General features: G+C 30.0%; 7 protein-coding genes and 3 long non-coding RNA genes across 12 annotated transcripts in view; 2 read left to right on the top strand and 8 right to left on the bottom strand.

The window, feature by feature from the left end:
* The window catches only part of LOC112708158 (exocyst complex component EXO70B1), a 4,484-nt gene extending 527 nt beyond the window's left edge, over nt 1-3,957 (bottom strand). Inside the window, exon 1 of the mRNA XM_025760319.3 lies at nt 1,631-3,957. Coding sequence (XP_025616104.1) covers nt 1,652-3,715 — 2,064 coding nt within the window. The 5' untranslated portion in view covers nt 3,716-3,957 and the 3' untranslated portion in view covers nt 1,631-1,651. The remainder of the gene's footprint in view (nt 1-1,630) is intronic.
* A 3,616-nt stretch (nt 3,958-7,573) lies between these two features.
* On the bottom strand, nt 7,574-8,991 carry LOC140174763 (uncharacterized). The gene is made up of 3 exons (XM_072200276.1): nt 8,721-8,991; nt 8,552-8,635; nt 7,574-8,052 (listed from the first exon to the last, which is right to left on the bottom strand). Exons 1-3 carry the CDS (start codon nt 8,989-8,991, stop codon nt 7,574-7,576), a joined length of 834 nt encoding a protein of 277 aa, XP_072056377.1.
* An 8,184-nt stretch (nt 8,992-17,175) lies between these two features.
* LOC112708156 (uncharacterized) lies at nt 17,176-19,705 on the bottom strand. 2 transcript variants are annotated; one of them, XM_025760316.3, is made up of 6 exons: nt 19,532-19,705; nt 19,263-19,433; nt 19,072-19,161; nt 18,541-18,660; nt 18,362-18,432; nt 17,176-17,610 (listed from the first exon to the last, which is right to left on the bottom strand). In XM_025760316.3, the coding sequence occupies exons 1-5, from the start codon at nt 19,703-19,705 to the stop codon at nt 18,409-18,411; spliced, it is 579 nt and encodes a 192-aa protein (XP_025616101.1). In that variant the 3' UTR covers nt 17,176-17,610; nt 18,362-18,408. The 2 variants fall into 2 exon arrangements, with proteins under 2 accessions (XP_025616101.1, XP_025616102.1); XM_025760317.3 differs by having other exon boundaries at nt 17,176-17,496.
* A 401-nt stretch (nt 19,706-20,106) lies between these two features.
* On the top strand, nt 20,107-24,078 carry LOC112708155 (uncharacterized). The gene is made up of 7 exons (XM_025760315.3): nt 20,107-20,759; nt 20,864-21,050; nt 21,381-21,631; nt 22,012-22,126; nt 22,629-22,721; nt 23,020-23,163; nt 23,486-24,078. The coding sequence occupies exons 1-7, from the start codon at nt 20,410-20,412 to the stop codon at nt 23,600-23,602; spliced, it is 1,257 nt and encodes a 418-aa protein (XP_025616100.1). The 5' UTR covers nt 20,107-20,409; the 3' UTR covers nt 23,603-24,078.
* On the bottom strand, nt 23,934-30,512 carry LOC112708154 (nucleotide pyrophosphatase/phosphodiesterase). 2 transcript variants are annotated; one of them, XM_025760313.3, is made up of 12 exons: nt 30,166-30,512; nt 28,584-28,675; nt 27,477-27,552; nt 26,811-26,933; nt 26,635-26,727; nt 26,011-26,140; nt 25,819-25,900; nt 25,576-25,708; nt 25,286-25,491; nt 25,069-25,194; nt 24,663-24,972; nt 23,934-24,446 (listed from the first exon to the last, which is right to left on the bottom strand). In XM_025760313.3, the coding sequence occupies exons 1-12, from the start codon at nt 30,379-30,381 to the stop codon at nt 24,141-24,143; spliced, it is 1,893 nt and encodes a 630-aa protein (XP_025616098.1). In that variant the 5' UTR covers nt 30,382-30,512; the 3' UTR covers nt 23,934-24,140. The 2 variants fall into 2 exon arrangements, with proteins under 2 accessions (XP_025616098.1, XP_025616099.1); XM_025760314.3 differs by having other exon boundaries at nt 24,046-24,446; nt 25,576-25,654.
* A 2,204-nt stretch (nt 30,513-32,716) lies between these two features.
* On the bottom strand, nt 32,717-33,916 carry LOC140174627 (uncharacterized). The gene is made up of 2 exons (XR_011864366.1): nt 33,427-33,916; nt 32,717-33,331 (listed from the first exon to the last, which is right to left on the bottom strand). It is a non-coding gene; the product is annotated as an uncharacterized lncRNA (long non-coding RNA).
* A 2,435-nt stretch (nt 33,917-36,351) lies between these two features.
* LOC140174626 (uncharacterized) lies at nt 36,352-37,539 on the bottom strand. Its single transcript, XR_011864365.1, has 2 exons — nt 37,062-37,539; nt 36,352-36,966 (listed from the first exon to the last, which is right to left on the bottom strand). It is a non-coding gene; the product is annotated as an uncharacterized lncRNA (long non-coding RNA).
* Nucleotides 37,540-48,398: 10,859 nt separating this feature from the next.
* LOC112708153 (uncharacterized) lies at nt 48,399-52,146 on the bottom strand. The gene is made up of 5 exons (XM_025760312.3): nt 51,669-52,146; nt 50,211-50,459; nt 49,646-49,724; nt 48,859-48,937; nt 48,399-48,768 (listed from the first exon to the last, which is right to left on the bottom strand). The coding sequence occupies exons 1-5, from the start codon at nt 51,954-51,956 to the stop codon at nt 48,708-48,710; spliced, it is 756 nt and encodes a 251-aa protein (XP_025616097.1). The 5' UTR covers nt 51,957-52,146; the 3' UTR covers nt 48,399-48,707.
* A 7,700-nt stretch (nt 52,147-59,846) lies between these two features.
* Nucleotides 59,847-61,642, bottom strand: LOC112708152 (F-box protein At5g50450). The gene is made up of 3 exons (XM_025760311.3): nt 61,233-61,642; nt 60,983-61,145; nt 59,847-60,883 (listed from the first exon to the last, which is right to left on the bottom strand). Exons 1-3 carry the CDS (start codon nt 61,391-61,393, stop codon nt 60,107-60,109), a joined length of 1,101 nt encoding a protein of 366 aa, XP_025616096.1. The 5' UTR covers nt 61,394-61,642; the 3' UTR covers nt 59,847-60,106.
* Nucleotides 61,432-69,439, top strand: LOC140174914 (uncharacterized). The gene is made up of 3 exons (XR_011865059.1): nt 61,432-61,570; nt 61,814-61,904; nt 69,246-69,439. It is a non-coding gene; the product is annotated as an uncharacterized lncRNA (long non-coding RNA).
* Nucleotides 69,440-71,425: the final 1,986 nt, after the last annotated feature.

Genomic DNA, 71,425 nt, shown 5'->3' with positions numbered 1-71,425 from the left:
AAATTGGTAATGAGAACCTGGGAAATATAAGCATGCTCGCATTTACTCTTTCTATGTTAAGCCTTGAACATTTTAATGCACCAAGTCCAATTTTAAGTGATGCTAGAACTGGAATCACATATGCAATGTTCTTGATGTTTTGTTGTAAATTATGGAATACTATGATGTACTATGCATCTAATAATAAACATAAAATTCTGTTGTATAAATTTAAGTTACCCACCTAAACATAAACATGGTACTTATTATTTGTTATAAATTTTCAGCAAGTATACATAAAAGAGTCTCATTTCTTTGAGCATTAATTAGTTTCTCTTGATGAATGAAATATCACAGACATTCATCTAGGTTTTAAAATTATTATTGTAAACATGCCAACCTAGTTTAGATCTCACAATTCACAAATACAAATTATGAATAGTTTCTCCTTATCATGAAATATAATTTGTATCTACTGTTTTTATTGGATGATACAAGCATATGATTTTTGTAGGCAACTACACAATTTTTTTAGTAAAATAATTCATTTGTAGATAATGTTAGTAAACCTTTTATGTTGATTTTGTTACCTATAATATATAATAATAACGTAATTCTTTTTTTTTTAATTTAAATTTATTTATTTTATATTTTCTACATATTAAATAATTTAAAATTTTTATTTTTTTATAATATAATTTTTAATTATTGATATTAAATTTATAATTTTAAAAATAAAAATATAAAAATAATTTTTTTAACTCAATAGAAAAAACAACCACGACTGTGTCTCTTGAGACGCTAATAATTAAAATTAAATAAAGAATATTTGACAATTATTAAAAAATTTAAAAAATATATTTTGTTATTAAAAATATTTAATAGTCTAAATATTGTTCGACCACCAAATCATATTTGCCCATTGTGAAATAGTAGTTGTAATATTTGGGGTAAAAGAAAAAAAAGAGAGTAATTTGCATAAAAAGTGTTGGATGCAATTATGTTATGAAGTAATTTGCAACAACCAACACAACCAGCTCAGTTCTAACCTCATTGTCTCTCACAATATCAAGACTCAATATAACTATCTCTTTGTTCATCTGATCATCATATTAACATTTCAAACCATGTTCAACTTATGAACTCGAAAACTCAATTTGGGGATTCAAACTAGTAAAACTCATCATCACAGTTCACAAGTTAAATCGAGAGTTTGATAACCTTGTTGAGCAGGCCTCGAGTTCATATCAGATATAGTTTTCCAGCTAAGAAACCTATTGCTCAACTTCAACAAATTGAAACCTGATAACTAAAATTGTAGACATGAAGATAAACAAAACCAGAATTTGAGTCAAGTTATAGGTGAAGGGTGGCATTTCAAAACGTTTGGTGATAATGACAATAAAATACATTTTTTTATGTGCAAATATACATGACAGAAAAACAAATGTTACAGTGTATGATGCAGGAAAAAAACAATTCTTTTTCATTTTTTTTCTGTTAGGGGATGGGGTTTGGGAGCAGATTTGAAATTCACAAAAATCCCATTCTTTTTAACATTAACACAGGTAATAAACACCTATCCAGATATAATAAGATACATATGACACAGGATATTTTATCATCTAATCCTTCACAAAATGAACTTCACCTGTTATGAAGATCCTATACCCTATTGACTCTTCCTCCTTATATGGTGCAATACAGCAGGTGATCCTTCAAACAAATCCGATAAATAGGCCTCCAAGTCCTCTGGTGTATATTTAATGTACTTCCCGGCATGTCTTCCCTCGAGCTGACTCCGAAACCGCCCCACGAATGACCGGTATGCCGGAATCACCTTCTCTGATATAGAGATTCTGAGTTCTTCCCGGAGTTGTGGGTCCGGTACCTTCCACGCCGTCTGAATCCTATATATTTCCTCAAAGCATGCATTGAAGTTCTTGAACCTCTCCTTCAAAGCCATCTTTGATGCATTGTTAGAGCTTCCTCCAATCCCTTCATCCTTCAAACAGGACAAAGCCTTGGTCCAAGAGGCTCTCAGGTATCCCGTCGCATACTGGCGCACCTGACCGCGCCGCTTGCGAACCCAATCGTCTCCCAAGACATTCTGAAGATCCGAGTACTTCCGAAGATCTGAGTCCTTCCGAGGATCCGGTCCCTTCACCTTTCTCACCAGGTAATGGATGTTATTCATCAAAAATATACATTGTAACGCGCTATCTTCATAAAGCTTAGATTTCTCCTCAAGGTTACTCTCAAGCTCTGAAATCAACAATACCATTCGGCACCCCAAGGGTGAGATGTTCTCTGTCTGAGAGCTATTGCCGCCAAAACTATCTTGTAACCGGATAAGATCCTCGTCGCTAATCACTAAAAGCGAGTCCATAGGCTCACCATAATCCACAAGCAACTTCAAGTAATTCATCACATACCGGGGCAATGGATGAACGTCCCCGGTTATAACCGGCTTCTTAGAACTCTCATTTCTAAGACAATTCTCAAACTCAGCAAAAGTCCCCTTAACAGCCTCACCAAGCATCTTCAACACCCCATTGGCCTCATCAATCACAAACCCATCAGTGATCATATTCTCAAGTTCAGGCAGGGCATCCTTCAATGCCTCATACATGTCCAAGATCCTAAACAATTTCTCCGGCGACCGCTTGCAAATTGCGACGGCCTCACCGAAATTCAGCAACTGCATAACACAACCTTTGGCAGTCTCATTGAAACAGATCTCTCTAATCTCATCTAATTCACCAAAAACGCTATCACAAATCCTCTTCTCTCCAGTGAGAAGAACCCTAACAGAAATCTTAACAGCCTGAATCCATTTCTTCATTTTTTCATCTAAACTCTTCCATTCAACTCTTTGAACCTCTTCAATGCTCAATTTCTCAACACCAAGAATTGATAAATATTCATCCAAAACATCACGACGAACACTACTATATACCTGAAGGCACTCTTTCTCGTAACCTGACCTAACCATGCGATCAGCGATTTCTCTAAGTTCCGCCACCGCGTCAGCGCGGAGGAGATCGACAGAGATGTCGTCGCCGAGGCTGGCGCCGCGCTCGTGGAACCGCTGGGAGTCGCCGCCTTGGTCGTTGACCTCACCGAAGCTCTCGAGATTTTCGTCGACGGTGCCGCCGTCAGTGAAGGAGAGGGAGACACGGCGTATGGAACCGTGGAGGCTCTCCGCGTCAAGAGGAACGGTGTTCCTGACAAGGAGGTGGCGGAGCTCGTCCTCGAGGCGCGTCATAGCGAGCTGGATCGCGTTCTCGGTGCGGTCCATCTCAATCCGGTGGCGGTTACCGGCGGAGGATGACGGCGGAGGTGGAGGGGCAAGGTTGAGCTGTTCCATCCAGTGGATGACGTCATCGACTGCGGAGAAATAATCGGCGGCATCATCGGCGGAATCGAGGAGGAGCGATGAGGCGGAGTGGGGGTCGCTGGAGAGGGAAGAGTCCCAGCGGAGGATGAGCTTCTCAGCAGCCTCGAATCGTTCAAGCTCCTCGGCGGCGATGGCAGCGGCGCCGTCGTCGTCGCGGTGGACAATATCGGTGATGTTAGAGAGACGGTTGTCGAAGCTGGAGAAGATGAGGAGCATGTCTTCACGAACATCTTTCGGAGTGTTCAGGCTCTTGAGGATCTGCTGTGCGGTCGCAAGAACCCTATCCTCTCCTCCTCCGCCGCCTCCTCCGCCATCAGTGGTGGTTGTTGCCGCCATTCACTTTGGTAAGTTGAAAGCACACACAAAAAATAAATAAAAGAAGATTGAAGTGTTGATGAATCAGAAGAATGGAAGTGGAAAAGGATTAGGAGAACAAGGCAAAACCAAGAACATTATTCTTAAGATTTTTTTTTTTTTTTTTTTTTAATTCTTGTTAAGGAAAATCCAAGAAGTAAAGAGTGAAAGAGGGTTATTGGTTTTGCCTTGGGTTGTCTGACTGGGATACAATAGTGACTTTCTTCCTTACTGAATTTTTTTTTTCTTCATATTAAAAATTAGTTGAATTATTTTAATTTAATAAAATCTTTTTGTTTGCATAATTATTTAATTAGCTAATAAAAAATTGACTATAATAGTTAATATAGTCAAATATAATTGAATAATTGTTTGAAAAAATCTATCCTAACTCTTGTACTTATATAATTTATTAGACTTATAATAAAATAAAAAATACTAAAAAATTATTAAAATTTATTATTTTTGTTTATTAGTTATTAATATTTAAAAATATAAAATAAAATATGTTATAAAATTATTAAATTAAAAAATTAAATTAAAAAAATTAAATTAATAATTAAGTCATAATCAAAATTAATAAATTCTTATAACTCTTAGTATTTCTCTAATAAAAATTATTAAATTAAAAAAATTAGATTAATAATTAAGTCATAATCAAAATTAATAAGTTCTTATAACTCTTAGTATTTCTCTAATAAAATATATAAGATTAATATTAATATATTAATATAACAAGGGGAATGTGAAGTTGAAATTTGTTTTGTACATTTGTTTGAGACACGTTACACTCCTCTCTTTTTCTTTGATTCACACACGATGAACTCTTTTAGGCATAAGATATTTTGTTTTGGATATGAGTTTGGGTTAAAATTAAAATTTGTAAATAAAACATTTTTAATTTTAATATTTCCTATTTGGGTTGTTTATAATAATCATTGACTGAGACTCATTGTGACGGGTTGCGTTATTGGACTCCATATTCTCCTCTCCAACCTGCTTGTCTTTGGATCCCATTCCCATGTCAACTCTCTATCTCCCTTTCTTTCATTTTTTTTTTCCTTTTTCATAATATATTTTTTATTTTTCTTATTTTTTATCCTTCTAGTACATGTCATTATTTTTATATTTTTATCGATTTATTTTCTTTTATAAAAATTATTATAGTCATTGATTTTTTGGATAAAAATTTATTTGAATAATTTTTTTTATTAACAACGGGGCTAAATGTCCAAAAAGGAGAAAACTAACCAGAAACTATTCTGGAGTGAACCGTTCCTACAGCATCAGTAAAGAAATACAAGAAAATACAAGGTGGCAATGAAAAAAAGAAATAACAACCATAGCTTAAACTATGACCAAAAGATGCCAATTTATCGGCACAAGAGTTTGCTTCCCTGAATTCATGGTGAAGAGTCCAGCTGTTGAGTCTGTTGCACCTGATCTTTATTGCTGATACAAGAGTTCCTACCGAATGTAGGTTACCCAAATCCTGAGAACATAGCTGCACTGCTACCGCTGAATCAACCTCAATTTCAATATGGGAATGTCCCAAGTTAATGATTAGTTTAAGGTTGAAGAGTATGCCCCAAAGCTCAGCTACAGTCACAGTGCATGCACCTAAATTCGCACTATAGCAAGCTAAAAACTGACCATTGCTGTCTCTAAGGATACCACCACAAGTTGCTCTGCCATCCTTACTAACTGAGCCATCCGAATTCAGCTTGATAAAAGGAGGATGAGGTGGTTGCCACTTAATGAGCTTCTCTGCAAAAGTCCCCACTCTTCTCCTAGATCGCATAGACTCAGCATGCGCCCTGTGATAGTCCTGTGCCATATACCAGGCTATTTCATGAATCTTGCTTTCATCTGGAACTCTATCATTGTCAAAGACAAAAGTGTTCCTTCGAAACCACAGGAAGTTTAAGGTACTAGTAAAGAGGAGGGGCACGGAACCCCTTTGAAAGGAGATTGGAAATATAAGTTCTCTATCAACCAAGGGATAAGAGGTTTGGTGAAGAAATTCTCCGCATCCAACCTGTCATCAATGCTCTTCCATGTTCTATATGCGACTGGACAGTCCCGCAAGACATGGAGCAAAGATGATGAGTTGATGCCACAAACACCGCACAAAGCAGACTGAGATATATTTCTCCGAACACGCTCCTCATTCGTAAGAAGTGCATTATTGTCTACCAACCAGCAGAAACTGCGAAGCCTTTGAGGGGCTTCCAACTTCCATATTCAAGTAAAAAGGCTCGCATTCTCAGAACTAGCAGGGGAGGCAAGGACAGAACAAGCTGATTTTATGGAGAACACCCCATTCGGTGTTAGCATCCAAGCAATCGAATCCTCACCTAACTCCGCTTCTAGTGGCTTAATAGAGGCAAAGATGGAGAGCCAATCATCCCCCAAATTGTAACCGATACGGTCATAATTCCAATTATTATTCACCACATAGTCACTGACTTTTTCATCTCTCATGTTCGATGTTACTTCTATTTGGGCAAAGTCCACCAAGCAATGAACACTTGGGATCCAATGATGCTTCCAAAAATCCACGGTCTGACCTGAACCAATCCTCCAGATAAGGTTCCTCTCAAATTGTTTCCAAATGTGAGAGATACCTTTCCAAGTGTTAGACATACGTTGAAGAGGCTTCATCAAAGGGATGGTATTATCACCACACCTATATTTACTGCGGAGGACCTGTACCTAGAGAGAATCCCTATTATGAATTAACTTTCAGGCCAATTTCATCAGATTTGCATCGTTCATCACTCTGGCATATCTAAACCCCAGGCCTCCAGATTTCTTCGGAGAGCATAGCTTTTTCCAGCTAAGTAAGTGGATTTTCTTACTAGAGTTATTACCTCCCCAAACGAAGCTCCTGCATATACTGTCAATCTTATCACAAACCCTCAAGGGAATTCTCATGGTTTGCAAAATATAGATTGGAATTGAAGCTAGAGCCGATTGGGTCAAGGTAACTCTGCCTGCCAGAGAGAGATTACGAGCCTTCCACGTACTCAACCGACTCATCATCCTATCAATAATAAACTGAAAGTCCTCAGTTTTAGTACGGCCATGGAGGAGAGGAACACCCAAGTATTTGCCCAAGTTTGAAGTTAGTCGCATACCTAAGACTTCACTCAGTGCCCTCTTACGACTGAAATTCACATTCTCAGAGAAGTAGACACAAGACTTATCATAACTAACTTTTTGACCAGAACACCGACAAAACAGCTCAAGAATACCGCGAGTTAACTCCACCTGCTCCATTGATGCTTTCCCAAATAGAACAATATCATCATCAAAACATAAATGTGACAGCTTCGGACCTCCCCTATTCAAAGTGATTGGCTCCCAGATATTATGTTTAATTGCCAATGTGATAATTTATGATAGTCGTTCGATACACAACACAAATAAGTAGGGTGACATGGGGTCACCTTGTCGGATACCCCTAGAAGGAACGAAAGGATCCGAAGTAGTCCCATTCCACAATAGATTCATGTTTGCAGACGAATAGCAACTCACTATCAAATCGGTCAAATTCCGCGGTAAACCTGCCTCCTGGAGAGTATCCTGGATAAATCTCCAATTCAACCTGTCATAAGCTTTTTCAAGATCTATCTTGATTGCCATATAACCAGAAGTCCCTTTCTTATATCTCATAGAGTGTATAGCCTCCTGTGCCACCAAAATATTATCAGCACTTTGCCTCTTGGGGACAAAACTGCACTGAGCAGGGCTTATGAGTTTGGACATGACTTCTTTCAACCTATTGGATATAATTTTAGTAACTATGTTATAAGAGACGTTACACAATCCAATAGGTCAAAAGTGGCTAAAATTCTCAGGAACCTCCCTTTTCGGAATCAGAGAAATATAGGTATTATTAACCTTCTTTATTTCTGCATGATCCACAAACACCTTTTTCACCCAATTTTCAACTGAGGTCTTCGCAAGGCTCCAGTTGCTCTGGTAAAACATAGGGGGAAGACCGTCTGGTCCCGGGGCTTTCCAAGCTCCCATAGAAAAGATAGCCGCAAATACTTCTTCCACTGCAACCATACGATCCAGGCGCCCAACCTCTTCGGACGTCAAAGTAGGGAACAGACCGGAAGCTACTAACTTCTCATATGGCTGATCATCAGCATAAAGTGAAAGAAAGTGGTTCATGCCCAATTGCTGAAGCTGAAATGTGTCATCTACCCACTCACCATGTTGGTTCTTAAGCATTGTCACTCTGTTTCTCTGTCTTCTAGCAGTTGCCAAATTGTGGAAGTAGGAGGTATTGCGATCCCATAGTTTATCTACTTACATCTTGAACATTGTTTCCAAAGTATCTCCTCTTGAATAAAAATTGCTTCCAGTTCTTTCCATAACTCAGTTTGGAGATCCTCTAAAAAAGGATTCACTTCGAAACCAAGTTTCAAGGAGATACCATTCAGTCTGGCCAAAATTCTATTCTTTTTCCGATGAATATCACCAAAAACTTCCTTGTCCAAACCTTTGTGGCTTCCATAAAATTAGTCACATTTCGGTCCAAAGAAATTTCATCCTTCCAGTTTGTCTTCAACATAGAATTAAAGTTCTCATGAGTCAACCATGAAGCCAAAAACTGAAAGGGACGACAGGAGGACGCAGCAGTATTATCAACCCAAAGCTCTAAAAAAATTGGGACATGGTCTGATTTGAGTTTGGGAAGATGCTTTACCACGGCGCTACTAAAGCGTTGGGATCAAGCTGCATTTGTTACGTATTTATCCAACCGTCTTCTAATAATTCCTTTTTGCCAGGTAAACGGCTGACCTTTAAAGCCCAGGTCCTGCAACCCACACTCTAACAGGCAATCCGCAAAACAATCATGGTCTCTAGAGAGACCAGAGTTACCCCCTGTATCGGTAGCAGATAAGACACAATTAAAGTCCCCTCCTACACACCACTCACTAGTCAAATTATCAGCAAGTACTTTTCAGACCTTCCCATAGACTAGTTCTCAGCCTAATTTGTGGGGAGCCATAAACAACCGTAAAATACCAAGGACTTTCCAAACCATATCTAAGTTTCATGTGGACATATTGTCTATGAGACATAAGGACCTCAACATTCCAAAAATTTGAATTCCATAAAATCCAGATGCCCCCTGAAAAACTAATACATTCTTTAAGAAACCAATCTGAGAAACCAAATCTCTTTGCAATCTTATTCGCCTTTGGACCTGATAGATGAGTTTCCAAAAGACACGACATATTGCAATTGAAATTCCTACATAAATCTTTAACCAAAGTAGAAAAACCTTTGCTACTAACACCTCTACAGTTCCAAGTAATAATATTCATAGGAAAAAATAAACAAGGAAGTATAAGAGACAACCAACCGAAGCAACCTTAATCAAGTAGAGCAGGAAGCTGGTGTGGTATCCACCACCATCGTTACGGACTCATCCTCCACTGCCAGAGAATCCGTCTGATTCAGGCATAAGCTAAGAATCTGAGTTGATCCAGGATCCGGCGGGTTAGCAGCTGCCAGTGCTTCCTCCTTCGCACTTCCCCTCAGAAACTTTAATGCTGCGAGAGCCTCCTTCGAGGGTTGATGAATCTGAGTGAAAGGCACACCATTTAAGAACAGCTCTTCATCCACCGCCACATACTTCATCTGCTTCATCAAATTTAAAGTCCTCCAATACTCTGTATCTTTTCGCTCCAAGTTAACTTTAGAGACCCCCTCCACTACCTCTTTTCCTTTTACCAATGATTCCTCCGTACTCTTTTCTCCACCCTCCTTCTCACGAGAACTCCTCCCTTCTTGGGTTTTAGAAGTACCTTTCGGCCCAGCTAGCCTGCTCTTAGAGGAGGAGGTGTGTTTGGGCAGCTCTAGCTTCTTAGTCTTTCCCGCTTGTACTGAGTGCTTATTTGATGGAAAACCTTCTTTATGAACATGTGCTTCCATATTAGACTCCTCTTGTTCTACATATTCCAAAGATTGAAAACGTGAACCTGACCCAATTGGGTTACCTGTCTGGATTAAGGTCCCAACATTACCGTTGCTTCGATTAAATCTACGCTGGGGTTTCTTAGCCAACATCCACGGCCCAAACACTCCTGAAGGATAAGGAACAGTTAAATTCAACTTGTCCGCGATAATTGTCATTGTTGCATCTCGAGGATCCCCGAGGACCGTACTACCCTCCATTGTAGCTTCTCTGCTCTCCTTCTCCGGTCGCCTACTCTCTGGGCAACCATCAATTCTATGCCCATACTTACCGTAACCAAAGCAGATAAGATGGAGACCTTTGTACTCTACCTTAAACTCCTTTCCGATAACTTTTATAGCTGGGACAAGCTGGTTTTGTAGATCCACCTCCACACATAAGCGGGCAAACTTTTCTCTAGAGTGTATAGAAGTAGTTTGATCAATTTTCAACATTGTTCCGATCTTTCCACCTGCCCGCCATAGGAAGTGATAGGTGTAGAGTTCAACCGGCAGCTCCGGAATTCTCACCCATACCGCAAATTTTTGCATCGCATCCTCTGACGGTTGAAACAACGGCCTCCATCTTTGTACTAACAGGTAGTGTCCTGCCACCTGCCACGGTTCTTCAAAGAGCGCGTGTTTATAGTCACCTTCGTTGTCAAAGCGCACCAGGAAGAACTCTCCAGTCAGATCAATTACCTTCGCATCCCCGTTCTTAGACCAAAAACGGTGAACCCACGAGTCCATAGATCGAAATCCAATATTCTTACTGAGTACCTTGACAATAAGAGAAAGCTTTCATGGACGACACCATTCGTCATACTCTGCCAAACTCACCTCAACCTCTGGCTTTGGATTGAAGGGAGCTGCTCTGCCGGCACCGTCTTCAGAGATCTCCTCCAACATATAGTCCTCCGCTACCATCTGAACAATTTCTTCCGGTGAAAGAGACATTCTCGCATCTCCCATCAAGAGTCTATCCTTATAAGAGACTTCACATACTCTACTTCCGCCGTTTAACTTTAGCTTTGACGAGGTCATTCATTTTTTCAAAATCGGATGGTACCCTCTGTTCCTTCTCCTGGCTACTCTCAAAACTTGGGGAACTATTCACAGGTTGTAGATCCATGTCCGCTGATCTTCCGTTCTTCTCTGCCTCTTCGTCTAGTAGCACTTCATCCCCGTTAAGTTTGACCTTCTTAGTGCTGCGGTTCATCAAGTCTTCCTCTTAGAAAGTCATTTCATCGGGCGCCATTGCTCTCTCACTCATTTAAGATTTTTTTGATACAGAATATTTTTAATTATCACAATAAAAATTTAATTTTATTTAAATAATTTAAACCTTAATAAAAATCGAATTTATTAGAAACTAAAATATTCGTTCTTAATAGAAGTAATTTAACTACAAAATTAATTTTGAAGAATTCGCTGCTTAAAGAAAATGTAAACTATTTTTTTGGTGACTTGAACTATTTTGCATACAAAGAAAATCTGTTGGTCTTATTTTATAATAAAAAAATAATATTATATATTTAAATATTTTTGTCAATTAAATTTAATTAAATTAATTTAAATTTAATAAAAATTATTTGTATGTGTGAATCACACACTCTGCGTTCTTTAATTTATTTTTCATGCATTTTTTATTATTATCGTTTTTATCTCATGTTTGTTACTGACATGTTTTTTTCCTTTAAAGGGTGAAACAATAAAAATTATGAATAGATGAAATAAAAAAAATAAAAAAAAATGATAATAAAAAGGATGAAAAATTTTGAATTGTACATAATTTATCTAAAAAAATAGCATAACTTTTTTAATCATAACATAAGAAGTGTTGATGTCTTGACCCACAATTCAGCAACTTAAAAGCACATAAAATCCAACTTGTAGAGTCCAAACACACTCTAGTAGTACACCTGACCTCATAAGTCTGACTTAGTACCTAGAGTCTAATTACTTCTACAAACATATCTATATATTTAATTTTGAAATCGTAACAACTCTTAGATAAAATAGAAGAATAACCATCCACTAAGATAGGTGAATAAGTTATATCATTCTACTATATAAATATCTTATCAATATCATATATTTTTCAACTCTAACTTATACAAAATTGGCTAATACTAATTTAAGTATGGAAGTTTTTTGTTAACTTATAATTTAATTTATAACCAAAAAATATATAAAATATTATTTTTAGAATTATTATGGTCATGTTTTAGTATTTTATTTTACTAAAAATGATTTCAGGTGCGACAATTGAATTTTTTATCGATTTAGTTTTGTGAAAATGATAGAATACTTAACGTACATGTAAATAATAGAACACTTAGTTTTGAATTTACGTATTTATAACTTTTTAAAATAGGTTATATCTTTGTCCTATTTTAAATTTATGTAAACTGCTACAGAATGTAATAATTTATAATTTGCACGTAATCTGTTATAGAGTAGCACGAATTACATTGAAAAATGTACAATGTAAAAATCACTACAGGTTGCCGTAGTTTCTAAAGGAATTGGGCTATGCATAAACCACTATAAAGTTTAGCAATTTCTGTGAAAGCAACAGCTACCCTAATCTGCTAGAAGGTGCCACGGTTTATATGGAGCTTGGCTATAAAACCGCGACAGCTAGCAACAAATTCTTCATTTAGTAAAGAAGGAAAAATTTTGTTTTGAGAGAGAAAGTTGTAGTTTGAGAGAGGAAAGAGTAGTTGGGGGAGAGTTTGGAAAATTTGGAGAGGCCATATCCAAGTAGGATCATGGCGGACAAAAATCACTTGTATCCTGTATTCAATTTTACGACGGGTGCTATAATACTTTACACTCAATATAGCTTCCTCTTTCCTTTAGAAAGATTGGCCAATCTAAAATTTCGTAGGAGTGATTCCATCATGCAATTTTTGAACCCCAAAGGTAGGATCAATGTCCGGTCGTTGGCCAATGGCTTCCAAGTTCAAAGTTGAAAAATGTAGAGGATGTTGCTGTGTGCCGGAAGTTGATGGGCTATGTTGTGTAGGTGGATTGCTCCGAGTACTCTCATTACTGTCCCCAAGTATGTCAACAGACTCTTTGTCCGAATCATCATCTCGCATCAATTTTCAACTCGATCTGGTTTATCTTTGCTTGCAAAATCAGGAATCAGACGAGGTGAACTAGCCATCTAAACTGCAATAGATGGGGGTTCAACCATCGGACAAGCAGGTGCAACCATAGGCATCGAGGTAGAAGCACCCCAACGAAGTCGACTGGGGAATCAGAGCTGATGCCCTAAAACTGTCGACACTATTTTTCAACTTGGCATACAACTCGTGTATTCTCACTACTGGAAAACTTCGTTGACAGTGAAACAAAAATTGCATATCTTCATCGGACCCTATCACAAACGTATCATACTTCACACTAGTTAACACGACAGTAATAGGGGTCTTATAAAACAACTTCTTCACCCACTTGATCCCATACACCCCAAGCTTTTGCAATGTACTAATTTTTAGCTCTGATAAGGTATTCGATAACCGTATACAAATACTCAGTAGTTCTCTATTAGTAAACTTAATACCGTACCTTTTACTTTTTTTGAATTTTTTTTAGAGTAATGCACTAAAACTATAAAACTCTCCTCACTTTCCATTGTGAAAATAACACTCTACTTTTTTACAATTGTCTTCCATGGCTATATATAGAGAATCCACGTATACATAATTTGCCACAGACCTGTTTTCACATAAATCGCTGGACTCTATAGCAATTTATGCATGACCCAATTCCTTCAGAAACCGCGACATCCTATAGCGGTTTTTGTATTACACGCTTTTCAATGTAATTTGCACTATCCTATAGCAGATTGTGTGCAAATTGTAAACTACTACACCTTATAGCGGTTTACATAAATTTAAAACAAAACAAAGATGTAACCTATTTCAAAAAATCACAATTGCGTAAATTCAAAACTAATTTGATCTAATTATGTAAATTGCCCGTATAAATAAGTGAAAATGCTAGTAAAAATATACTAAAAAATAAAAATTTTAGATTAAGTACGATTTTAATTTTTATGATTTTAGTCGAAAATTAAGATCATCTTTAATTTTTTTTTTTGCATTTAAAATTGTCTCCAACATTAAACTTTATTTTAATATCATCATTTTCTTAATTTCTAGATACAAGTACTCTCATCTTCCCAAAAAATACATCTTTTTCAAAAAAGCCAAGAGATTATCTGCCCTCATCTACTTTCTCAAGACAACATAGCTCATCAACCAACTAAACTAGCGGCTTGTCACCGCTTTTGGGATTTTCTGTGGTTCTCATTGCACCTATCCCATTGCCCCTACTTCGCACTAGTGAACTCTTTGGTCGCGCCTCCATTTTTGCCACTCCGCCACCAAGTGCTGCCTCCATTTTTTGACGAGTTGCAACTGTTTATTGAAACGAATCTCCACAGCTACCAAGCTTGCTTAAATGGCTATGGATATCCATCTCTTCTAAACAGAAGCTCAGACTTGTGCTTTTGGAAAAAGAAGAGAGAAAGTATGAGGTTAGTGGTGGGGTGTGGGAGGAGCGTTGTGTTGCTTCTCTCCAATCTCATTATGCATCTTTGCTTCTCGTCATTCTCGCCGTGCTGCTCTGTCATGGTCGTCGAGCTGCTTCTCGCCCTCATTGTCTTGGTCTCGGCTGTGCTGCTCTGCTTCTCGAGGTTGTTGCTGAAATTCTGGTAGGTGAATTGAGTCCTCTCTTATTAATTTGTTAATCGATTCCGCTAGGGAGACAATGAGGAGTCCAAACAATGTGAATAATAGACTGCAGATTTAGTCCAAATACATATAAAAAATAAAAAACACTCCACAAATTACCTAAATAATAAAAAAATCACTCAATTATTCTAAAAAAATAACCATCTCAAACCCTAATTTATCAAAACTTTCACTCCATTACCCTCTTCTTTTCCAACCGGTTGCCACCCCTACCTTCATCAATAATCATCCCACTTTACCGTTGCTGATTGGCTTGCCACACTTTGCCACCGCCGTCGATCACCCATAGTGAAAATAACAATCTATTTAAGGATAAAAATAATCATTCGCCTACTTAATAAGTTGAACATCCAATATATTTTAATTATATATAACTAAACCCAATTCAATCAAAATAATAATCCACATAACAATTAAAATAACCATCCGCATACCTACTAAAATGACCATTCTAAATTGACCATTGAATTAATATTAAATGGTTGAGAGACATTGAATGCACAAAATCTCTCCATGTGAACTAGGTGACCCGCATTCTTTATGCCTTCAAATATTATCTTATTTCCCATCTTTCTCCTATATGTCGTCATGTACATGCATGTCACCATGTTTTTCCAATCACCAGCTAAATGAAAACATAAAATTTATGGAAGGGTTACGAGAATGAAAAGCGAATAAGGAAGATTACCTGAGAAAAAGTTAAAATGTTACCGTGTCACATCCGGCAGCGACAACCTGGACGACGGGATGAACGAATTGATGACTCCATTGATGATTCATTCTCCAATGGCTTTTATCAGAAATTTCGGCGTCTCAAAACGACAAACCGGAACGATGCAGCAGCAACTCCACGAAAGGGTTGCGCAACACCGTAACAACGTGGCCAGGAGAGAGTGGTGTGAAAACAGCGGCAACAGCGTCGGGTTAAGCGTCGGAGGGCGAGGCGCATCGGGCTGACCGGCGGAGGCGGAGTCTGCGGGAGGCTGCGATGGCGTCGGTATGGCCGACGGGAAGTGCAGCGGCGCGAGGTGAGGACCGGAGAAGATGACAGCGAGTTTTAGACGTGTATTAGAGGTTATAGTGAGATTAGGAATAGCCGTACGTAGTGTGAATGAGTTTAAATACTAATCCTAATTTTTCAAATTTTAAAATTTAAAATTAAATAATTAATTAATGATCTAATTTTTATTTTTAATTTTAATTTTTACCTTTTTTTAAATTCATTGTTTCCAATTAGCATTATTTTTCTATAATTTTTTTTTGTTAATTTGTTTGATTAATTTATTAAGTTTTCAATTTAATGTCAAACATAATTTTATGTGTATAAAATTCTTTTAAAAGAAAGTTTTTTGTGAGGATGAAGTCCATAAAAATATGATAAAAAGGAGAGAGAAAAGAATAAATATGAATGATTTTTTGAATGAAAAATAATTTTAAAATAAAATTTAATTTTCGAAATGATTTCGAATGCAACAAAAAAATTTAAAAATAATTTTGATTTTCGACTAAAACTATAAAGGCCAAAATAATACTTAATAATTTTGATTTTCGACTAAAACTATATATGCTAAAATAGTACTTAATCCTAAAAATTTACTAGGATAAGTTGTATTCTACTATTAGTTTGCGTTTTATTTATTTATTTATTTTTAATATATGAGTAACTTTGCATACAAAATATGAGTCAATGATAATAATCTATTAACTATATCTATAATAATTAGATAAAGTCGCTATCGAAGTACGATTTTAATTTTTCTTTTTTTCAGAATTCCAATTCTCGACATTGTACACAAGTCATTGTATTACTCTTCCTTAGTTACTTTAATTAATCAATCAATAGTTATATTTGAATTTGGATTTTAAAAAAAAGAAAAAAGAAAAAGAAAAAAAAATATCCTCTTTCAGTTTCTTTCCTTTTTATTTTTGGTCAGGCGCTTTCAGTTTCAATCACGCCCTAACTGGCTATATAGATTGGTAACTTTATTCCAAACACTTGATTGTTGATAACAAAGAAGAATATTGTTGTGATTATACCCAAAGGGGAAAAAAAGAAAAAGAAAAAAAAGGGAAGAATATTGTGATCATTTAACCAATGAAATACACATCACATGACATCCCTCACGAGACTGCCACATTCCCACTGTCAAAAAAACCAAGATATTTCTGTTATTTACATAGTTACACATTATCACTATGTCTTTGCCAACAAGAAAAGAACAGAACCAAAACAGGTGGAAGAGTTCACTGGATCCCTACACAGCTGGTAAGATTAGATACTTAGATTTTTCAGAAAATCCAACGGAACTTTGTTCAACAAAGAGGTAACAAGATTGCACTTGATGGAACCAAACAAAATAAATAAATAAATAATAGGAGGCACCATTCTCACTAAATTTTAAACATCACTATTTAACAAAAGTTTATAGTCTGCATATTGCACAACTATTATGTGTCTTGATCAGTAAAAAGAATTTCATATTTTACAATTACCTGTTAATTTTTGCTGCTAATACAAAAGTCAGTTTAGTAAATGATCCATAGATATCTGTATTTGCAGTTAAAAAAGCCGAAAATTTTATGCATTACTTTTTTATTCAGTGCGATGACTAGCGCCAAACTAATCTAAACTTTTATGTACTATTTTTATTTTCGCGTTTAATAAAAAAAATGCTAAGTAATTAAGTATGCATATTTATTTGTTGAAAGTTGAAACTTCTATATTCCCATTACAAATGGGGTTGTCACATCCATGAATTACGCAATAGAATAGCTTCCATCAAGGGAAGGAAACTACTCTATCCATTAAACTATGACGTTATATTAACGCAAGTTGTATCAGATTAGAATGTTCTCATCTAAAAAGCATGACTATATAAACATTTAAAAATAATAATAAATACCAAACCAATCATCAAATGCCAAAGGTTTGGTCAGTTTTTAAGGATCAGTCCGAATCATGCTTCAACTACTCCCTCACCACCACCACAAATGTCAATGCAGCTTGAATGCCCCCTTCAAATACGCAAAGATCCAAAACTCAGATCAAGTTGAAATCACCATCAAGTATTAACTTTATAAATACAGACACAGCATCAATATTTGGCAGATATTACACACTTCTATTATCTGCAAGATATCAGAAGTGACAAATTAGAGAATTTGAAACTAAATCACATACCAATATATATAGGCAAATGCTAATGCGCTTTGGAGAAAGTAAGGACGCCCCTTGATATAAACCCTAAAATTTAAACTATGAATTCTAAACCCTAAATTATAAATTATAAATTATAAATTTTAATCATTGATATAAAAAAAATAAATGAAGAGCTAAGATTGGTTTAGTTGGTAAATACAGCACTCTTTACTTAGTACAGAGTGTTTAAGGATCAGCCATATATATATACTCAAAATCTAACAGATGTTTACAGTTTTACATGTAATGGTCTGGGGAGTCTAGAGTCGACCTGGCAATTTTATTTCCATTTCTCTTAATCACTTGGCCATTGAAGCGCTATTAAACATGTTATGAACTGTTTCTCATAGAAGATTACATCTAATAAAAACTTTTAACAACTTGGGTAGAAACACAACACAATATAGTTGCATCCCTCGCTGAAAGAAAATTTCAAATATGTCAAGAATGCAATTTGATTAGGTTAAAATATCAATCAGATTATTTTTTGCCACAAAAAATTTGGCCAGCTTTAGTCTACTAAGGGTATGTTTGGTTGCAGAGTGAACATAAGAAGGAAATTTTCATTTTGATTTTAATGTGTAAAATTACACGGAACTCACCCACAAATTCTACTTAATTTTTACCTTGACAACCAAACAAACACTAAGAAAAGCAGCACACCAAGTTAGTCATGCATACCATTCTTTATGACACATCTCGTGTGAAACTCCACTGGTTTACTGTTACTAATGGCCATTTGGTACCTCCTCCTAACAACATAAGACAGGCTAATTAAAATATCACAAAGCCAAAATAAAAATAGAATTCTATTCCTATCCAATACTATATTAAAGAACAAATTTCAGGAAAATATTTACTGAGGTTGAAAATTGGTCTCTAATACTGTGCATTGATTTCAGCATCATCTCTAGAGTGTCCGTAGCCAACCGGAACTTAACATCAAGCTCTCCAGAGTGAAGTTGAGAATCATTTTGAAGCTGAAAATCATAAAGTTGAACTTGACCATTATACATTGAATACCATATGTGCAACTTTAGAATTTAATTTTATTGTATGACCAGCAACAAAAAAAAAGTTATATGCATTGACATTCAACCATACATTTTCTATAATCCATATTAGCAAAAATGTTTTACCCTCAAAGATATAAAAAACTAACAAAACCCTTACAGGCACAGCTTTGGCAAATTAGTCTCTAAAATATAAAAAAAAAACTAACAAAATAGCCCCTAAAAGATCAATTGCTAATAATTTCATCTCTACTTGTGATTAATTTATCAGTATTTCAATCTTCCATGGACGAAATTAGTGATTCTCCCTAAAAAAGAAAAGAGTATTTAAAGAGATTGATCTTACTACAGTTGAATAGGTGCTATATGCCTATATACCTTCAAATTAATAACAGCTGCAGGGTCTGTTGAATCTTCATCAACATTTGCCATATTCCATGTCATTGCCTTTAACCTAGGCACAACATTCTGAAACACACCACACACACACACACACACACCCCAAATTACAACAATCCTTAGAAAAAATCGCACTCATAATCAAAATCAGAATAAGTAAATGAACGAACCTTATCTTTGAGCACATCTTGTTGCCACAATGGCTGAAACTTGTGCAACAGAATCGTCAACAGCTTCTGCAGTTCCGGCAACACTTCATTCGGAAAGAGCTTGGTGATTTCGTGCTTGCTCGTGTTCTCATACACGCACCTCCGAATCAACATTCGAAGACACACCAGAAGCTGCAAATAGAAGAGAAGAGAAGAAAAAGAATTCAGCTAAGCATTATTACAAACAGTTGGTGAGTTGAAATTGAAGGAAGATTAAAACGGCAACTAACGGGGTCGAGGTCGGTGTCGTTTTGAAGCTGGAGGATGTCTTGGATGACACGTCGTTCTGAAGAGTCGAGACCGCACTTTCGCGTTCGCCAGAGTGATTCAAGAATGTATTCAACGGATTCCTTTGTGTTGGCCCTCAGAAGAAGCGACAAATGACCCCACAGCGATTGCTCCATACTCACCACTCAACACACTTCTTCGTAGCGCTGTTCAACTTGAACTGTTCTCTGTTCATGACCGGTTCAGCCGAATGTCAAGTTATGTGTTAACAAAATTAAGAGTTCAAAAACCCGGTTCAGATTATACTAACTAGTAACTATCTCTAAATCCTTCAAAATCCCAACCATATATCACTGCGTTTTACTATTTTCCTCTTCAAAAGTCTAACCATCTATCATGCAAATCCCTTGCCTTTAAACCTGCTTTGTCTATCGGAAATAGACTTTGCCTGTTCTTCCATTATTCTGTCAAATCCCAACCATATATCGCAAATCCCTCTTCCTACTATTTTTGCTCAGATGATGGCTTCTGTCAACAATTGAGTTGTGTGTGTTTGTGTTTTTTGTTTTTGACCAAATGAAAAAATAAATAATAGATATGATTTTTGGTCATAAGATAAATAATAGATTGAGTTGCATTCGGATGTAGGTTTGTTTTTGCTCTTGTTTCTTTTTGGGCTTACAAAAATTCAGAACTTTTAGCTATGCCCATTTTGGGCCTGAAGATGGTCCATTAAACGATTCTTTTCTGTGTAGCGAAAAGAGAAAGAAAGAAAAAGAAAAAAACGTTCAAAACGACGGGGAAAGCGCCAAACTGTGTATGTGTTCAGTATATTATTTTGTGTTGTGATTTGAGAGAAGCTGAAGGAGCGGCTCTAGCCATGGCACCGCACGATCTCCGCCGTCCATTCAAACGACCGTTGATCTCTGATCAAGAGAAGCGCAGGCAGCAGTCCCTGCTCCGGCAGGCACAGAATCGACGCGACGCCCAGAACCATGCTCGATTCCTCGCCTCCACCGCCTTATCGCTCGAACAACCGCACGAACTCGAACCCGAACCCGAACTTCACGACGAACTTATACCTGACTCCGAAGCTCCCGAGTCACCGAAGGAGCTTGACGTGGTTGAAGCGTCGAAGCTGAAAGGCGCGGAGGCTCGGAAATGGTTCGCGAAACAGCTGATGCATCCCGAATGGATGATCGACATTCCCGAAAATCTCTCACAAGACTGGTTCGTAGTTCTTACTTACTCTCGTTCCTAATTGAATCTTCTAGAAGTTTTCGTTTCAAATAAATTTGAATTTCAAATTTGATTGTCTGTTTATTGTTTTGCAGGTTTGTGTTTGCTAGGCCTTCTGGAAAACGATGCTTTGTGGTTTCGTGCAACGGCACGACGATAAGTCGTTTAAGGAACGGTTCGATACTGCACCGTTTTCCGTCGGAGTTACCGAATGGTGCGAGAAGAAAGGATTCCTCTGGTCCTGCTCAGTCTTACTCCATTTTGGACTGCATTTTTCACGAGGTTAGTTATTTCGTTGCTGAGTTTTCTTTAATTTTATTTATTTATTTTCAATTTTGATCCTCTAGTTTTACTTGTTAATGCAACTGTTCCATTTATAAGCAATATATATATAAAGAATTTGATTCTTGTGCACCGATGTGTAGGTTTGCAAGAGTTTTGAGTTTGGGGGATGTTACTTTTACATGTGAAAACAAATAAAATCCTATAAATATTGTGATAATAGGCATCTCCATTTTTTGTATCGCTTAGCAATTTGATAATTTGTGTCTTTCACTTGTTCTCTCTGCACTATCTTGTTCTTGAAAAACTTCATTTGTTTTGGGTTATCAGGTGGATCAGACTTACTATGTGATTGACATGGTTTGCTGGCGGGGCTACTCGCTTTATGATTGCGCCGCAGAATTCAGGTTTTTCTGGTTGAATTCCAAGCTTGCTGAGACTGGCGCTTGTGAACCTCCCTCGCATTATCACAAGTATAGGTTCAGTTTGGTTCCAGTGTACTGCTGTGACCAGAGTGGTTTATGTGCTGCTTATACTGGATCGGTGCCTTATGTCAAAGATGGTCTTCTGTTTTATAACAAGTAATTACAAGCCTTCCTTACAACGTATTCTTCAACCTTTGTATTGTTTTATGTGCTACTGCTGTGGATGTTGAGAGAATTTCGTAAGAACTTTCAATATCAAAACACATTTATTCCGATTATGCTAACCTAGGTCAGAATGCACAGATTTTGCAAATGGATTGTTTTGCATATTTGTTGAGAAATGTAGTCTTCTCAACTGGCATTCCTAATGCTTGAGAAATAACATGCAGTGAATTAATAACAGAGTGTCTGGGCCTTTTCTCACATATTACTTGTGGTATCTAATAATGAGCTTTTGGTTAAGTTTATTTTCCATTTTCATTTGTTATGCGCTCTTTTCTTTTTGGTGATTCCTTTTGATTTGGTTTATTTCTTAGGCATGCACACTATCAGACAGGAATTACACCACTAGCATTGGTTTGGAAGGATGAGAACTGCAGTCAGTATGTTATGGACACAGATAGCAAAGGACAGGTTCCAAATCAACAGCAGGTGCTGTCCATGCTTCCTTTTTATATTTTCATTGTTTGCCTTGTCATGCCATTTCTTTGTTGTGTATATATTTCAGTTTTGTCTCGTGTTTATGGATTTCCGGCCCTTGTGACAAATTGAATATTGCATGTATGGATTGACTATTTGTATATCTTTTTATGCACACTATGAAACGATTTTCTTGCTTTATAGTTTATATTTCTTTGAGAGTTGTACAAATTTGATTTTCAAGAAAAAGTGTATATCCCGTAAGACAACCTCATTGTGAAGTATATGCTTGCTCTGTTGGAGTTTTACCATATAAGATATAGTGTGATTTTGCATGTCTCCCGATACAGTTTTTTTCTCCTGGTAGCAATGGTACTGGGTAGATGAAATCATGAAATTAAATAAAGTATATTCTTCAAGTCTGCATACTCATTCATTATTTCCTTATATGATAATTTTAATGAGTGCTGATGGTCCAATGATGATCGATCAATTTTCTGGCTTACCAAACCAGGTGGTTTTGGAGCTACAAGAAGGTGGAAAGCTGTGCACTTCCGATGATCCTCCTGTAGTATTTGGATGTTTAGATGGAGGCTTTATGCATGAGGTTTGTTTGAAAGAGGAAAGAATTGTGCTCCTGTATCTTTTACTTGAATTAATTGTGAAAATAAACAAATTCTGCATCTCTGCCACTATATATAATGTATCTTTACAAGGCTTCTAGAAAATTGATTTTCTTTTGAACATCATTCAATTGATGGGAAAAATAATCATGTGGGTGGAATGTATGACAACCTTTCAATCATGAAATGTAAAAGCAAAGACAAGTAAATTAACCATCAAAAATCACTTTTTTTCCCAATGTTTTACCAAGTAATTTTTATACAACTTTCTTCTATTTGCAGTCAGAGTTGCATTCAGGATGTCTTGTACGGTTTGCAATTGGAGAAGGGGGACTGGTTTTGGTGGATGGAAAACTTGAGAAAGCTGATCTAAATTATCTAGGCAAGGCCAACCGTGCTCGTGCTTCTGCTGATAGTTTCTCTAAGGTAGTAAGGGAGTATTCTAGCAACCTTCTTAAACTATCCACAACTTCTCATTTCATCAAAAGACCAATATTTGGCTATGGATGGATGACAAATCCATGTGAAACATATATTAGCTATTTTAATTTTTAAAAGGGAATGCAATCACAAGGTATACCATTTGATTGCCAGGGGAAACACTACTTATCCTATTTAACACAATCACTATAGATAATTATTGGTTCAACAATCTCAGGAAAAATTATTGATTCATATTAATTTTTTATCATTCATTTTTATGGAAATTTTGAGTGTAGTAGTCTTAATGCAATTGTCAATTTTACAGGTTATGTTCCAATACAGTGTTCGACACTCTCCTCTAAGAATTGATGATTTGTTAGGATCTGTCAACTCAGCAGCTGATGAAAGTAACAAAGTTTGTGATATTGAAATGGATGGTTGATAGAAATGTATAAAGGCTTTCAAGTGTCAGTATCTTGCACTGAGTCCAATTTTAACAAGTTTCACCTAAAGTTTTGGTTTGCAAATGATGTTTATGCTTTTTGATGGCTTCCATAACTTATATCAAGGATTTGCAGAATTGCTAGCATCCCACATTTTCAGAGAGAGGGAGTTGTATTTGTCATGTCTAAGAGTGCATTTTGCCAAATGCCAACAAAGTTTCTTTAACCAAGATGGTAGCAGGTGTGCATATTCGATTTCATTTTGTCTATGGTTCATTTGATGCTGATGTAATGTATCTTATTTAGTTTTCTACCATTAAGCAACATAGATAGGGAGCACATGAATGTATAGTACAGGCTATAAAGTTTTAGTGGAGTGATTTCCACTCATATATTGGAAGTTATGTGCCAGTCTTCCTCTATCTTACAGGGAGAGTAAATATATAAGAAGGCCCTTATTATTTTGAGTGTTTTATTCCATTCCACTACAAGATCATTAAAAATCACTACAAGTTCAGAGACATAACAGTCTAACGCTCAGGTTGCTAAAGTGATTTTCTCACAACCATCATGCACACAGGCCAAGACATCCCTGTAGTCCCTATGAATGGTGAAATAGTCATAGACCAAACCATCACTACTCTTCTTGTACTCAAACATGAGATATGAATGGTTGAATGCTGTCAACTTGCCAAAGCCGAAGTCATGGTCCCTGTAAATACTCCAGACAGGGGGTGACGCCACGAAGTCGGACAAGTGGCTTCCCCCACCGCCGACAACAACATGGATTGTACCATTCACAGTGCCAGAATAATGTGTTTTTTCTTCGTTGACACATTGATTCTGCATCATATCATAGCCATTTAGATAATTAGCATTCTAGCTGTGTCATCTTTTCTCATTTCATTTGTCACTTATGAAGAGCGCACACTAACATTTCTCCGATATATATATATATATATATATATATATATATATATATATATATATATATATATATATATATATATATATCATGAAGCAATGAAACAATGGTTTGTCAAGTCATGATTTATTTACCTGATAAATTGGGCATACTCTTTCATAGTTATGGACATGTCCATAAAATGCAATGTCTACTTTGTACTTCTGCCAAAGCTTTTGGAGAGATTCCCGTCCCATGGGTTCTTCAAATGAGCCCTCCATGCCATACCAAGAATTAGAGGAGTACCCAAGTGGACGATGAGCCGCAAATATCAGCCATGGTTGCTGCTTTCTGTCAACTGTTGCAAGACAATGCTCAATGAATTTGTACTGTTCTGTTCCCTCTCTCCAGTCATGCTCACTGTCTGCTATACAGAACCGGAACATGCCATAATCTGCTTTGTACCTGCATTTTTCCAATTTTTCATCCATAATCTGAAATCAAATTCAAAAAGGTAATGATGCTTCATCATATTTTGTATTTATAATGAAGGAATTTTACCAGAATTTAGCTTTGTTCTCAGCAGGATAATAATACATGGTTTCTGCTGGAACCCCGCATTCACCACCTGAATCCGGAGTATCATAAAATGATCCTGTGTTTGGCCAATCACGTTCATGGTTTCCACTGAACCAGATATTTTTCAGTCTCATAAGAATCTAGAAAATGATAACTTCAATGAAATGTAATGAAGGGACATGCCAAGAAGCCAACTAACCTTGCAATCATGTATGGTACTCTTGATGAAATTTCTTGCACTTGAGCTGTGAATTGGTCCCACTGTGAGATGTAACCATTGGCATATGGCATGTCCCCAATATGGAAAACAATATCATAATTTGCCAAATCCTCAATGAGTCGATCAGTGGTGTTAAGTGATCCAGGTTGATAATCAGCATATTCATTTGAACCATCACGCTCAGCCTGAAAGATTGCATGAGAAGAAAAAGGTTTGGAGTTCACTACTACTAAGTTTTGGTTAAAAGAAATTCTAATAGTTGGTACTACCTTTCCCATGTCACCAAATATAATAACACGTTGCAATGAATTCTGTCCAGGAAATGGTGGTGCCTTGAATGAAAAAGTCCTACTCCAAACGTAAGAGCCATTAGTCAGAAAATGCCCCAACGTGTAAGTGTACCTGTGTTTTTATTTTTAACAAGAAAAAAAGAAAAAACAAATTAGAACAAACAATGGCATGTAGTGGTAATGCCATGAACATACAAATATGATAGTTGAATGCATGCAAACCTCAAATTAGGCCACAAGTTCTTAAGGAAGCTTGTGTGTATGAAACCTGGGTCACGCCACCCAACAGTTCGTGCAGGTTCACCTGTAAGAATTTTCGAAATTAATCACATACTTATTCGTTAATTTAAATATTTGTATCAATAATTAAGTATTAATCAATTTCAAAAAGATCATGAATAATTAAATTCATACCACACATGCTGTTTCGATTAAATGTCAATGTTCCAGCAGGAGCACGTCTAACCTCTCCTCCATTAGAAACATATTCAACAAAGGGTATGGCATCTCTATGGTCATATCCACTTGTCCATGTGACTGTCATCTACACTTGTTTAAACATTTCTTTACATTGTTAGCATCTATCAATGCTTAATTTATATTACTCATGCACCAATTTCCATAACCCCAGCATTAATTATAGCACAATAATTCAATCATTTTTTATTTTTTTTAATGATCATTTAAGTAGTGTAGTAAAATTTTTTTTTTATTAACATAAGAACATGTAAATATGTAATTAGATATCTGTGTAAAATATTTGATAATAAAAATAGGATTCATTTTGATGTGCTAAGGGTGTACCGATATCTAACACATGAATTTAATTACATATTATCATAATAAATATAACTACTTTTTAATATTTCATGTGTGAATAGTCATAAAAACACGCTGAATACTTTATCCCAATCAAAACGAATTATCTAGATATTTACATTTACTAATACACACATCAAAATATAAAATTAATGTTCAAACATACAATAGATTTTGCATCAAAATGAACTATTTGAAGGATGTTATTCAAGAACTTACTTCATCCCAAGACTTGCCAAGAGCAAGACGCGGATACACAGGTGCTTTAGGGTTCAAAAATCTTACGTTTTTTGAAACTGCCACAAGCTTTGGCTGCAGTGATCAATCTCATGAATACCAGTCAGCATTTCAATTCATCTATTATATTTTGAGTATTATTATTTAATAATCATTACCGATGATAATCCTCCAGAAAAGAGTGCAAAGGAGAAATCTTCACGTTGATTAATCAACTGGAACTTCAAAACAGCTGCCCCAGTCTTAAGATAGTTTGAATTATCGTGATTTGCAAACTTGTACTGTCACATGCATTCATTCAAGTCATTTTTTACATTACAATAATTCGAGTAATATTAAAGTATATATATATATACTGACATATATTTTTTTAAAGTTAGGAGAGAGATTCAAATGTCAAAGCCGAAACCTCTAGGTGAAGATGAAAAGACTATGTCATTTGAGTTATAGCTCCTTGATATCTTAGTTATACAAAATCTAATAGAATAATTAAAATAGCATTAATTTTAAAGAAAGTTAAGTAAGGTTTATTGTGTAATTATCCTTTTTGGACAGCACCACTTTTGTTTATTCGGGAAAAATCCTCTAAAAACAACAATTATTTGTGGATGGAGGTAGTAATTAATAAAAAAGTATAATAAACCAACTCTGAAGTAGCTAGTTTTAGTATTAGAGTATTTTTTATTATAAATTATTTTTTAATATTTTTTAAAGAATTTAGAGTATATTAAAATTTAAAAAAATTTCTAATATTGGCTAAAAAAAGTTGACTTCCTAATTGAATTATTAATAATATATATCACTGATTTATTAGCTTTGCTAACCTTTATTGGAGCTTGGCAAATGTATGGAGTTTCTTGCCAGCCAATGCTGTCTGGTGCTGGTGGACAATTTCCTGAACTGCATTTCATAATAAATTTATTTTCATTTATTTTGTTTATTCACATGTTCATATATCTTTGAATGACATATCCAGAAATTATTATTATTATTATTATACTCTAACCAATCTTATAAACATGGGATGAACATTTGAGTTGCACGAATGATTATTGTATTTTATTTTTGGAGTTGTATATATACTAGGTTACATCGGATTTATATATATGACTCAATTATAGTGGCTATAAAATTTTATCAATATTAAAAGAATATAATTTAAATTTAGGTCATATTTTTTTATTATTTGACCAATTTTTAAATTTAATCATTTTTGTTTTTATTTTTTTAAATTAAAAATTATTACTAAATAATAGAACAATATCACATTAATTTTAACTGCACTTGTTAAATATTGGCAAAAATTTCATATGCATCGTAATCTCATAGTCACCATAATCATAATAACCTTTCCGTATAATCAGATACATTAAATCTGTCACTAAATTTAAAACGTACTGAAAGATGCCCTTATCGTGAATGGAAGTTTTTTTATAATTTTTGTGTCTAAAAATAGAAATAAAAAAAATGGGACTCACTTTTTTTATTTTTGAATTTTATGACTAAAATTTAGTCATTATAGAATGTATCCACTGATTCCATTCATGAAATAGAGAAAGTATTATTAAATAAACGTTTTCAGAGTGGTTATTAATATATTTTTAATTAATTAAAAATACAAAAACGTGATCCACTTTTTAAAATATAAAATATTTAAATTTTTTTAAAAAATTAATTTGTTTTTATATATTTTAAACAGAAAAATTTAAATACCTTTTATTTTAAAAATTAAAGACGTTTTGTATTTTAATTAATGAAAAAAATTTATATATTCAAATTAAAAATTTAAAGATTTATTTGTTTTTTTTAATTTAATAACTATTACCAATAATACTGACTAAATTACTAACTTTTATTCAAAAGATAAAAAAAATCACATTTTATTTTTTTAAATATAAAAAAATTAGAGAAAATCTATTTCCACGCATTACCTGAATTTTGCAGGAGAAAAAACTCCAACCCAGTCATCATTTGATGGCATTGGATTTAGAACTTTCACAGTCACCCATGCTGTATCCTCGCCCTGCAACCATATTATAAATGCTTATTAAATAGATTTGAAAAAATGTGTTAAAAAATAAAAAATATAAATTTAATTTTAAATAACACTTTAATATTCTCAAAATTGTATAATCAGCGTAACTATTATAGTGACAATAATTATAAATTCCACTATATTTATTTAAAATTTTAAGAGAAATAAGTAATAATAAAAATTCTCAATGCTAAAATTAAACCTACATATATAAAATCTGAAGCTAATAAGGTTTATATACATTAACATCTGTATAATTTTCAAAAAATTAAATATAACTTATTTTCTTGCTAGTGAGTAGTGACATATTGTATATCTTTTCTATGCGTGACTCGTGTTAATTTAATATCAGAGAAAAATAAATACATAAAAATATCCCTATTGTTAAATTAATATATATATTTACACACAGTTATTGAAGCATTATGGATTTAGACTTGACTCTATCAGGAGAAAAAAAAAACTTGTTTATTAGATTATTAGATATGTCTAGTTGGATTTTTTTTAATAATGTATCATACCACTTTAATTTCCTGGTGATAATAATATTTTATATTAACACATGATGATGCTTAAAATAAAATAGCAAAGGCTTTCTACCTGCTCCGGTTATTGATTAATTTATTAAGGGTTTAAATATCATAATTTATAGAAAAGACCAAACTAGCATGTACCCGACATTGAGAATATTATTATCCTAATAAGATTTTACTTTTAGATTTTTATAGTGAGTAGCGAGTAGTGACAATACTAACAGGAATAATTAATAATTGAATATAATTAGCTGTTCATTCCTTCCATGTTTTTTTTTTTCCCTAAATTAAACCAACATCCAATAAGCATTTTCCATTCACAAAGTAGGATCCAAGAGATGCAACAAGCCAACCACCAAATTAAAGTAAGTAGGAACCAATGTTAATGCATTTCGAAAAATATAAAAATGGTAGCATTTTTTGAATTTTAAATTATAAATTTTAAATTTTAAATAATAAATTTTTAATTCTAAGTCATTGATATAAAATATAATTTTTAATTTTAATCTACTAATAGTGTAAAATAATTTTACATATTTATTGCGCAAAATCACCTTATTAAAAAAATTATTATTTTTGTTGACCGCGTGAATGGTCATTCAAAAGGACGGTACGATTATATAAAATATTGGCGAGTGCTAAGTAAATAATGATTATATTGAACAATATAAACAACCACCAATTAAATAAAAGTACACTACACTTTTAAATTAATCATCTAAATCTTAATATTAAAATAATTATCGGTACATCTAGTGAAATAAACATCCAATATATCTATTGTTCACATTTTTTAATATTTTTTTACGCCGTCGGTGTATCAAAATTTAACTTAAATAATAAATCCAAATTAATAATTGAATATATTAATGATGAGAAACAACAAAAAGAAAATAAAATACATAAATCAAAATCAACATTAAGAATGATTAGATTGGAAATTACCGAAATGCCCAGCACTGTAGGAGCTGCTGCAACGGCGGCCATATTGTTAAGTGCAAGAACGGTTTTATGAATGGCAATCTTTGACAATGGCTGCACTCCCAAAACATGATTATGCCCTAAAACCATGCCCAACTTGGTGAACCAAAATAGCATCAAAATCATAATCATGTTTTGCTGCTTCAATAAATGATTACTAACACTACTACTCCCTTTCATTTATCTGATCTATATCCAAATGATGAAAAATAAAAAGAAGTAAGTGATGATATACTATATAGTTCAATAATATGGCTTTTTTTCTGAATAGAGACTAAGAAGCAAAAAGGGATTTGCGCAATGGAACTTGTTTTCGCTTAGAAAGAGACCTTGTCTTCGTATTTATAGAGTCCAATCCGTTTGAAAAACAACTAATAATAAGTAATAATGATGAATTTTATTATTTTAAAACACATCTATCTAATATTTGTTCTAAAAAATACTTATGATTCTTACTTTTTATTTTTAAGAATTAAAAGATCAATTTAATTTTTATATTATAACAGTGTAAAAGAATTTTAGACAAATAATATATTATATAACATCAGCAAAAGTAATAAATTTTTTAATCTATTACTTATAAAATTATTTAAATACATCAAATTACCGTATACAACTTTTATACTCACAGTATTCAATTCTTATATTTATTTTTTTATTTTTTAAAGAGAATTTATGTATTTTTTTATCTAAATGAAAATAGAAGAGAAGAATGATTAACTATATATATACACAAAAGCAAAATAAATTAACAGAATTTTAAATTTTAAACTACGTTAATAAATTAACAGAATTTCAAATTTTAAATTTTTTTATGAATTTCTGACTAGCATAACTTACTTAAAGAAAGACAAGTATAACAAATCTTATTTCTAAAAATAAAATAAAATAATAAATAAAAATAAAATAAAAATTTAATAGTGATTACTAACGAATTTTTTTTCTTTAACAATGTGATTATAATTATTCTTGAAATTAAAGTACTTTTTTCTCATTATATATGTTTTAATAATATATAATTATAGCATAGTAACTATTAGTCACAATTATTAGAAGAGGGAATCCAATAAGAGTTCAAGGTTTTAAGTTCTTCTCTTTGTGCATTTGCCATCAGGCCAAAGCTTATATATATATATATATATATATATATATATATATATATATATATATATATATATATATATATATATATAACTTATCCTAAAATTTAAGTTACCTCATCTTAATTATCCAACATACACTCACAAATATAAAATGTAAAAAATATCTCTTTTTCTTGATGAATCCAAAGAACACTTTAAATTTCTCTTCAAATAGCACCCAATCAACATCTACCAACAGTGATAGATCAAAAAAATTTTAATAGTAGAGACAAATTAAATATACTAAAAAAGCCTAAACCTATATATAAAAAGTATATTTATATAAAATAAAAAAATTAACTTATAAGAATTTTTTTCTCTTTATTTTCAAAATAACTTAATATTTTTTAATTTAATTTTTGTACATTATTAACTTAAATATTTTTATACGTTTAGTCAATTATGTATCGTCAAATAAAAAAAATAATCTTTTATATTCATTGTGAATAATTATAAAAAAAAAATGTGATTGAATGACTACATATAAAAATTTATATTGTCAATGTATTAAAATTAAATTATATGCTCTTAAACAATTACTTTACTACTAATTATAATTTTTAACTATTGATTACCTCCCACAATCTCACTCAATTAAAAAATCCATTTGTTATAATATTTATGGTATTAAAAATATTTTTAACTAAAAATATATTACAAGCAAAATTATTTAAGAGTTAAATGAAAAAATATTATATAATTTTAAAAAGTTAAAATAAAAAACACTATATATTTTAAAATAAAAAATATAGTTAATAAATTATTTTATCTTAACTAATTTTTGAAAGAAAAACACTAATAATTTCACTTATATTTAAAAAACTAAGCTTCAATTTAGTAATTAATTAATTGTTTAATTTCAAAAAATACATTATCACTACTAATTATTTTTTATTGAATTGATTTAATTATTTATTTATAGTTTTGATACTAAATTAAATTTAACAAGATAAATATTTTTGCATGTTAAGTTTAATAAAACAATTTTTTAACATGAAACTAAAAAAATATTATAATTTATTATAGGACTAAAATAACATAATAATGGAGACAAAGATATACATTCATATATAATTATCATTTGCTTTACAAAACTTTAGTGGAGGCAAATGCCTCCTTAAATTTCAACGTGGATCCGTCTCTGTCTATCAAACTTGTCATTTTTTGGATCCCACTAAATTAATTTGCTAAGCATCATTCTAAGAACTATATTTAGAAGAACAACCTTACTATTCCAACAAATAACTCCGAAGCTTTTGTCATCTTCATCCCAATAAGGGGGAGTAGAGGTGGAGATCAGAGAAAAAAGCTAAAGTGGGATCAGTGGCGGAACCAGAAATTTTATAAGAGGGGGGCCAATTAAATATAAAATATAACAAAAAATTAACAAAATATGATTTGTAGCATATATATCAAAAAAGTAATTATATTATATAAAAGTCAATGTTCAACTACATACTAAAACTTTATGGTCCAAACTTTATGTATGCTCTACGAATTTCATCTTGTTGATTGATAGGATAATTCCAAATTTGCGGACGCTTTCCGGGATCACGCATCAATGTATCAATATTAACTTGATCTATTTCAGTCCTTGCTATTTTGGAAGCAGGGGGTTGAATATCTTGCTCAACAAGTTGTGTCACAGGTTGTTCAATAATATTTTGAACATTACTCAAAGAATCTGAAGCTGAATTTTGTTCATCATATATTCTCTCTTTTCTCTTGAAAAATGAGTGAATTGTTTTCATCTTTGACATTTTTAACTTAACTTGAACTATCTAACAAAAAAAAAAACAAAAATAATTGCATATATATTATTTTCTTAAAAAAAAATATTAAACCTATTGAGCAATAACAAATAATTTTAGAAACACAAATATATAATAACCAAAAATAAAGTTATTGATTTACCTGATTATTTTTTGTTCCAAGTCTCACAAAAAAATAATTCTATTGAGTTTTGTCCTCACTTCAATCTTTGAACACTGTCCATTATAAAAAAAAATAAATTAATTATTTTAAATAAATAATGTAAATAATACTTGACATTGTCATTAACTTAAAAAAAATTGAAATATACCTCTTTGAATCTTTGTTGTGCATTCAATGGTTAATATTTTGTTGTTCACTTCTCTTCAATGGTTTTTCTTCATATGTCTTGTTTTGGTATGGAAAGAAAATTAAAATGAGAAGAGTAGAAGACCAAAAGTTTGGGAATCACTAAAAGAGAGAGAAAAGTGACGCTATGCCTATGATAGTTTGAAATAAATATTTGAAAAATGTACTAGGGTTACTTTAATTAATAGTATGGGCTTGGGCTAGTATAATAGAACCATTTTTATTAATTATTAGAATGAGCTATTTGTTAACAAGAACAACAATAATTCAAATATCCAATACATAGTGCAGTTTTTAGTTATTTTAATTTATAAAATTTTGTAACTTATATTTTTTTTAATATTATATATAAAAAAATTTAATATTATTAATTATTACTATTTACTATTTTTTTAAAAAAAATTTGGGGGGACCATGGCCACCTTAGGTCCCCCCGTGGATCCGCCACTGAGTGGGATGTGTGTTGGTAGAGAACCACGAATAGAGGGGTATTTTTGACATTACATGTTATAATTAAGCGAGTTAGGAGAGCAAGTGTGTGTATGTGTGATTTTCTTTTTTTAGTTTTTCACGGTATCTCTTAGTCCATCAGGTCAATGACTAATTTATCGTAATATTGAATTTTATGTAAGAGTTTGTTACTAACCAATGGATTGCTACATGTACAAGACGGAATTTGAATCTTAGACATTTACTTAAGCGGACGAGTAAACTAATCATTAGACCAATCTGACTTATTTATTTCTTATTTATAAATACATTTATTTTCCGTTTTGTTATTCTCAAATATGTTTTTGTGATCAAATATCTCTAACATCGGGCTAAGACATCCACTCGGTCCAAATATATTTTTTTGGAAGTATAATTAGGTTATGAGATACATAAAATATACCTAATTCGTAAATTTAAACTTCATTTAATAATTTATTGTTGGTTAATATATTGTTGCATGTATAAAGTAGAATTTGAACAACTAACATTTACTTAAACGAATGAGTAAATTAATCATTCAACCAATTTAAGTTGGTTTCTCACAACATTTAAATTTAACAAGAATATAGTACAAATTATTTTCTAAATTCACAATAGATACATTATAAATACCAAGAGAACATTTATCCTAAATTATGCTATTTTTTCTTAATCTTATATCTCTTGAATCCTTACCTTATAAATTCACAATTATATCTCTTGAATCCACTTATAATAATGGCACTCAGTGTCATATATAGTTAACATCCAAAATTCGTGAACCATAACAATTAACAACTACGTACGTAACATCCAAAATTCGAATTAAGATGTGAAATATGTTTTATTTAATAGCAGATGTAATACACACGTGTTTCATATGTGACTGTTATATGTTGTGTTATAAATCTTTTGTTTTTATTGATTTGGATTTGTTGTCTACGAAGCATTACTAATCTTCTTGATCATTTTTATTGCTGGCTAATAATTTAGATAGTAACTTCTTCTCCGATCTAATAATTATATAAGAAAAGTAAAATTGAAAAAAAAAAGTTAACCATACATTGTTTGTCAAAAACTTAACAATAGAAGTAGATTTCAAACTAATCAAAAGCTTGGGAGACTAAATTGAAATAAATTAAATATTAAAAATATTTTTAAATTTTTTAATAAATATCAGAAACAAAACATATATTTTTAAAAGTTATGTTGTCCTTCATATATTATATGAATAAGGACCAAATTGAAAGTTTATTTTTAATTAAAAAAATAAGTTAAAAAATATAAAAGTAAAAGCTTGAATTTTCTCCTATTAAAATATGTAATGAGTGTTCTTAATTAATTAATAGTTTAATTATTTTGTTAAATTTTATAATTTTATTAAATTTTTAATTAAATTTTTATATTTTTTATCTTTAATTATATCTCTAAATTATTTTTAATTTTATAATTAAATTTTTTTATATCACAAAATATTTTTAAAAAAATATCTTTAATTTATGAAAAAATATTCAATTAACTTTAGTTTTTTTTTAATAGCTAAACCCATGAGGGAAAAAAAATTTGTAGCGCACTCTTCTCGTGGCAAATTTTTAATCGGCAAATTTCAGTGCTCAATGACATTGACATCAAAACGTAGCTATAAAAGTAAAGTATTATTATTACTCTATGTTTCACTTAATTAAATGGCTAGATATATAATCACCGTACGTATTGAGATGAAGAACAACTAACCCTCATCATTGAGGAAAGAGAATGTAAAATATTAAACCTTTGTTTTTAACTTTTTATCTTATTTTTATTTTTTATAAATAATATTCTAGATATATTTAAATTTATTTTTATAATTTTTTATTCAATAAAAAAATAATTAATCATCAATTTCAATCAATACAACAGACAATATTTTTTATTTTTTTCTTATTTTTTTATAATTTTATTACAAAGAAAAAAAGAACTGAAATAATTTTGCAACATCAATATTTGAAGATATCTAATTAAATCATACCGGTTTGATTAAGGATTTAAAAGAGTAGGATATAGAATTTTATGAATGTACGTACATAAAATCTACTTAGATAAAAGTTTATAGAAAAAAATGTGTCCAATAAATTTTTAAAAAAGAATTCTTCTCAAACTACACTAAATAGAGCCTCTCTCAATTGAAAAGATTTACTTCAATGGAAATGGACTAAATTTTGAGCAAGCTTTAAATTTTTGGCAGTATTCTGTTTATTACCACTCTAGACAGAGCCTCTTGTTTTAAGTAGTCGATTACTTTTTGTTTTAAATTGTATTTTCCACCAAACATTAGGTTAGGCTTGCCTTTATATATATATATATATATATATATATATATATATACAGTGGCGGAACCAGAAATTTTATAAGAGGGGGGCCAATTAAATATAAAATATAACAAAAAATTAACAAAATATGATTTGTAGCATATATATCAAAAAAGTAATTATATTATATAAAAGTCAATGTTCAACTACATACTAAAACTTTATGGTCCAAACTTTATGTATGCTCTACGAATTTCATCTTGTTGATTGATAGGATAATTCCAAATTTGCGGACGCTTTCCGGGATCACGCATCAATGTATCAATATTAACTTGATCTATTTCAGTCCTTGCTATTTTGGAAGCAGGGGGTTGAATATCTTGCTCAACAAGTTGTGTCACAGGTTGTTCAATAATATTTTGAACATTACTCAAAGAATCTGAAGCTGAATTTTGTTCATCATATATTCTCTCTTTTCTCTTGAAAAATGAGTGAATTGTTTTCATCTTTGACATTTTTAACTTAACTTGAACTATCTAACAAAAAAAAAAACAAAAATAATTGCATATATATTATTTTCTTAAAAAAAAATATTAAACCTATTGAGCAATAACAAATAATTTTAGAAACACAAATATATAATAACCAAAAATAAAGTTATTGATTTACCTGATTATTTTTTGTTCCAAGTCTCACAAAAAAATAATTCTATTGAGTTTTGTCCTCACTTCAATCTTTGAACACTGTCCATTATAAAAAAAAATAAATTAATTATTTTAAATAAATAATGTAAATAATACTTGACATTGTCATTAACTTAAAAAAAATTGAAATATACCTCTTTGAATCTTTGTTGTGCATTCAATGGTTAATATTTTGTTGTTCACTTCTCTTCAATGGTTTTTCTTCATATGTCTTGTTTTGGTATGGAAAGAAAATTAAAATGAGAAGAGTAGAAGACCAAAAGTTTGGGAATCACTAAAAGAGAGAGAAAAGTGACGCTATGCCTATGATAGTTTGAAATAAATATTTGAAAAATGTACTAGGGTTACTTTAATTAATAGTATGGGCTTGGGCTAGTATAATAGAACCATTTTTATTAATTATTAGAATGAGCTATTTGTTAACAAGAACAACAATAATTCAAATATCCAATACATAGTGCAGTTTTTAGTTATTTTAATTTATAAAATTTTGTAACTTATATTTTTTTTAATATTATATATAAAAAAATTTAATATTATTAATTATTACTATTTACTATTTTTTTAAAAAAAATTTGGGGGGACCATGGCCACCTTAGGTCCCCCCGTGGATCCGCCACTGTATATATATATATATATATATATATATAATTGAATTTTATAAATCAAATTTCAATGCAATTCTTCTATGAACAATTAAATGCTAATTAAAATACCTTCTTTTTTTAGTTGATTTGATTATACATGATGTGTTAAAGAATAATAAGTAGGAGTTCTAATTTTTTTTAATACTTAAGTAAATAAAAAATTTAAATATATAATTTTTTTAAAACATCACATTACATAAAAAATTTAAATTATTTAAAAATTAAAAAATAATTAGAAGAATCAACTAAGACTCTTAATTTTTTTATGCGAAAATAAGGACAATCTTCATCAACAAAGCATCTGTTTGTATATCTAATTCATTTTAAATACAATATTTCTCCAACATTAGTGTAATACATGTATTTTTTGTCTTTAAATATGTCTTAATAAAAATTAAAAATATTTTTTTAAATATATTAAGATATAATTAAATATCATCACGTGTTTACATAAATTTATATTCTTGAAATAAAATTTAAAAGTATATATATTATTATTTGTTAATATAAAAAATTATTTTATATGATTCTTATAATTAAAAAAGACGTTAAAATATTTTTAAAATTAGTTTGATACAACTAATTTTTGTTTTATATATGTATCTCATACAAATATTAAAATTAATATATTCGCATAACGTGTCATATCTCATATTATATCGCCCTCCTATTCGCACATATAAATTTTGCAACAACGTGGTAAGTCTCAGCTTGATAATTTGGTATTGTAAAAGGCAGAGACTTACGTATAGTTATTTTTATATAAAATTATTAAATTATTATTTAAAAATTTTAACTAATAATTTCGTATAAAGATCATTTCATGTAAAATTCACATGAATTTCCAGGAAAAATGAAATATAGCGTACAAAATTGAAAAAAGCAGTCAGTCCTTGACGTTTTTTAATTTTTAATATGCCAATTAGATTTGTGTAATACGTAAAAATAAAATTTTGGGTGTGTAATATATAGATATGGAATTTATAATGGTGCCTACAAAAAGTGATAACTTCGATTTGAAGAAAGTGTTAATAACGATCTCACTGAAGAGAAGAGAGAGAAGGTGAAAAAAAAAATCAGGAACCGTTGGATCATTGATCAACGGTTGGGATCAATTTATAAAATTAAGACTACCGATTTTATAGTGACAGATATTTCAAAAAAAAATTATCCTACTTCAAATCGTTAGTCTCATTTTGATATTTTTTTATCCCTTCCTAAAATCATTAATCACGTTTTTTGTGACATTGACAACTTTCAACAGTATATTACACCAAATTAATATAATATTAACGTATTATACTCCTCACTTTATAATATCCAAAAAAATTAGCCGAATCTTGATTCTTGAATATCTACAAAGGAAAAAGACGGAGCCCTTTAAAAATTAAAATTTAATTGTCCCAATGATCCATTTTACATGTGTGTATAAATCTAAAATATTCACACAACTATAAGATTTTCTAGATATGGGTCCATCTAGTGTACAGATGTGTTTTGGTACAGATTTACAGATTTTTGTTTTTTATTGATTTAAAAGTGTATCACTAAAAGTGTTGCTTAAAGAAAAAGTGTTACCCTTAATCGTTAACTTGGCTCTGATACCAATTTTTAAAATTATTAACTCTCACTTTGAATAAGTTTATGATTTGTATAGATTTGGTTGGTGGTACTTTATAATTTGTAATTTTATAATCAAAAGTATTGAGCATTTCTAATATTATTAATTCTGATTTCATTTTTATAGTTTTTTCAATCTTGTTTTAGTTTGTAATATTCTTTTTTGCATTGATTATTGTGTATAAAGTCTTTTATCTGTTTGTCTTTTTCTTTAATATAATTTTTCAAGTCCTCCAAAACTTCTTTTATTTCTACACTTTCTGTTGTTTCTAAATATCTTTTTAATTTTTCAACTTCATTCTCCATTTTTTCTTTTAACAGTTTTAATTCTTTTAAGTCATAATATGGTGTTCCAAGCATTTACAAATTTTTTAAGTTTAGCTCCAACTTGTTTATATTTGTTCTTATTTCTATCCTTTTTATTATAAGGTCATTAATTTCGAACTGAAGATTATTTAATTCCCTTTTATACTCCTTTATTTTATTTTTTAATTTTTTTCGCCATTTTTCTTTTTATTTTGTTTTCTGGTCTTTCAATCTTTGTATACTTCATTATTTATCTTAGAATTTCTGCAAATTCTATCATCGATTCATCACTATTTTCTAGAGATTCTATTAATTTTTCTAACTTTTCAACTTCTCCTTTCAATTTGTCATAGATTATTTTTAGAGTTTCAAATGCTCTTTGATTTATTTCAGAAAACTGTAAATAATTTAACCGATTTTCTCTTTCAAAGAGCTCTTGTTTCTTATCTTGATAGGTTACATATATTTTCTCTTTATTTATTGTCATAACTTAGTGTTTAGGGTGTCATTTAATTTTTCGACCTTTTTTGTTAATTCTTTTATTTCAGAATTTTCTTCTTTAATCTTTAACTTAGATAAACTTAAAGGGCTATTAATTTTGGATTCTCTTATTTGAAAATTCGATGAAACTAATTTTCCTGATGGTTCTTTTAGTAAAAGAACTGGGTTTTCAATAGCTTTATATTTTGGTATTTCTGTTTTTACAATTTTCTGAAATAATTCATCGACATAAATTCTTTCTCTGTTTTTAAATATTATACTATGATGGCTATTTGTTAAAGCATAATTTATTGCATATGTAATTGAAAATGGTTCATCGTCTTGTTCCATTAGATTCTTTCTGTGAAATTTATAAGCCAAACTTATAGATCTTCCAAGATTTTCAGTTGATAAAGGTATAGCATATCCAAGATGGGCATTGAATTTAACATTTACGTTTGCCAAGTTTCCATGAACAATTCCAATTATTTGATCTATTGGGTCATCAGTAATTCTTTTGTCACAGATTGCTAAGCTTATTGGTGAATTAATTCCTTTCATATATGTAGATTTGATTAAGACTTGTATAGTACTAATATGAATCCATCCAATTTTAGATCTTTTCTGTTGATCCTTAATTTTCTCAATCTGTTTACTCAATTCTTCATCATTTATCAAAGCTATTTCAAGTTCTCCATTAGCAGATTTTATCTTTATAGGGGCTTCAAGTTGAATTTTTCCATAGTATATTATATTTTTTCTATTAAAAACTTCTTTTAAAAGATTTTGTTTATTAAAATTTTCATTTGATTTGAGATTTAATTCTGTTTTTAGAATAGCCTGTTTTTCGTTATCTAATAAGGCAGATAATCTATAATAATCAGATTCTTCCGTTAATTCTAAACTTTCTAAATAATTCATAACTATGAGATTAAGATAAAGGCGTACCTTTCTGGAGAAAAACTTTCTTTATTTAGAATATTTTACATAAGATGTTTTTATCTCCAGAGGGGAGATTGTAGATACTAACTCCAGAGGGGAGTTTAGAATTGGTTTTTTCCTAAGGGAATTCTTCTTCAAACTATAGAATCGCCTTGGCCGCTTCCTCCTTGCTCTCCTAGCATATGAGTACTCCTAGCCTTCTGCTTTCTATTGTTTGATGATTTCTACAATTGCCTAAGCAACCTATTTATAATGGTTGGGTCTGATGGACAATTCCCATCCTTACCCTTCTTATGACGTCATTGCTTACGTCATTGTTTATTATCTTGCACCAGCTACATTGTTGGTGCTCTATGACCTAAGCGCTTACGTCACTATGCAATAATGTTGAGAGATGCTTCAGATGTGCTGTCCTCTTCCTTCATTATGTGGCCTTCAGATGTGTTGTCTCCTTCCTTTATCATGTGGGTTGATTCCGTTTCATTATTGCTTTCTTCAGATAACTCTGAGACACATAGCTGGCACTTGTGGTCTTCTCTGTCTTTTATCAAATAGCAGAGATTCCTTTTTATCCCTTCGGGGAGCTTTTCTAAGAGTCCAGATAAGTTGTAGAATGCTGATTCAAATTCCACTAAGAGTCTCATCTCTCTTTCTTCAATTTCATTCCTTTTACTGGACACAAGCAAAGTATTTCTGCTTTTATAATTGATTCTTGTGTGAGATTCCCTTGTTATCTTTTGAGTTCTTTCGAAGACCCTTGCTAGTGTGCTGGCTAGTCTTCCTTCATGACTATAGATTGTTAAATCTTGAACTTGATCAATTGGTTGAAAATTTCCTGGGAAGACGGACATGAAGATTACTTGATGTGCTGGAACCAAGCATTCTTCTTCTTCATTAAAAATAGGTTGACTATTCGTAAATTTTAGGAATATATCCCTTGGATTTACGTTGTCAATCATATTTTTAAATCTCTTTACTGCATCAACGAATCCTGCAGGAAACCCACTAATAATTTTCAAATCATTAAAAATTAAAATTGTATCAATTAATCCATACTGGAAAAACTGATAGGTGTCAGATGGGGAAGCTTCTGGAAATATAACCAGCTTTGTTAACTGTTCTTTGGCAATAGGATAATATCCCAAGATTGCCCTTTTTTCTTCAGTCCAATTTAGGACTATGTTAAGGGTTTCTCTGAGATTTGATCTACAGACCCTTTTCTTTTCCTTGATTTCAGCCCTTGTAGGAATGTTTCTTATTATTCCTGTTCTCTGGGTTTGAATTGGAGCTTTATCTGCTCTTTTTAGGGTTTGCTCTGGATGAAGAGCTTCATATTCCCTGAAAGATTCCTTTGCTTCTTCCAGTGTTAAAAACCCTCCTTTATGAATTATCCTTAATTGATGTGTAAATGGTGTTGCTTTTTCCCAGGCATCATATACTCATTTCATGGGGCCATTATAAATTACATAATATTTTTTATCTTGGGTGGATTTTTTGATAATTTCAGCAATTGTTTTATTTTCTGGAATTTTTTCTTCACCTGATTTGTCCACCACGCTTAGCTGGCTGAACTCTGATGGTTTTGGTTGTTGTGTTGATTTCATTGCTTCGATGGCCTTCTTGAGGGATTGGATCTGTGTCCTTATTTGCTGACAATGCTTGCATTTTTCGAGTTCTTGTTCGTATTTCTGAATTTCTTGATCTAATGCGTTGTAGACGAACTCCATTCTCTTGTTAATGTATCTGCAATAACATTTTTGTCACCCTTAATATATTCAATTTTTATTGAATATTGTAACAAGAATAATTGCCATCTTACCAATCGTCCATGATTATAATCAACTTTTAAATTATATCGTACGAAACCTGTTAGATAACTTGAATCTGTCCTTAATGTAAATTCTCTGGGTAGTAAATCAATTTTCCATTTCTTAAGAGATTTAATTGCTGCTAGAGTTTCCTTTTCATGAGTGGTATATCTCTGTTCTGTTGGAGTAAAAGTCCCTGAAATATACCTGCAAAGTAATTCCTTTGGGGAATATTTAGAATCTAGTGATTCTTTTTCTTGTTCCAAACTTTTTATAGCTTTTAGACATCCTGACCAGGTTATGTCTGAAGCATCTGTTTCTACTATTAAGTAGTCATTTTCTTCTGGAATATAAAGTTCTGGAAGTTTTTCACATAATTCTTTAATCCTTTGAATTTGCATACTATCTTTTTCATCCCATTTCCATTCTTTTTTAGTACTTATTTTTGGAAATAAGCTTTTAGTGTATTCTGTTATATTCTTTAAGAATCATTGATCAGAAATATAATTTATACATCCTAAAAATCTTTGTAATTGTTTTCTATCTTCTATTTTATTGGGAAATAAATTTACCTTTTCTAGGACATTTGGCTGAAGTTTTAGCTTTCCTTGAGTGGATAGAATTAATCCAAGAAACTCTATTTCTTGTTTTGCTATTCTTGCTTTCTTTTTGCTAAGAACTAGTCCTTTTTCTTTACATCTTTCTAAAACTATTAATAATTTTTGAAGATGATATTATTTATCCTGTTTTGTAAAAATTAGTATATCATCAATTTACACTAAAACAAATTCATTTAATTCTTTTAGATTTTCTTCCATAAATCTTTGATAAATACCTGGAGCTTGTTTTAATCCGAATGGTAATACATTCCATTCATAGAGTAACACACTTGTTGATTCTTTTGTTGGGCAAGTAAAAGCAGTTAATTTCTTTGTTTCTTCGTCTAAACGAAGTTGCCAATATCCTGATTTTGCATCAAGAGATGAAAACCAAGTCGCTCCTTTTATTTTTTCTAAAATAGAATCTTTTCTTGGAAGTTTATGAGCATCACCAATAGTTGCTTCATTCATCTTCTTATAGTTAATAACCATTCTTCGTTTTCCCATTTTAATTTCATTATTGTTTTCAACATAAAAGGCTGGAGCCGCATGAGGACTTTTACTTAATCTTATAATTCCTTTTTCCAAAAGATCTCTACATTCTAAAGAGAACTCTTCTCTATCTCTTGCGGAATAAGGAATTTTATTTGGAACATTTATCTCTTTTGTAGGATCTTTTAATTTAATGCTTACTAATTCGTTATTTGTATTTTTAATATCTAAAGGGTTTTCAGCACAAATTTCATCCAAAAGTTCCTCTATCTTTATTTCAAGATTATTTTTTGGAATGTTTATTTGAAAGTATAAATTTAAATAACATGTTTCTAATATAGAAAATATTTTAAATTTTAAGATCTTATCTATAGTAGTAGTTGGTATTTTTATACGTTTTGATTTTTGATTTATTGAAGAATCATGTGGAGCTTTTAAAACTATGTATGTTAATTCTTGAATGAATGGATGATATAGTTTTAAAAAGTTATTTCCTATGATAAAATCCATTCCAGAATCTAACATATATATAGATGGAACAATGAACCTATAATTTTGAATAAAAATTTCAGTCATCTCTGTTTTTTGGTCAATTTTATGTATTGATTTGTCAGCTATTCTAACTCTTAATGGTTTCTTTAATTTTTTCCAATCAAGTTTTATATTTGAACTAGCAAAGCATTGTGTTGCTCCAGAATCTATAAAAGCATTTATAAATTTTTCTGCTATTTTTATAGTAATAAATGTGGCATTATTACTCAATCTCTGAGTCTGTTTCTGAAACATATTCAAAAATATAGTCTAGGTTATCATCAGATTCCTCTAAAGGTTCCATAAAACAAGACTTAGCAATTTCTATTTGTTTGGTAAGATCTTTTTTATCTTTATTTTTCGGACATTCATTTGCATAGTGTCCTTCTTCTTGGCAATACCAACACTTACAGTTTTCTTTTTTATTTGGGCAATAGTCACTTTTTTGCCTTTTGTTTTTATTGTTATTTCTTGTTCTAAAATACCTCTTTTTTCTCCAGTTTGGATAGTATTTTCTTTTTCTAAATTGATATTTTCTCTTTCTCAGAAAATTTTTATTAAGCCCATATTTTTGGGGTATCTCTTCATTATCCTGACAGCAGATTCTAATTATATTTGCAAATCTTTTTTGAGTTGCTTCTTGCATACAACGTTCTTTTATTTCCTCTCTTATTGCAGCGGTTGCTCCACCAAAATTATTTTCAATTGTCCCTCTATTTATTTCTCTTATAAATCTTCCCATTATAAATTCATTAGCAGGATATGGAAGTTTTGTTATATACATACTAAGATAATGATTTTTATCTTCTTCTTTTAATTTGTAATAATGTATTCTATATTCACATATATAAGATTCCACATTACATAGATCATATATCTGGATATTAGCTAAATGGTTTTTTGCTTCTTGATATTCTTTATTATAGACTTCTTGTTTATGATCTATAATATTTTTTCCAAAAAATTCTTTATATAGAATCATCATTATATATAATATCTTGTCATAAGCTGTTATTTTTGTTGCTAAATCTTCTATTATTTGGTTTTCTATTGATGTCATATAATCTCTTATAGTCCCTTTAGTATGAAATCCTATGTAATTCCAAATATCTCTTCCAGACAATTCACTAAGCTTTGGATTAGTAAAAGCTTCTAATAAAAAGGAATTCAACCAATTTTCGAAAATTTCTTTTTCATTCTTTTTACAGTCTAAATCGAGCATTCTTTCTCCTTCCATTTCCTGGATTTTAGGAACGTACTTTGATGGTATTTTTGTATATTTTGAATCTTTATTTATAAACCCTTTTTTAAAAGCATAATTATCAAAACATGTTTCCCATTTATATTGAGATTGGTTATCTTTAGATGTTCCAACTTCATTTTTTACTTGTATTGGAATTGCTGGTTCTTCATCACTTGAATAATCTAGGATGTGTTCTTCATTTTCTATATTTTCAGAATTTACTAATTCTTCTTCTATTTGAAATCCTTGTTCCATAATATTATTTTCTTGAGCCATTTTTAATTGTTTAAAAAGCATTGTAACTTCTTCTAATTTTTCTTCAATATTCATAATTTTAGTGGTGGTTTTACTTTTAGATCTGTTATGTTGATTATATTTTGAATTTTTTCTTCTTTAGGATTCTCTTTTTCTTTATTTCTTTGAAATTTTATGGATACTAATATTTCTTCAAGCATATCTACTATAGAATTTAATTGTGGGTTAAAAGTATGATAAAGATGTGGGGAATCATTTCCATGGTAACATTTCTTAGAAATTCCGTGTGAAAAATAAGTTCTTTCAGGTTTTTGAAGTCCTTCAATAAAACTTATAGTAAAATAAAGATTTTGAGAAAAATCATTTTGTATTGATTTTAAGAATTCGGTGTCATTACAGTTAACATTAGTTAAAATCATTAATTTTTGATCTATTAATTTTGATAACTTGATTATTTCTTCTCTTAAATCTTCTAATTTACTTTTTTCCATTAGGTGACGCTTTTCTTTGTGAAGAGTTACGGTTTAAAGTGTGGCTTTAGAAAATGTAGTGTAGACAAATCTTTAAATCTGTACAGATTTAAATCTGTACCGTATAATTTTCTTCTAGATATAGCACTTTGTTAGTACACGAAAAAAAAATTAATATGTTATCTTAATATAACACGATTAAACTCCTGGACAACCAAATCGTCTTGATTGAAAACATGCATTAAGTATGAAATGTAATTAAGTTGAAATCACAGATATTTTCAACCAAACACTATTATGGTCAATATTTAATGGTGAAAACTCAGGTGAAATCAACTTCACGTGAAGTTGATATCTAAAGTCGTTAGATAAAAATTTAGTCAAATCAGTCAAATCATCTAACAGCTCTCAGGTATCAACTTCACGTGAAGTTGACTACACTTGAGTTTCTACTATATTTAATATTTTGACGTCTTCTGTGACCCTGGAATATTTTATGACCAACTTTTTATGTACAATGAAATATGTATTCTCTAGCTGACCTGAACAGAACAAATAATGTCTTACAACTCACTTGAGCACTAAAATGTTGTAAATTATTCTATTCTAACCACTAAAAATTGTGACGAACAGTTTAAATTTAAAGATTATTTAATTTACCTTCATTTTTTTTCTTTTTCTCAATATGCCCTCTTCTTAAATCGCAACGCAACCCTTGCTTTGTCAATCACTACTGTTACTCCATAATAAGCCATATAGTTTTTTTTTTTTTTGGTGACTAATAAGCCATATATTTGAGAGTTTTGGAAATAATTTCGGTTCATTACTAACTATAGAAAAGGCTATGGAAAAAGCGAATCGAGACAAACAATTTGTCGGTAGCACAAAAAAAAACGATGACAAAAACGAGATCACAAACGGTGAAAAGTTAGATCGCACTCTATTTCGTTCGTGTTATTTTGGTTCATGGAAAGACGATGGTGAATTGGTGATAGGTGGCACTGTTTTATGGCTCTCTTTTTCTTTTCCTATGTTCAATGGTGGAGATTTACCTATAATTATTTTCATGTGAAATTATTTATTGAGTCATCTAGTTACTTTTAACTATTAACTTTACATAAAAAATACATGTGAATTTTCACCATGTATAATGAAGTTGATGTTGGACAATAAGTGGTGTTAGCTATGGTAATAATCAGACCACATGGTAATTGGTGACAAGAGGAAGAAGATGAGAATATTCATGTATTTTGCTATTTTATTTTTCAGTTTTTTCCTACTCGGTCCACTAAAGTCCCAAATATACTTATTTTTCTTTTTATTTTATTTTATTGTCTTCCTCTCTCTTTTATTTAGTGTCCTGTGCAGCTATGTTAAAGTTGAGTTTCACTTTCGTGGTGCATTTTCAGTTGGTTCATAGTAGTTTTGGACTTATAATGGTCTCAAGTTTAAAAGTTAAGATAATTTTTTAATTATTCAAAATTGATTCTTGAAATTCCTTTTTACACATCAAGATCATATCTTTTTTAAATTACAATGACTACAAATGAAAAAACTACCTCATCGCAAACAGAATTTCAATACAGATAAATAGAGAAAATGTCCGTTTTGATCCTTGACCATGCGAAGGAGTCTCCAACCATCTAAGTAATTAGTCTAAACTACGTTTGTAACTGATTGTCAAATAGTGACCTACTAAAGTGCCAGTCAGGTATAAATATTAAGTGAAAATAATTTTCCAAAATAAAAACTAATAAGCTCCTTAATTAAAACAAAAAGAGTGCATTAAACATAATATCTTTTTTTTTCTATTGCAATGAAAAAAATACAATCTTTACTTTTCACCATTACATTACCCTAATAAAACACATTTAAAACTCTTGTTTTGAGTTTTTTTTTTTTAATATCAGTATTCTAAGATATCCACTGCAATGCATTTAGCAGTTAGCACATGATTGGATTCAGTGAAAAAATTAGAATTTGCCAAGTCCGATTTAAATCATCTAAAGTGAAGGTTAAGTGTAAAATAAAAACTTAGAAAACATTGCACAAGATACCCAGGGTAATGAATCATGCAATTGACCCGGTTAAACCTGAGACGCATCATTCATTCATTACCTAAGTTGATGAAAATGATGAATTACTCACAACGTAGATTAATGCTGATCCATGATTTCCTAAGTTGATGTAGTGGTCATCCGATAGAAATATAAATTTGCTACAAATAAGACTACAGCAAATATGAACTACCATCACTCCCTGTGGCGAATGGTTTTCTTACCTTCAAAGATAAATGTTGTGGAGCAGCAGCATTGCTTCAAGCCTACCACTGGAGTGGGGACACAGAAGGAAGTTCCCGGTCATTGTTCCGCGACTGTTTCTCTAGTTTATACCATAGTATGCTGCTTCGGGAATATTGGGGAGAGCAACTTCTCCAACTCCACTAAACTGAAACCAAATCAGCATAATGTAAACTGAAGTACGATGATAAAGATTTCGCACCTAAACCACATTAAGAAAACCTGCTATTTCACTTACATCTCGTATTTCTGATAGGCTTCGTTTCTTTTGGCCACGTACAAATCGCTATCTTTGGGCAGATTATTTATGGAACAACCTGCAAAATCGAGATGAAGGAAGAAGCTTTCGTTATAGTACTGCAGAGATTTCCAGTTTAGATCGCATGAGAAAAATGCCTAACTATTCAACAATTTGAAGAAGCCTAACTCAGATATAATGCGAGTTTAAAATGGTCTGCTAGTATGCTATTTGTTTCCCATTACGAGACAATTGAGATGAATCGCTTCCAACCAACATATTTAGAAATAGGTTAGACCTATGAGTACAATTAAGATCTTGAACTAAACACCGCAAAGCCAACTAAATCTCCCTATCCAGAATAAAGAAATAAACTCAAAACCATAGAACTCTTTCCCACTACAGCTCACAGACCTACACATTGAAGGCTGCAAAGGCTACAGGAGAGTGAAAATTAAATGTTAAAAGGAAAAAGGAGTAATTTAGAGTGAATAGTAATCATCCTCGTCGATAGCGTAGCTCAACCCACAATGTATAGACAATAAAATAAATTTGATCACAAATAGCAAATTAATAATTACATTTTGCATTACTTTTCAAAAGTCTCATAAGTGATCCCTAACCTCTTCCCTTTCCCCAAAACTAAGTCACAGCCCACTATGCTCCTTCTGTCCTACATATAGGCTAATTCACAGAAATGGGTCAATTTTGGCTGACTGAAAGTGAAACAAGCATTCTTCTGTACAGTACCAGAGAAAACTTAAAAGACAAGAGGGATAGAGCATACTTGGAACCGGGGATGCGTGTTTCATCGCTACATCTTTATGAACCATCAATGAAGTGTCTTTCTCAAGCTTTTCTATACCCTGTCCAAGTTAACAAGTAGCATGTGATATATATATTATATAAAAGCATTACCAAGTGTACAGTATTGCTAGGAATCTAACTGTTTTCACACATAGGTAACCACTAGCCGGCAAAGCCATTAAATTTACACAGTATCTAACTTAGAAACTTCCACCAATGCCAACTCTCTCCCCTTTTTATTTGGGTGTGGTTTGTAAATTGACAATGGGGATGTGATGGATTGAAACCAATAACATCTCCACACAGCTCATGATAACTAGGGGAGATACCACTTGAACTGAATATGAAACCTTTTAAATGCCGATAGACATGGGAGATGGAAGACGAACACAACCAAATTAAATTAGATACAAGAAATTAAGAATGGGAAGGATGAAGCAGCCTTCAAACATGGATATGCCAAAACAGTACCCACTCAACTCAAAGTGCAAAGCAACCAAGGGCCCCTCCCCAATATTTAGAAACAAATAAATAAGATTGAATACCTTTTTCTTTTCCCTTCTTTTCAATATCTTTAAATGGCATTTTTTGATGTAGTGCATCAAATGATATTTAGAATGCCTTGAGCATAACTGTTCTTGGACCTTAGGGTTCTCTGTTAACCACTCAGAAATATCCTTGGACTTAACCACCTCATCCTTATCCAAAGTTTCTAACCATGAATAAACTGGTAACCATTGATCCGTGCGTTGAAACCGTGCATTTGGAAGATCAAGCTGATTTACTTCCTTTTCCTGCCACATTTGAAAGATTAAACAATGTCAAGTGTAGAAACTTACAAAGTTGTCCGGTTTTATGTTAAAGGAATCTTTTCAAGAAGCAAAAGCTTTTACGTAGATCACCCAAAGGCAAGCAACCTACATACTATAAATCTCCTAGTTGTTTGGGACTGGGAGAAAGAAAAGGGGGAAGGGGGTTCTATTTATTGGGAAAAAAAATGATATTGACCAATAGAAGATTGTAGTTTCCAACCATGAGCATCTTCAATGGACAGGGGTCCGATACATGACTAGTCAGTTACTAAAGCAAATAGAGGGTTGGGGAGCATTTGAAATCATAGATCAGCCATGTTTGCTCTGCATTCAGCTAAAACAGACACCTGACCTATAGAGCCAAAGTGTTGTGTCCCCAAACCCCAAGTAACCAACTAAATCCCGGTGCACATTCTTTGTATTCAACAACTAAAACAAAGCCTTCTCCCATTAGTGGCGTCATTTACCTAAATCAAATGATTACATTATGTCCTGTAACATTTATGTACTTCTTAACAATCCCTCTGTAATTTTTCTTAGTTTCTTTCTAACTCTAACATGTACAGCATGAAAGGACAACCAATAATAAAGAACAACAAAGACCATAAAAATTCAAGACATTCCTTACCTTATTACACATATAGAGATACTTTTGCGGCATATTCAAAATCAAATAAAATAATTAGATAAGAACATGGCATCCCAATATCACACTCTTAAGCAATTCCTCAAATTCATTCATTTTTTTCGACAGCCAACCCCACAACTTCGGTGACTCTTTCCGACAATTTATTCTAATGAACAAATATAAAGGCCTGTTTGGTTTGGAAAATCATTTTCTATTTGAGAATAGACAAAACATTAAAATATTGTTTTCTATCTTCTTTTTCCTGTTTTCGTTCTTCGTTTCCTAAAATCATAAATACAGAAAACACTCAAAATAAAAACGAATATAAAAATGAAAATAGAAACACAAAAGTAAAAGCCATAAGTTTTCTTAGGTAATGAAGAAGCTTCTATACGTTACAAAACTCCTGGTCCTAATCAATGAGCTCATCTAACTTGGGGAACAAATCGTTTCAATTAAATCCAAAATCATCAACAAAATTAATTAAAAAATCTCGTAATTAATTCCTTCCAAAGTTTAAAAAGAACAAAAAGCGATGTAATTATCGAAACTGCGGTAACTACCTCGGGGTTTTGGGAAGGGAGCCTCATGCAGTTCTGAATGGAGATGAGTCTGAGGCAGAGATCGGAGCGAGGCATGGATCGGAGACCTTCGGGGAGAGAAGCGAGGTTGGCGTCGAGCCAGGCCTCAACCTCCGGCATCGTCACTTCCTTCGCCTCCGCGAACGAGCTCAGCCATGCACGCGCCATCGTCTCCCATTCTTGCTGCGACTGGTCGTTGTTCTGCTCTTGCTGTTCTTGCTGCGGCGGCGGCGGCGGCGGCGGCGGCGCATCACCGGAGGAGTTGAACATTTTGTATGGTGGTGGTGTGGCGATGGAGTGTGAGTGGTGCAAACGGCATCTCCGGCGGAGAGTGAGTCAGGAGAAAGGGGTTTCAGAATTTAGATTGGTTAGCGTTTTGGGTTTAGGAAAGGCCAAAACGACACCGCTTCCTTCACTATTTTAGTGTTTGTTTTGAGAGTAGTGTTAAATAATTTGAAATATTTCACAATTTTTATTTATCAGCTCTCACTTATCTAACTTTAAATAAAATTAATTATAAATCACAAAAAAAAATAATTATATCTAAATTTTTAATATTGTTTAATAATTTTTAACTAATAATTTTACATTAGTATGCAAATTTTCATTCTCGTAAATGCACACTATATGACTGAAAAAAAAAATTGAAAAATTACATGAGTAATTAAGGATTACTCTAGCACATTTTAGTTTCTACATTACCATGTCAAGAGGTGATTCTCATCTTATTTATCTTAAATGTACATTAAAATTAATTATTAAAATTTATTATTAATATAAAATATATATTAAAAATATAATAAATTATATATATTTATACACAAAACATATATAAATATTTTTATCGTATTAACAATAATATTTGATAATTTTCTTATATACAAGGAATTTTATACAATATAGTAAAATAAAACAAGATAAGTAATTACGAAGTATCTCATTTGTACTGCCAAAATAAATAATAGAAAAAATTGTGAATCTTTAGAATGTATATATAATTGTAAATATTATATTTATTAAAAAAAAAACTTAAAAATGTATCAATAGTATACTAGCATTAACATATGTACATTAACCGTGAAGAGCTCTCGACTATCAGAGAGATTTTGGAGAAGAATTAAATGAGATAACATAAAATGAGAAGATACTACATCCAACTCAAAATCTTAAGATGTTAAATTAATGAGTTTCTCATTTTATAAACTCCTCACTCTTTTTTATCTTTTTTATGTGTGACTAATTTCAACACTTCTCACACTTGCAACATTAACACAATCATTATAACAAGAACATTTCTAAACAGTTTAGATGTTGTTCCATTAAATATAAAAGAAGAATATTTATTGTAATTTTGTGCAGAGATATTAGTAGATTTATTATTATTATTATTATTATTATTATTATTATTATTATTATTATTATTATTATTATTTGCTGATGAATTAGACAACTTTTAATTTTAGGTTATATATTCACACGCGACACATATAATATTTTTTTTTAATCAAATTTACATTATATGAGACTTGAATCTAAGACCTCTTGATAAAAAAAAAAAAAATCATAAATTACTTGAATTAAGGTTCATTGGCAATGTGTTATCTCAACCAAGTATCGAAGGATATTTGTCGCTTTATGTTTGTATATAAAGTAGTATTGATCCAGTTGACAAAAACAATAGTGAAATTGGTCCAGCACAAAAAAAAAAAAAAAAAAAGATACAGGAAGAAATGAATTCGGTCAACGAAGGTTACTTGAGAAGAGATCATTACATGACCCAAAAAACTCAGTCCAGGAAAGGAAGATATTTTGCCATAGAATTATAATTTAAATAATATAATTTTTTTATTTTTTTTAGAAATCTTAAATTTGAGTCTATTTTTAATTTAAAAAAAAAGGAAAAATATTTTATTTTGTGAACATAAATTATTGATAATTATATTATTTGTACCATTCTTTTCGTAAATAGCTTTAAAAAAAATCAAATACATAAATAAAGATTATTTAAGAAAACGAAAAATATATATAAAAAAATACAAATATTATTTCTCATGCATAAGAAGCATCGCACGGGATAAATATTGCTTCATTGATTGAGTACCACTATAAATAAGAAATTCTTAACTTTCTAAATTTTTAATACTAGTTTTATTTTCCTTAGTTTTTTCCCCTTCAAGTTTAATATGTTAAATATTGCTTGTAATTCAGTCTGTTGGAAAAATTAATCTGTGCTATCGCTTTTAGTCTCTGTGATATTATTTCTAACCTTATTCATATAGATAAATAATTACCTTTGTTAAAAATGCAAATAAATTCTAGTTTTTGTTCTTTATTCACGTGAATGGTTTTATACTTTTTGTAGGAAAATAATAAAATTTTATAATCATTCCTTTTGATGGCCACTCTAATTACCAGATATAGAAAAAAATGTGTTTTTCAAATCTTTATAAGAAATTATTATTAGAGACTTTAAAGCTATGAACTATTTATTAGCTTTCTTTTTTCCCTTAATAGAAGTCATAATATTCACTTGTCAAACAGCAATAACTAATTTTCTCTCTGTGAAACCTCTTTTAAAATTGTTAGCCAAAAAATATATACTCCAAAAATCAAATTCCGATCACATAATGAGGACATGAGGTGAATTAATATTACGCCACACATCTAAAATTATTACAAGATGACTAATTATATGAAGATATTTTGTATAAAAATAATAATTAAAAAATTTTAATTAGATAATTTAATATATTTAATTAAATTATTTAACATATAATATATATCAATATTTTAAATATTATTTTCATACGAATAGAAAACACATATTCATAGAATTAAACAATAAAGTGCTCTCTAATATTAATCGTCTGCATCAAAAAGACTTTCAAGATTTTAATTTCATCATAAAAGTTTTTAAAATTAAAAAATTGCACGCGTTGATTCTTCATTTCTTTATCTAATTTGTTTATTTATTTATTTATTTAAATGACAGACTTTGTCTCTAAAAATAAGCCCGTTTAAATTTTGGGCTAAATGGACTGAGCTTAATTAACTGAAAAAAAATAACGGGTTAAACGGATTAATCTGCGAATTAACAGATGGCTTGTTTTATTTTTCTTTGCATTTTTACAAAAAAAAAATAGTTCGTTTAACTGATATTTTTCTCGATTCGATCTGAAAATTCAACCCATCAACTAAATGATATTATTTTTTTAAAGACTTTTAACCTAAAAGTAATATTTTTTGTGAAAATATTTTTCAAAAATTAAAATAAAAGAATAAATAGACTGGCCCGTTTAACCATCATTGGGATTTAAAGATGCCTAAATCAGCAAGGGTATGAGCAGGTCTAGAAAGTATTGGGATTTAAAGATATCTTAGGAGTGTCAGTGTATTTATAATGGTGAACCAATAACCATCATTGGAATAATTCCACATTTTAAGGTGGATAACCGTCCATTTATCTTAGGCAGGTTGCGATATGGCTCCTGCCACTAATCTTCGTTTTCAATCTCCTTAGAGCAATTCGTGGGGAGCACCAACTTCTTAGAGAAGAGTCGGTGTACTGTGAAACTCAACTCTGTGGATTGAACCTGAACCTTAACATTGGACCAAGATATGAACAAGTATTAATATTAAATACTTAATGAAATGATGTCATTTAATATTAATAAACCACAAAACGTCTACGTCGTAAAAGAATATAATCATTAAGATTAAATGATATTATTTCATTAAGCTTTAGGACTAAAACTAAAACCTGATTTCATCCATCCTAACATAAAAAATATGTACTAGATCATGCTGTAAAATATGTACTAGATCATTCACAGCATGAAAAATATTTCAACCAAAAAAAAGTGAAGAACTAAAATAATATAATTTTTTTTTAATTTTAAAAAATTTATAATACAATTAAATTTTGAAAGACTTAAACAAACGGTCAATCTCAACAACTATTTTAAAATTTAATTTCATTCTGGTATGAGTAATAATCACCTTATTATAACAACAATGTATAATTAGTTGTTTTGTGTTTGGAAGGGATCCAAGAAAAAAGAAAGAAAAATGGTACAAGTTGACAAGTGAGGTGGACCTTAGGCCTCAGTGTATCCGTCAAAATTAAAATCAAAATCATCATGAATCACGGCTTTGAATACCTTCATCTTCTTCTTCTTCTTCCTCTGATCTTCCTTATGCAATGTCACGACAACATCGATAACGTAATTAACATGGAACCTCTCTTTCTCTTGCACCTTCTCTTCACTTTTTATTTCCTGCTCTCGCTTTCAACTAACACAAAATTGCCACCCTCATCACCCTCCCCTTTTATCAAACTAATTTTATTTAATAACACTCATTCAAATCAATCCAAAAATTTTTAATATTAAACATTTTAATCCTGAAATTTTAAAATACACGGAACAATTTAAAACATATTTTTATTAAACAACACAATTTTTTTTAATTTAATTTGTTTAATCAAAATAACTATTTTAAAATTTTAAATTTTTTTAGAGATTGTTTTGAAATGTTTTCGATTCTTCAAAAATTGTTTTATATTTTACTTGTGCAATAAAATTAAGGTTTAATTTTTTTGTTTGTTCTATAATTTTACTAAATTTTTAATTAAATTTTTATATTTTTTTAATTAAGTTTTTATAGTACTTTTAATTTTATAATTAGATTATTTTGTATATAAAATATTAAAATTAATATAATATTTCTTTTAAAATATATATAATTAAAATTTTAATTAAATTTTTAATTATAGATATTTTTAATTTATAAAAAAATTCAATTAATTTTAATATTTTTTATATTTTTAATGATTTAATTATAAAATTAAAAATAATATGAAAATCTAATTAAAAAATATAAAAATTTAATTATAAATTTGATAAAATTATAAAAATTAATAGAATAATTAACAAAAATTGTATTGTTTAATGCAAATAATATAAAAAACTAAAATATTTAATTTTAAATAATTATTCTTAATTTAATTAAGACTATATGCTTAATTAAGTGTTTAAAAACCCATTTGAGGAAAGTTCCAACAACGCCCACACCCACTACTATTAGTTGGTATCTTTATTATACGGACACCATAGTACCACATGCACCACATACATTAATCCAAATCCAACAAACGCACACAATATAAACATGAAAGTTAATCACTTTTCTATTTTTTTTTTTGTTTTCTCCTTTTCTTTTTTGGCCTTAGATAATAGATAGAGATCACAACTTCCAATATGATAGACTCGAGCGACTAAGATAGGAACAAAGCAAAAGTAAATATTTTCATTTAGTATTTTTTAGAATTACGTTCTTTACAATTAATATTCGGCGCTCCCTTCACTATTTTAGTGTTTTGTTTTGCGGGTCGCGCAAACATTGAAAGGATTCACATGAAATTAATAGATAAAAATATTAAATAATTTAATTAAATTTTTATTTAATAATTTTTATTATTAATTTTACATTAAATTAATTACATTCAAAATTTTGTTATGTACAAAATTCATATTTTAAAAGAAAATTAATATTTAATAATTTTTAACTATTAATTTTACATGAGTATAAAAGTTTTCACTTTCACAAATGCACATTATATGACTAAATAAAAAAAGTAAAAAATTGCATAAATAATTAAGGATTACTCTTGCACATTTTAGTTTTTACGTTATCATGTCAAAAGGTGATTCTCATATTACTTATCTTAAATATATTTTAAAATTAACTATTAAAATTTATTATCAATATAAAATATATATTTTAATAAATTAAATATATAATGATTAATTTTTTTATATACAAGGAATTTTATACAACATAGTAAAATAAAACAAGATGTCATTTAACGTGTCTTATGTCGTAAAAAAAATATGATCATTAAGATTAAATGATATCATTTCATTAAACATTATGACTAAAACTAAAACCTTATAATTTCATCTAGTATTTTTCTTTTCTTTTTTGGCTTTAGATAATAGATAGACATCACAACTTCCAATATGATAGACTCGACCGACTAAGAAAGGTACAAAGAAAAAATAAATATTTTCATTTAGTATCTTTTAGAATTACGTTTTTTACCATTAATATTCAACAAAATAGAACATGAGTAAGAAAAACCACTAATTATTGATAAAAAGTAATTCCTAATTTTTATCTGTTATGTGTTTCGCTTTGTTAATTTGGACTAATAATAATATTTATTGGTTTTAACTTTTAATTAAGCCAATGTTGTCTTTCGGATTCAATAAGTTTAATGTTTTGGTTTTTTATTTAATAATATGTGTAACCTTTTATAGCAATTTTCAAAATCATCATTTAAAAATAAAGTTGCATACTTACACAATTATTAATTAACAACTATAACTTTTGATTTAAGAATGAGTTTATATATAATCAGTATAAAAAAAATTACGACCATCAATCAAATAAAATAGTGAATTTTAAAATTAACAGATTTCGATAATGTAATAATATACAATTTTATATTTATGTAAAATTCTTATACATTATTAGTGTCTATAATTAAATTATTAAATTAATGGTATATCGTATTAAAAATTAAAATAAAGTCATGGATTTTTAAATAAGTATGAATAATAAAAATAATTACTTATATGTTAAATTTTGAAATTAATTTATTTTTTACAGTTCATACTATGTCCTAAATATATCCGTCAACAATATGATAGACTTGACTAAAGAATATACTTGGTTGAGAAGTTAAAAATACGTGAAATCTCTATAAATATATGCAGACTTCATATTATATATATTTTTAATTTTAACTTTAATCTCAACCAAACACATATTCCAAGAAAAGAACAAAGGAGAAGCAATTATTGAATGTCATGAATGTGTATTTTACTATGTAATAAAAAAATTTAAAAAGTAAAACCAAACTCTTTAGTGAGGACAAGTGGAGTAAGCATATGAATAACTTATGGCTTAATTCGTGGGGAACTAGAGAGCCCCCATGTAGGCATAGATTTTGTTGTGATAGCTCAATTTCAACCAAAAACATTTCATATTTAGTTAATGGATTTAATCACACCCCCACTTAATTGGATATTGAAGCTGACACAAAACGCCGACGTTCATTTTCATTTCATTGATGCTTTTATGAATATATGCAATTCCCTTTCAATCCTTTTCCTTTTTCTCTCCCAAAAACAGTATCACCTCTCTTTGTTAATTTGATGGAGAGACAAGAGATAAAAACACTAAAATTGAGAAATAGAAACTAAAAAAAAATTGAAATAAATTTTAATATTTTATTTAATATAAAGTGAGAAATAAAAATAAAAATAAAAATAAAAATATTTTAGATATAAAATATTATTAAAATTTTAGTCTTTTATCTCTAAAAATTTTAGTCCTTTATATCTCTATTTTTTAGACATACTAAAATACGAAAATTTTAGAAACAGAGACAAAAATTTTAATACCAAAACCAACAAACATAATACTCTCCTCCTCACTATTTCATTTCAGTACATCAAAATAAACACTACCTTATTTTTCTCTCTTTTCCTTTTTGTTTTAGTTATTTTTTCTCCCTTTTATATCTCTTTCTCGAATGCTCTTCTTTCTCTTTCCATTCGTAACCAAATTTGCTTCCAAAATGTTGCTTCCTTCCTCATAATTAGTAGCAAGTAGTAACCTAATGAATGTTCTAATGAAACACATCCACAATATAACATATAATTGAATATTTGTAGAGTTTTGTAACTTCCAAAGTTAAATATATTTTTCTTACTCTATTTAAATCTAATTACTGCTTTGTACCTTTAATTAAATTTAAATTTCATATAACAATATTTTTTTTATCACTCGTTAATTAAGAATAAAACGCAGCAAATAATTGTAGCCACATTCGAAAAAGTGAAACACATGAGTAACAATATATTAAAAAAGGAGTAACATAGCGTTTTAATTTTCCTTCCCACGTTTTCTGAATATTAAACAACAATTTGTAAATAAAAAATAAAAGAAAAGCAGCATACCCTCCATTCTAAATACACTGAATTTTAACTGTAATAAAATTTTAAAGTTAGAAAATTACTAAACCTTTAAGTCTTAATTTTGTAACTCGTTTTAATTAGTACGAGATTTTGTATAAGAAAATATAGCCTGGGGTAATCTAAATCATCACTACGTCGTTAATTAAGACTAAAAAAACAATTAAAAAACATGTTTAAAATGTACTATTAGCATCTAATCAGTATTCAGATTTTTCAAAGGAATTCTCTCAAGGCCTCCAAAATAGGCAAAAACCTTCCCCATTCTGTCACTGTACACAATCATTTCTGGAACGTACTAATCTCCATTTTTAAACTCATCGAATCCCTTTTTTTTTTTTTTCTATTTTTCACCTATTCGGATTAGTGTATTATACCTCAAACGACGCCGTTTCTCACGTCCACGTCGTTTCCCACTCCATCGCCGCCGCCGCCACCAACAACAACCGCACCACCACCGTCCTCCTCCAACGGCCAAATCTCCGCCGGCGAACACTCCATCTTATGCCGCAGCTTCCAATCCAACGCCTGACACCCTCTCGAGCAGTAATTCACCTTACCGCAAACCGAACACCTTCGAAATTCGTGAGGCCGGGTCTCGGGTCGACCGCATCCGATGTGCGCGCAAAGCCTCAAACCGTTTCCCAATCTTCCCCTACCCGATTCAAACCACTCTCTCAGAAACCAATTCGCCGGTTGAACCTCGGGAACCGCAACACTGTAACCGTAATCACTAAGCAACGGACACACTGCAGACGAAACCGACGACGCCGACGACGAATGGTTGCTCAGCGTGTTTCGCCACGTCAGCAACGACGCCGAAGAGGAAGACCGCGCCACGGCGCGTAACACGAACGCGAGCTCTCTCGCGTTTGCCTGGACGAGGAGCTTTCTTCCCTCTGCGACGTTCTGGCGAACGCCGTAACCGTCTTGGAGGCAGTGTCCGAGCTCTCTGAGCGCGTCAATGTGGCCGAGAAGCGAGGCGCGTGCGCACAGCGCCACGCCCGCGCGTAGGTCCTTGTCGCCTTTCGTGCCTCCGCTGCCGTTGAACTGTATAACCGCCAAAGAGTACAGAGCCGGCGCGTGAGATTTCATCGCAGCCTTCGCCATCAACGATAACCCGCTCTCCCTGTTTTCCAAACAGTAAAATCGGATCTACACCAAAATAAATAAATAAATAAATAAATAAATAAAATAAGAGAATGTTGTGTTTTGAATGAGTGTGTCGTTTATTAGTGTTAACTGATTACTAACCATTCCGAGAGTGTAGGATGCGTGGAGGTTGCCGGCGTTAACGCAGTTTCTGAGAAACCGGTGAGCTGATTCCGACCAGTTTTTGGCTTTAATGGCGAATAGTTTTGGACCAGCTTTGGATAAAACGACACGATTCAGGCCTAAACGGTTCAATCTCTTGCATCTGTTTTTATAATTTCATATTTATTTATTACTTAAATTTTTGAAATCTTTGTTACGAGAAAATGAATGAAGATACAATAAAACTTACGTGGAAAGAACGTTGATTAGATCGCAAGGAGAAGAGGCAGTGGAGGTGAGCTTAGAGAGAATTGAAACGACGACGTCGTCTGGAAGAGCGTCCAAGAGGTCGTGCTTCTTCTTCTTCTTGTGGTGGCTGCTCACTTGTCTGTGTCTCAATGGCCTTCTCATGTTTCTTCTAATTTCTTCTTGTTTGCATTCAGGTAATTGAATTAAGGCCGCGTTTGGGTGTGTGTTTGCGGAACGGAGAAACGAAGGAGACAATGGTTAGAGAGAGGCATTTATATTTGGAAGTGGAATCAGCAAAAGCTAATGGGACTGTTGCATTGGACCCCACGTATCACAAGCGTCAGTTTTCTATATTCTTTTGCATTCTTTATTAGTCTAATCTCTAATGCAATGCAATAACTCCATTTTCTCTTTTTTTAAAAATAGTTTTAAATTGTAATTTCTGGAAATGTATTCGTACGGTTTAGCGTGTTTGACCGTGTTGTATTGCGTTGGGTCCCTGTTATTAATTAAGATTCAGGTAAATATATATTATAAATAGGGGGTAGTGAAAATGATTGTAGTAGACTAATGGTTGATTAGTGTTAATAAGGGGGGAGATGAGGAAGGCGTTGGAGTTGCAGATTTAGAAGCGACTGGTCAAATGGAGTAATTAATAGTCACTGACTCACTGGTTAGTGCTTTCCACCCTCTCTAACTCGCATTCTGCTTTTTGCCTTTGCATTTCAATTTTAGTGAAAATTCAATGTAGTTAATTTTATATAAAATTGATAATTAAAAAATATTAGATAAAAATGTAGTTAATTTAGTTAAATTATTTAAAATTTTTAACTGTTAATTTTATGTGAAAATGATTATATTTAAATTTTTATTTTTTATTTTTAATTCTCAATATTAAAGATCTATTTGAAAAAATTAAAAAATATTTTTTTAAAAATTTTTTATTTATGAAATGTAATAGTATTAATGTTTGGAATAATTTTTAAAATTAAATTACAGTTTTTTAAGAAGCTATTTAAGAATTTATAAAAAAATTAAAAGAATGACTTTTCTCATAATACTACTATTTTTTTATCATATTTCTATAAATAAATATTTTTAGAATTAAAAATTTAAATATAAAATAATTTATTTATAAGTCATTTAAGCTATTTTCTAAAAAAAATTAATTAAATTATTTATTCAAACTGAACCTGAATCATTAACTAAATTAATAATTAATTTTTATTCTCCATAAACCTCTAAATTAATTCTTAGGAAATTTTAAATTTGATATTTTAGTTTTTAATAAATTTTTATATTTATCTCGTATTTTAAAAATATATGTTAAGATTTTAAATTGAATATTTTTTATTAAAAATATAAAAAATTAAATTTTTAATATATTTATTTTATATTTTACATTTATAGCTTATCCCGTAATAAAATTTATGAAGAATTTATTTGTAAGATATGCTAATTAAAAATTTGACTAGAAACAACTGGAGATCGAAATATCTGATGCTTTTTAAGACTAATTTAAATGTTTATTTTTTTATTTGAAAATGTTTTCATTAAAATATTTAGTTTTGATATATTGATAACTTAAAAATATTTTTATATTATTGGTTAATTAGATTTATGTGTTTATATAATTATTGAAGTAATGAAACTGTAAAATAATAATTATTTTTATGTGTTAATATATAATTAAATAGCTAAATGTCTGATAGTATGTTAAAAGAAAAAAAATAGAACCAATATTTTGTAGTCAATAATCAATTAAGATTCCTTATTTTGTTAGAAAAAAATCGCTAGCTCTCTTCCTTTTTTTTTGTAGTGTTTGCTCATTCACCATTTTATTAACTTCTTAACTGATTATTTGCTGGAAAAAAAAAGTTTGTTTTCTAGCAAAATTAACATTAATTTCATTTTTTATTAATAAATGAGAGAAAAGTCTAATACAATAAATCATAAATTAAGAGTAACACTATGGCAAAAAATATATATAGAAAAAATATTTTGTTTTATTATTTCATTTTTAATCCTTTAAATAAGTTTTACAAATAAAAAGATGAACATTTTTCATATTGTCTATTAAGTAGTAACGTTAAATTGGTTAAATAAAATATGAACAAATTCGTATTTTTTTTTCAATAGTAATCCTGATTGTACATCGAGTACTTCTTATATTTGTATATAAAGACAGTTATTATTAATTAATTGTGTCTTTAAATTATTTTTAAATAAAAAAAAGAATAATTATTTTAGTTCTTCAGGCCGGTCTGAGAAAAGAAAAATTGACTAAAAATTAAAATTTAAACTAGTGTGCTAAGTTACGCTAACACCAAGCTCAACACATAAAATATATCAGAATTTGTTTCTAAACCAAAGTGGCAATGTGAACTCGCTTTCTATTTTGATTTCAATTGCTTTTACTTATCGTTTTCTCAAAATAAAGCTATCAAAACACAATATATGACTCTATATAAACCCCCTTATATATATATATATATATATATATATATATATATATATATATATATATATATTATTGAAAAGTTTTTAAATATATCGATATTTTAGTAAATTTTAATCGTTAATCTTAATTATATATATATATTTTATTAATTAAGATTAACGATTAATTTTAAAACTTTCTTATATTCTTAGTCTTTGTTTTAAAAAAGGTTATTTTCTTCACTTGTCTTGTGATGAAAGCTACTTATTATTTTTGTCTTGTTTTGAATAAATGTGTTTTTAGTTTATTTTTTGATAGAAATTTTACGTATAATTAATTTTATGTGAAGTTAATAGCTATTAAATAATAATTTAATCAAATCTATCAAATTATTTAACGACTTTAAACTATCAACTGAGCTCAATTGTACCTAAATTTTTATTTTATTTCCCTCTTTTTCATAGTGTATGTGAATGTAACGAATAAAAGTGGGTCAATAGCATTTTAAAATTTATTTACTCAATTTTAATAAGAAAACTCCATCATAGATTTTTTCCTAGTTAAAAATAAAATACGTTGGTCCTAGAAGTTTGAAGAGGACAAGATTTCTTAAATGTTATACAGTTCCAAGGTGATAAGTGAAATCCAGTAATCAATATCCCATTTGACAAATGAAAAATAATTTAGTATAAGAAATTAGATATGTATAATACAAAGTAAGAATTAAATTTACAATTATAATTTATGTCCAAATTCTTTTTATTAGTGTTCTTTAAATATAAAATTTAAAAATTCCATGACCATGATAGCTTTAAAGTAAGTGCAATTAAAATTAAAATTTTATATTAAAATAATTTTGATATCTAAATAATGGAGTGTCACGGAAGATAAACTTCTTAAGTTTTAATGAAGGCTGTTCGATCTTATCATCAATTAAGCTAATCTTAATTGACTTGCTCTACTTTTGTTTTTATTCTTTTTATTCTTTTTTTTTCTCGTTAATCATACACTTTTAACCTAAGATGAACAATCTTTTCTTTGATGAATAATTGTCGAATTTTAGTTGACTATTATTACACTATGACTGCCGAATAATATAAGGTTGATTATGTTTGAAGAATATGGTGTAATCAAATTTGTGTTCTTACCATATTAATTTTCTAGATTGGTCTTTTGAAACCCTTGGTCCATTGGATTTGGAACTCTTGTCTTTCTTATAACCCAAGCGCTAGCTTGGTTTACACTCTATCGTCTACAAATATATATATTTTTTAAATTTATTGATTGATTTTTTTATTATTATTTTTAAATGTTTTAATTTCTTGGTTAATTAATCATATACGTCAAGTCATAAGTGGAAGTAGAATGGACATCCCCCTCAATTATATTGGATCAATCAAACTAGCTAGGCGGCAATTATTTTATTAAAAAATTACTAGAAATCAATTAAATCATCAATAAATTGTTAGAATTTGGTTAGTTAACATTTTCTTATTGTACTATTCAATTGTTTTATGTTGTGTTTTACTGATTTTCTTTTAATTTCTTAACCACGATAATCAATTATCAATCGATGTGAATTGACAAGTTAAAGAATATATCAAAAGAAATTCAAAGATAAAAAGACGAAAAATAAAGAAACTTAGATTTTTTTTTTGGTCTATTCGTTTTTGTCAGTGTGGCAATAGAATATTAGTAGCGTTTTGTGGAGAGATAGAGACGGAAAGACTGAGATTGAGAGACAGAGATTAAGAGACAGAGATTAAAATAAATTTTAATATTCTGTTTGGTACAAAATGAGAAATAGAAATTGAAACAAAAATAAAATTTTAATTTAATTTGTACAAAAGATAAAATTAGAATTAATTAATTGAAATGAAGGTATTTTAGGTATAAAATTTTATTAAAGTTTCAGTCTTTATCTCTAAAAATTTTAGTTCTCTGTGTCCTCATTTTTTGGAGGTACTGGAATATTGAAATTTTTGGGACAGAGATAAAAATTTTAGTACCAGTTTCTGAACCAACAAACATAATATTAAGTCTCAATTTCTCAGTTTCTGTCTCAGTACCTTAAAACAAACACTACAAGAGTACTCTTCAAATAGTTCCAACCCCCATTTTCTAATTCTAAGGATTTTATTCATAACTCATAAGTAATTTTCGATTTACTAAAATTTATATATAATTTTTATTTAAAATTAGGTTAATTAACATTATTTTCCTTGTACTGTGTAATTGTTTTATTAGGTTGTTCATTAACGAACAAAGGAAAATGGTGGGATACATGATCTAACTTTCACGGCTAGCTAGGTAGATTAGATAAGGAGCAAAAATAATAAAGAATAATTAAATTTATATCTATTAACACACATGGTAGGTGAAGCATGCCATGAACATATGAAAAATAATGAATAAGTTAAGCACAGCCCCCAAGCAAAATCAATCTCTCTTTTAATTTTAATCTTTTATTATCTTTGTTACACTTTCATATTTCTACGCATAACGCAAGTTGAGGGTACATAGAATAAAAGCACACAAGTTGGGGTGTGTGAAAGAGTAAGTTAAAGCTACATAGATATTTTTTAAGAAAATATATGGAATTGTGCATGGGTGGGGACATGGCCGAACAAAAAATAAATAAATAAATAAGAAAAGTAAATGAATAATAATGATTCTTGGTCTCCTAGTTTTTCTTTTCTCCTTATCGCTATACCCCATATGGAACTAACTAATTTGGTTTTGGATAAGATCTGAATTGAAGGTGTGTGGATGGAGTTGGTGAAACACAAATCCTTTTGCTCTCTTCTAAATAAATCCAAGTAGAAAAGTGATGAATATATTCGAACCTACGGTTTGGTAGAAAATAAGTGCGGCGTTTTAATTTGCCCTTTTCTTATTTATTACATGCAACATGATGAAACTTCTAGCACATAGTAAACCATTAATTAATTAATTAATTAATTAATAACTAAAGTGAATAAAGGTTAATTAGATCAATAAGCCGAAGCCACACCTACCCAAAAAGGAAATAAGGCTCAGCGTGATTATTGCTGGTTTAGCATAGTGTTCACATGAATATTATATATATGTATTAGGCTAAACTATCTTTTATTTCTTTTAAAATTAAATGATATTATATTATATACGATGCATTTATATATTATAAACTTGTATAATGTTTTATATTTTTGTATTTAATAAATTTGTATAAATTTTTATATTTAGTTCTTTTATAAATTTTTATATTTTTGTATTTTATAATATGTATGTAACACAAATAAGTATATATATTAAAAGAATTATCATCAGTGTACAAATATACTGATAATTGATAAAAAATGAAATGAACTTCATAAAATAAAAATAAAAAATGGAATGAATTTAATCTTTATATCCTGTTTGTATAAAAGAGTACAGTTTTTTTATAGATAATTAATCGTGTATATAATATATTTTATTAATAAAAATAAATAATTTTCAAATTTATTATCCAAAAAATTATCTAAACGTATAAAATTAAACTCAAATAAAATTTGTCTCATAATTATAAAAACTATAAATTAAACATCCTTATTATTGCTAGCTATTTCTAAGGGTAACTACTTAGAAAGTATGATTTGATGACTATATAACATTTCAAGAACTTGTTTAACGAGTGAAAATGACCTCAAATACATTTATAAGATCTATCACTACTTCTTCTCAATACAAGACTTTTATAAGTTTATAATTAAATTTTTATATTTTTTTAATTAAATTCTTACATTATTTTAATTTTATAATTAAGTTTTTTTTTATAGCACAAAATATAGAGTTAACTGAATATTTATCTATAAATTAAAGGTCTCTACAATTAAAAATTTAATTATATTTTTAATTTTAATATTTTTTACATGAAATGATGACTTAATTACAAATTTAAAAGTAATATAAAAATCTAATTAAAAAGAAAAAAATATAAAAACATACTTAAAAATTCGATAAAAATATAAAGACTAATAACATAATTAAAATATATTTTTTGTAATAATATAATATAATATAATTATAAAAAATGAGTGTAATTTATGCTATTTAAATAGTGTGATCCAATAGATAAGTGACGCTAATTATAATTGACGTGAAGGCCACAAGTTTAATAGCTAAGAAGGGGTCATTATTGATCATAATAAATTTCGATGTATTTGTGAAACTAACTATATATAGGAAAGGAACTAATCAAAAGATAGATTAGAAATAAGTAAGGTTCATGTCTCTGACTTTTATTTTAGATGCTAACTGAAAATTCTAGCACTTGAATTGAAGCACGTAAAGACAAATGATTAAGGTGCCAAATAGTTTTCTTGGTCAGCCAGAAAAAGAAAACCAAATTAAAAGGTGGATGAAACATACATAGACTGCGTAAAAATTTGACCTTATAATAATTACCAAGCCACTTGTTCATATGAATCAGGTTAATGGAGATTTAAGCATCAATAACGTTACTCTAGTTCCATAATCATCATCATATGGATAAAAAAATTATAATTATTTATAAATTATTGATGATTTAATCTCATCCGTTGATGCTAATATTTGATAGACATATTAACCTAAAACTAATGACACATAAAAATAGTAATTTTTTTGTTTATAAGGTTGTGTTTGTTTATAAAGTCAGAACAGACATAAAATCGTATTTGATAGAAGAAATATAGACAGAGACAATATATCTAGGAATATTGAATTAGTGTATTTTGTGTCTATCTTGACAAAAAGAATACGGAGACATTAACAAATGACAGCTTATTTTTTATTTTTTCTTTCATTATTCTTGTTAGTTTTTTATAATTATATTTTTATTATTATATTTATTTTTTGTCTCAAATTTTTTGAATACAAAAAAATAAAAATAAATTAAATTTTTATAATTTGTTCTAATTTATCATCAAATATGATATAATAACACAAAATTTTGTATCTATATCTTTTATGTCTTGTTTTTTATTAATATCTTATCTTATCCTATTTTTAGAAACAAACGCATAAACACTAAAAAACTGTTATCATAATAAACGTCTAAAAAAAATAAAAAGAGAGAGAAATCAATCATAAAATTTAATTCAGTAATCAAAATTCATTATAATAACCAATCTAACTTAAAAATTACAATTTTTAAGATTTTAATTAATATTTTTGCTTAAATTAATTTCTACAATATATATTAAATCAATGAGTATTATTTATTGTCAAATCATGCATTGAAGGTAAATGATAATTAAGTAATTAACATACACATATGATATATAGATGTTTGAAATTGAATTAATTTAGGGAAAAAAAGTAATAATAATAATAGTAATAATAATAATAATAATAATAATAATAATAATAATAATAATAATAATAATAATAATAAGAAGTAATTTTGCAAATAATATTCTGTAAATGATGATTGATGAGTGTTGACCCACATAAAAACCTTTTTTGCAAAAAAAATTCATTAAAGGATTGAGATGAATTTTGTTACCTACACGGATTATTATTGCTTCCTAATAACACTTTTTACTTTTATTTTTTGTGTTGAAAATTCAGCAACGTCCAGAAGGTCATAATCCAACTAAAATTCGGGTGTCACGTCAGTTAGTGGATGCTTGCCAATTTCTTTATTTGATGCATTTTATTTTTATTATTGTTATTAAATTATTTATCTTTTTCTTTTTGCCCCTAAAAATATGTATTTTCAGTGTGCATCTTTTTCGTCGATTTCTTGCAAAATTATCAACTCATGACTGCATCGTTTTTCAGTCTTGGCGATTGTGGAATATTATCTAAGGCAAGAATTTACTAAAATGAATATTATTGGGCTATATATAATTCTTAAAGACAATCATAATTATTTTTAAATTAGCCACACACTAAATCAATTATTATATATTTCTAAATATATATATATATATTAATTTATATATTCTCCAATTAAATAATCAGCTATCAAAATAATTAATCATGCTATAATATAATAATAAAATTTATTTATAGTAACATAATAAAAAATTGAGATATTAAATATATATTTCTATATGTATAACTTATTTTTTTTTTGTATACCCGCAATATGATTTAAAAAATTCATAATTTTTTTTATTAAATATTGAGTATTTTACCGGATTATGGCAAAATGTTAAATAATACTTGCTAAATATATTTTAAATGAAAGATTGATTAAATAATGCATTGTGATTGATTACATACAAAATAATAAAGTAAGACTAAGTCAAATTCCAACCATCTAGCTCTCAATCACAACAATAATTTTATGATAAAAATTCAAGTGCAGTCGATTTCATATAAAGTTAATGATAGCCAAAATTTTTTAAATAATTTAAAAAATTTAACTAAATTTTTATCTAATAATTTTTAATTATCAATTTTATGTGAAGTTGATTACACTCAGTTTTCATATAATTTTATTTATGTTATATTACCTCCTATCCTTTTTTATCTATTTGGATGTCGCCATAAAAGGGTTATATTTTTTGCATCATAAACGGAAATATGTGTTAATATTAGATTATGGTGAAGGTATAGACCAAATGTAGAAATATGAAAATAAAAGAGTGCATCAACCAAATCATTTTGATAAAAATTGTGAAAATAACCATGAACTTTATTCATATATACAGTGAGATTTTGAATTGCGTTTGGTTTTGAGAATAATAGAAGATAAAAGACAGAAATATATATTTAATATTTTATATTTTATTTGATGATAAATTAAATATAAGATAAAACAAACAAAAAATTTTATTTCTCTTTATTTTTTCTTCACATATTTTAGAATAAAATATATAATTATAAAAATTTAATAATAATAAAAAATAAGTTGTATTTTTATTAATTATTTTAATATTTAAAAAAATACAAAATATATTAATTTAATATCTTAAAAAAATAATATATATATATATATATATATATATCACTTATTAAATACGATTGTGTATTATGTTTATGTCTCAATGTCATATTTTTATAAACAAACACAATCTTAAAGTCGAATAACAGCAATTTTAAACTGTCACAAAATTTTTAATGAGAGTTCGCCAATCGCACTAATATTAGATATGGAAAAAGGGTTCGCAAAATGGTTTATAAAGTAATCTACATGAGATGTTGTAATCGCGAAACTGAAGGGTGAGATGGTCAAAACTCTTGTCAAGTTACATCTATGTGCTTGGGAAGGACCATAACAAAGATGTTGAAAACTTTTCCATTTAAGTTATTAAAGTCAATAGAAGATTATATGATCAAAACCTTTAATTTGTCAACCACACATGTACGTGCTTGTCATGTAAAATCCTAAACATATTGTGTTTGGTGTTAATTTATTATTAATAATTACTCCAATAAAATATTTTTACATAAAAAATGATACAATTCTATTACGTTATTAATAGTATTTTTGTCTGTTAATTTTTATTTATTTATTTTTTAATTAATAACAATTAACTAGTATAAAATGCAGTTCAAAAATACTTATTAATTTATTATTAATTAGACTTTTATTGATTATCTAGTAGAGTTGTTTTATAAAATATGTTTAATTTCATGAATACATTTAAAAGGAGATTAACATTATATATTATATTATGAATAATATTACATATTTAGTAAATATTTTTTTTGTCGGTATTTAATCAGTAAAAAGTTATATTTATATCTGTGTAAAAAAATTTATAATTTATATACAAAAAATATATAATTTGTATCTA

This window comes from Arachis hypogaea, chromosome 8, assembly GCF_003086295.3.
Source record: "Arachis hypogaea cultivar Tifrunner chromosome 8, arahy.Tifrunner.gnm2.J5K5, whole genome shotgun sequence".
In the NCBI taxonomy this organism is placed as follows: domain Eukaryota; kingdom Viridiplantae; phylum Streptophyta; class Magnoliopsida; order Fabales; family Fabaceae; genus Arachis; species Arachis hypogaea.
This window is presented reverse-complemented; position numbering and strand designations above follow the sequence as displayed.

Excerpts from the sequence above, each read along its gene's own strand:
- LOC112708154 (XM_025760313.3), bottom strand. The coding sequence starts at position 30,381 with ATGAAAGGGAGTAGTAGTGTTAGTAATCATTTATTGAAGCAGCAAAAC. Across the intron at positions 28,676-30,165 it reads CTACAGTGCTGGGCATTTCG|GGCGAGGATACAGCATGGGT; the intron begins GTAATTTCCAAT and ends ATATGGTTGCAG. Across the intron at positions 25,195-25,285 it reads GTACCATACATGATTGCAAG|TGGAAACCATGAACGTGATT; the intron begins GTTAGTTGGCTT and ends TATCTGGTTCAG.
- LOC112708152 (XM_025760311.3), bottom strand. The coding sequence starts at position 61,393 with ATGAGAAGGCCATTGAGACACAGACAAGTGAGCAGCCACCACAAGAAG. Across the intron at positions 61,146-61,232 it reads CTAATCAACGTTCTTTCCAC|ATGCAAGAGATTGAACCGTT; the intron begins GTAAGTTTTATT and ends TTATAAAAACAG. Across the intron at positions 60,884-60,982 it reads CATCCTACACTCTCGGAATG|ATCCGATTTTACTGTTTGGA; the intron begins GTTAGTAATCAG and ends ATTTTGGTGTAG.
- LOC112708153 (XM_025760312.3), bottom strand. The coding sequence starts at position 51,956 with ATGTTCAACTCCTCCGGTGATGCGCCGCCGCCGCCGCCGCCGCCGCCG. Across the intron at positions 50,460-51,668 it reads TCCCTTCCCAAAACCCCGAG|GAAAAGGAAGTAAATCAGCT; the intron begins GTAGTTACCGCA and ends CAAATGTGGCAG. Across the intron at positions 48,938-49,645 it reads ACACGCATCCCCGGTTCCAA|GTTGTTCCATAAATAATCTG; the intron begins GTATGCTCTATC and ends TCGATTTTGCAG.
- LOC112708155 (XM_025760315.3), top strand. The coding sequence starts at position 20,410 with ATGGCACCGCACGATCTCCGCCGTCCATTCAAACGACCGTTGATCTCT. Across the intron at positions 20,760-20,863 it reads GAAAATCTCTCACAAGACTG|GTTTGTGTTTGCTAGGCCTT; the intron begins GTTCGTAGTTCT and ends ATTGTTTTGCAG. Across the intron at positions 21,632-22,011 it reads GGTCTTCTGTTTTATAACAA|GCATGCACACTATCAGACAG; the intron begins GTAATTACAAGC and ends TTTATTTCTTAG.
- LOC140174763 (XM_072200276.1), bottom strand. The coding sequence starts at position 8,991 with ATGTCGTGTCTTTTGGAAACTCATCTATCAGGTCCAAAGGCGAATAAG. Across the intron at positions 8,636-8,720 it reads GAGAACTAGTCTATGGGAAG|GGGGTAACTCTGGTCTCTCT; the intron begins GTCTGAAAAGTA and ends CTACCGATACAG. Across the intron at positions 8,053-8,551 it reads GCAGGACCTGGGCTTTAAAG|ATAAACTATGGGATCGCAAT; the intron begins GTCAGCCGTTTA and ends AGATGTAAGTAG.
- LOC112708156 (XM_025760316.3), bottom strand. The coding sequence starts at position 19,705 with ATGGAGCAATCGCTGTGGGGTCATTTGTCGCTTCTTCTGAGGGCCAAC. Across the intron at positions 19,162-19,262 it reads AAGATGTGCTCAAAGATAAG|AATGTTGTGCCTAGGTTAAA; the intron begins GTTCGTTCATTT and ends GGTGTGTTTCAG. Across the intron at positions 18,433-18,540 it reads GAGACCAATTTTCAACCTCA|GAGGAGGTACCAAATGGCCA; the intron begins GTAAATATTTTC and ends TTATGTTGTTAG.